Raw genomic sequence first — 68,196 nt, forward strand, 5'->3', positions numbered from 1 at the left:
TCCAGTCCTGACTCGGAGCCCTGACTTGACTGGGACTCAGAGCCTGGACCTGGACGGAACTTGGGACTCGGAGACGACAACGACAATCAAAGACAGACGATTCATATCTTGGCTTGGAGGAGTGGCAAATGGCCAGCAATCCTCAGCTAGATACGAAGAGACAGAATTCCCATCTCAGGGTAGCGACAAATGGCCGGATCTACTCAGCTGGGAATGAGACAACGAAACCAACCAACTACTGACAATACGAATCTTGACAGGAGAAGCTCATGAAGATGGTCCCTTATGCTCGGCGGCTTGGAACTTGCTAAGGTGAGAAACCAGCAGTGACTAGAGGAAAGCGGGAGTTTATAGGCTGCTGGTTCAAATGAAGATCAGGTGCCCTAATCAAGGAGCCCAGTGGAACACGGAGAAAAGGAAATTAACTGAATGAGTAGTTAGGGGACCGGACCATGACATCTGCAGAATGCTGCGATTGAGGGAAGTACAGTTCCCATACCAGGCAGTGATGCAGCCAGTCAGGGTGCTCTCAATTGTGCCCCTGCAGAAAGTTCTTAGAATTTCAGGGCCCATACCAAACTTCTTCAACCATCAGAGGTGAAAGACATGCTGTTGTGCCTTTTTCACCACACAGCCGGTATGTACAGATCACATGAGATCCTCCATGATGTTTATGTTGAGGAATTTAAAGCCGTTCATCCTCCCAACCCCAGATCCATTAATATCAATAGGGGTTAATCTGTCTCCATTCCTCCTGTAATCCACAACCAGCTCCTTTGATTTTGCGACATTGAGGGAGAGGTTGTCTTCTTGACACCACTGTGTCAGGGTGACCTTTTTCTCTGCAGAAAAAATCGTTTTTAAATCCTGACAACTGTTATTAGTAATGCATTGGCTGTAGTGGCTGTCTAATAATTCCAGTTCCCCGGGTACTAGTCCTAATCTCAAAACCCAGTTATCTTGAGGTTGTACAACTCATAGAACCATAGAACATTACAGCACAGAAATAGGCCCTTCCTGGCGGTACCAAACCATTTTTCTGCCTAGTCCCACAGACCTGCACCTGGGCCATATCCCAGATCTATTTTTATCCATGATCAAGTTGAAACTATTGGTGTTATGATCACTGGATCCAGAGTGTTCCCCTACACACACTTCCGTCACCTGCCCTAACTTATTTCCTAATAGGAAATCTAACATTGCATCCTCTCTAGTTGGTACCTCTATATATCGATTTAGAAAACTTTCCTGAACACATTTTACAAACACTACCCTATCTAGACCTTTAACAGTATGAGAATCCCAATCAATATGTGGAAAATTAAAATCCCCTACTATCACAAATTTATGTTTCCTGCAGTTATCTGCTATCACTCTGCAGATTTGCTCCTCTTATTCTCACTGACAGTTGGGTGGTCTATAATGCAACCCCATTAACATACCTTTCCTGTTTCTCAGCTCCACCCATATGGCCTCTAATAGGGAGTGGACCCAAATGCAAGACACAGACACTGAACTACCAGGAACAGGCCTAGGCATGAGAAGGAAGCAGGGGAACAGAGGAAGAAAAGACGCTGGACATGACATCGGCCTGGACAAGACAAGGACTCCAGACCTGAGCTAGGACCTGACTAGGATAGGGAACCATGACATGGAACTGCTGACTAGGAGCTCGGGCTTGGACTCCAAACCAGAGACTGGACAAGGACTTAGAACCTGGGTCTTGACTCAGGCTCGGACTCCAGAACCCAGCGATGACAAGACGTGGCTAAAGGATGAGGAGAGGCACAGTACGGGACGAGAGACTCCTGGATGGGGCAAGGGAACCTCAGCACAGGACGACGGAATCCCAGCACCGGGCTGGGCAAGGTACTCCTGTGCTGGGCAAGGCACACGGACATGACGAGAACCCAGAGTCTTGGTCGAGGGAGAGACAACAGGACTGGACATAAGACTCCTGGACAAGGGAACCCCAGCACAGTCAAGAGAATCCCAGCACCGGGCTGGGCAAGGTTCTTCTGTGTTGGCCGAAGCACATGAACATGACGAGAACCCAGAGCCTCGGTCGAGGGAGCGACATGAACATGGAACACCGAGCTGGGATCCCTCCTTGGGTACAGGACGTAGGGCCAGGACTGAATATGACTCATCTATAACCACTCTTTGCTTTCTGTGGGCAAGCCAATTATGGAACCACAAAGCAACCACACCTTGGATCCCAAGCCTACTTGCTTTCTCAATAAGCCTTACATTGAGGGCACCTTATGAAATAAATGCCTTGCTGAAATCCATATACGCTAGATCTGCTCTACCTTCATCAACTTATGAAGTCACATCCTCAAAAAATTCAATCAGGCTCGTAAGGCACCACCTAATTTTGACAAAGCCATGCTGACTATTCCTGATCATATTACACCTCTCCAAATGTTCATAAATCCTGCCTCTCAGGATCTTCTCTAACAACAGACAGACAGACATACTTTATTGATCCTGAGGGAAATTGGGTGACTAACCAATCACTGATATAAGACTGATTGGTCTATGTTTCCTGAGCTATCTCTACCCCCTTTCTTGAATAAGGGATCAACATCTGCAACCTTACAATCCTCCAGAATCTCTCCTGTCCCCATTAATGTTGCAAAGATCATTGCCAGAGGTTCAGCAATCTCCTCCCTCGCCTCTCACAGTAGCCTGCGGTATATCTCGTCCGATCCCAGTGATGCTTTCCAAAAGCTCCAGCATATCCTCTTTCTTAATGTCCATATGTTCAAGCTTTTTAGTCTGCTGCAAGTCATCCCTATAATCTCCAAGGTCCTTTTCCTTTGTCAATACTGAAGCAAAGTCTTCATTAAGTACCTCTGCTATCCCCTCTGGTTCTATACATACCTTTCCACTGTCACAATTGATTGGTGCTATTCTTTCACGTCTTATCTTCTTGCTCTTCACTTACTTGTAGAATGCCTTGGGGGTTTCCGTAACCCTGCTTGCTAAGGCCTTCCCATGTCCCTTTCTGTCTCCTAATTTCATTCTTAAGCTCCTTCCTGCTAGTCTTATATTTTTCTAGATCTCTATCATTACCTAATTTTTTGAACCTTTCATAAGCTTTTCTCTTCTTTTTTGGCTTGATTTTCATCTGCTTTTCTACACCATGGCTCCTATACCCTACCATCCTTTCCCTGTCTCATTGGAATGTACCTATGCAGAAGGCCAAGCAAATATCTCCTCAACATTTGCCACATCTCTGCTGTACATTGCCCTGAGAACATCCGTTCCCTATTTATGCTTCCAAGTGTGCAAGGACGTGGCTGGGGATGAACACAGGTGTAGGACACAGGCGCTGAAGCAGAGTCATTATGTGTTAGCACCACTGCAAACCGAGAGCCGGTATCCCGTAGAGTCTTTATACAGAGACTAGGTTCACGTGGAGAATCCGGGAGAGGATGCAGAACTTCGAACTGGCAGTCCTAAATAATTATGAACCGAGGTTACTCATACAGGAGTTGAACAATGGCCTGGCACTTCCTTGTTGTGATTCCGGGATTTTACCCTGCATTTACTGATGGGAAGCAGGTATGTGCAATTTGCTGAACTGGGGATGATTGGAAATCAGGCAAGGGGGTTAGGGCACAGTTAAAGAGGTAATGGGAACTACCAGACGGGACCATGACAGTGCACCCAAGCCTCAACGGGAGCCTCCAGGTGATCCTCCAGGCTTGCCTGGATGGTCCTGATGGAAGTCTTGGATGAAGGAGGGGTCCAGGATGAAGGAGCGGGGAACCCAGGAACGCTTTTCTGGACTGAAACCCTTCCCAGTCAACTAGGTTTTGGAGGCTCTTGCCCCGAAGGCACAAATGCAGTATTCACCGAACAGTGTATGCCGGATGGTTGTCCATAATCCGGGCGGGTGGAGGGGTTTCAATCGGAGGACACAAGGGGCTGATGAAAACTGGTTTTACTTGAGAGACGTGAAATGCAGGGTGGATGTGCATAGACTTCGGGAGCTTAAGCCGGATTACTGTGGGGTTAATGATGCTTTCGACCTCGAAAGGTCCCAGGAAGCGAGGGGCGAGTTTACTAGGTTCATTCTTGAGCGGGATGTACTTGGATGAAAGCCACACCACCTGCCCAGGTCGGTACTCAGGCGCCGGAGTCCGGTGTCTGTCGGCCGTCTTCTTATTGCGATTTGTTGTTCTGAGCAGGGCCGTGCTTGTCTCCTCCCAAATCTCTCTCACCAGGCAGCTCAACCCACGGGAAGTGGTCGCTCCAGGTAGACGGGTTGTTTGCCATTACACAAGTAGCGTCGCCTCCAGGTCCTGGTTGACCCGTTCCGTCTGCCCGTTCGTCTGGGGGTGGAAGTCGGATGACAGGCTGACCAATGCACCCAAGGCCTGACAGAAGGCGTTCCTTACCTGCGAGACGAACTGGGGACCTCGATCGGAGACGATGTTCACGAGGATTCCGTGGAGGCGGAAGACGTGGCGGATGAGAAGATCTGCGGATTTCTGAGCAGAAGGGAGTGTAAGGAGGGCTACGAAGTGCACCGTCTTAGAGAACCGGTCTACCACGGTGAGTACGGTGGTGTTTCCTCGGGAAGGGGGTAGACCGGTGACGAAGTGTAGGGCGATGTGCGACCAGGGACGCCAGGGACCGATAGAGGACGAAGTAACTTCGCAGGTGGCCGATGAGAGGCTTTTCCACGGGTGCAGATGGAACATGCCGTAACATAGGAACAGGTATCCGCCTCCATGGAAGGACACCAAAAGTGTTTTTTCAGTAGAGCTGGGGTCCGGTCACTCCCGGTGTGGCAGGTGAACAGAGACTTGTGTCCCCACTGAACAACCTGAGATCTAACGGAATGGGCACAAACAGGCGATCGCTGTGTCCACTGCCGGGGTCAGGGCCGTCCCGTCGGGTTCCTGTACTTTGGACTCGATCTCCCAAGTGAGGGTTGCTACCACACAGGATGGTGGGAGGATAGTCTCTGGGCTGGAAAGGTCCTCCTTGGAGTTGTATTGGCGGGAGAGCGCGTCCGGCTTCCTGTTCTTGGACCCTGAACAGTACATGAGGGAAACTTGAACCGTCCAAAGAATAATGCCCAACGGGCCTGGTGGGAGCTCAAATGTTTGGCGGTCTAAATATAACCCAGGTTCTGATGATCGGTCCAAACAACAAACGGGCGTTCCGACCCTCCAGCCAGTGCCTCCATTCGTCCAATGCGAAATCGACCGCCAGCAGCTCCCGATTCCCCACGTCGTAATTCCGCTCGGCCGAATGCAGACGGCGAGAAAAGAAGGCACAGGGGTGAAGCTTTTCGTCTGAACTTGATCGTTGAGACAGGTCTGCTGCTATCCCAGAGTCAGAGGCGTCCACCTCAAAAATGAATTGGCGGGAAGGGTCCGGATGGACCGGGATGGGAGCGGTTGTGAAGCGCCTCTTCAGGCCAGTGAACGCCGAGTGTGCTTCGGGGTCACAACAAAAAGGTGTGGTAGGCGATGTAAGCCGGGTAAGGGGCCCGCCACTCGACTGTAGTCTCTGATAAATCGGCGGTAGGAGTTCACAAGCCCCAGGAATCGCTGAAGTAGCTTACGGGTCGTGGGCCTAGGTCATTCTTCAACCGCCCGGATCGGGGTCAGCTCTCACCTGCCCGCTCTCAATGATATAACCCAGGAAGCTGGCCGAGGAAATGTAGAATTCGCATTTCTCCGCCTTCACAAATAACTGGTTTTCCCACAGTCTCTGGAGGACTAGACGGACATGGTGAGTGTGTTCCTAGGGACTGCTAGAAAATATCAAGATATCGTCGAGGTAAACGAATACGAAGCGATTAATAAAGTCCCTCTGCACATCATTGATTAGGGCTTGAAAAATGGCGGGGGCGCTGGTGAGGCCAAACGGCATGTCTAAATATTCGAAGTGACCCAGAGGTGTATTGAAGGCCGTCTTCCATTCGTCCCCCTCCCTCATCCTGACTAGATGGTAGGCGTTACGAAGGTCCAACTTCGAGAAGATGGTGGCTCCATGCAGTGTTTCAAATGCCGAATTAATGAGGGGTAGTGGGTACTTATTTGAACTGTTACATTGTTTAGGCCTCGATAGTCAATACAAGGACGAAGCGACCCATCCTTCTTTTCCACAAAGAAGAAATTGGCGCCTATCGGGGAGGATGAAGGTCTAATGCCCGCCGCAAGGGACTCGCTAACGTATTTCTCCATGGCCTCTCTCTCCGGCCAGGATAGGTTATAGAGACAACTGGTGGGTAGCGAGGCCCCGGGGAGAAGGTTGATGGCACAATCATACGGACAGTGCGGAGGTAGGGAAAGAGCCCGTTGTTTACTAAATACCTGTCCCAGGTCATGGTATACTGTGGGGACTCGGGACAAGTCGAGGGGTTCTCTATAATGTTCACAGTAGTGTAGCTCCAAGTACGGATCCACGCTGTGTACATAATACTTCTTGCATTAAAATAAACACATCTCAAAGCATCAGTCTGGGCGCATCTCTTCTCTATCACTTCCCTATCCTTCCTCTCACACTGCCTGCAAGCTTTCTCGACTTGTGAGCCAACCTCCCCTTCCTCCATCTCTTCAGTTCGTTTCTCACCCCCCAGCAATTCTAGTTTAAACTCTCCCCAATAACCTTAGCAAACCTCCCCACCAGGATATTGTTCGGCCTCGGATTCAAGTGCAACCCGTCCTTTTTGTACAGGTCATGCCTGCTCCAAGAGGTCCCAATGATCCAGAAATCTGAATCCCTACGCTCTGCTCCAATCCCTCAGCCACGCATTTATCCTCCACCTCAGTCTATTCCTATACTCACTGTCGCGTGGCACAGGCAGTAATTTCGAGATTACTACCCTTGTGGACCTGCTTCTCAATTTCCTTCCTAATACCATGTAGTCTGTTTTCAGGATTTCCTTCCCTTTTCCTACCTGTACCGTCGGTACAAATATGTACCATGACCTCCAGCTGTTCTCCTTCCCACTTCAGGATATGGTGGACATGATCAGAAACATCCTGGACCCAGGCACCTGGTAGACAAACTACCATCCCTGTTTCTTTCCCGCGTCCACGGAATTGCCTGTCTGACCTCACCCCCCCCCCCCCCCAAGTATAGAGTCCCCTTTCACTGCTGCCATCCTCTTCCTTTCACTTCTGAGACACAAGGACTGACTCTGTGCCGGAGGCGCGGTCACTGTTGATTCCCAAGGTAGGCCATCCTCCCCAACAATATTCAAACAAAAGTACTTATTCTTAAGGGGGACAGCTACAGGGGTACTCTCTAGTATATGGCTCTTGCCCTTCCCTCCCTGACTGTTACCCACTTAGAAACACAGAAACATAGAAAACATGCAGAACAATACAGGCCATTCGGCCCTCAAAGCGGTGCTAAACATATCCCTACCCTAGAACTACCAAGGCTCTACCCATAGCCCTCTATTTTTCTAAGGTCATGTACCCATCCAGGAGTCTCTTAAAAGACCCTATCATTTCTGCATCCAAGAGAGCCGCCGGCAGCCATTTCCATGTTCTCACCACTCTCTGCATAAAAAAACTTACCCCTGACAGCTCCTCTGTACCTACTTCCAAGCACCTTAAAACCATTCCCTCTTGTGCTAGCCATTTCAGCCCTGGGGAAAAAACCTCTGACTATCAATGTCTCTCATTATCTTGTACACCTCTGTCAAGTCACCTCTCACCCTCTGTCGTTCCAAGTAGAAAAGGCCAAGGTCACTCAAGTACTTATCCATCTCCCGAGGCCCCAGGAGACTTACCTATACTTGCCTATAGCTCCTCTCTATGTCATGGTCCCTTCTGGCAATCCCCCACCTTGCTACTTACCCCAGGAATTGGGCCTCAATCCCCTTGTTTAGTTTCCAATCATTCTCAGGTTCCACTAGCTACACACACCTGTTTTCCATCAGCAAATGCAGGATAAAGACCCTGTGATCACAACAAGGAGCTTCCAGTTCGTTGGTCGACTCCGGTGTGATTAACCTCGTTCCATGGTTCTTAGGACTGCCAGTTCTAAGTCTAGCATCGCTCCTGAATACCGATTCCACGCTCGCTACGTCAATAATGCCTCCGGACTCAGCCTCCGCGCCCGTGTTCTGCACTTGGGTTCGTCCATTGCCAGGCCCGTGTATCACTCTATCACCCCCTCACTTTCCCTAACCAGACAAAGGTCATCGAGCTGCACCTCCAGTTCCCTAATTCATTCAGTTTTTTCTTTGATAAGACCAACATTTATTGCCCAGCCGCTAAATCTCCTTGACAAGCCGAGGAGGGTTGAGCTACCTTCCAGAACCATAACAGTCCTGGCAAAAGTGTTTCCATGATGGGGATGGCGTGATAACATTACAATTAGTGTAACACTATTACAGAGCCGGTGCTCAGCAATCGGGGTTCAATTCTCACAGTTGTCTATAAGGAATTTGCATGTTCTCCCCGTCACTGCATGGGTTTCATCCGGGTTTCCTTCCACCTTCCAAAAACGTACTCTTTACATGAATGTGAAAACAATGGAAGATACAGAGATTGTGAAGAAAGATGATATGTTTAATTGGCAACACACACAACATGCCGGGGAAACCCAGCAGCCCAGGCAGCATCTGTGGAAAAGAGCAAATAGTTGACGTTTCAAACCATGACTCTTCATCAGGAAGAGAAAAAAAGACCAGAAGTGAGGGGAAGAAGGTGGGAGGAGGAGTAGAAGAAATACAAGGTGGTAGGTGATAGGTGAAGCCAGGAAGTGGAGAAGGGTGAAGTACAGAGCTGGGAAGTTGATTGGTGAAAGAGATAAGCACTGGACATGGAGGTGGGGGGGTCTGATAGGAAAGGACAGAAGGAACACACTGGAATTGAGGAGATTGAGAGGGGATCTGATTGAACCGTTTAAGATAATTAAAGGATTTGATAGGATTGAGGCAGGAAATATGTTCCAGAAGTTGGGAGAGTCCAGTACCAGAGGGCATGGATTGAGAATAAGAGGTCAGTTATTTAAAACAGAGTTGAGGAAAAACTTCTTCTCCCAGAGAGTTGTGGAGGTGTGAAATGCACTGCCTCGGAAGACGGTGGAGGCCAATTCTCTGGATGCTTTCAAGAAGGAGCTAGATAGATATCTGATGGATAGGGGAATCAAGGGATATGGGGACAAGGCAGGGACTGGGTATTGATAGTGAATGATCAGCCATGATCTCAGAATGGCGGTGCAGACTCGAGGGGCCGAATGGTCTACTTCCGCACCTATTGTCTATTGTCTATTGTCTAAGGCTATGGAAGAAAGAGAAGGGGGAGTAGCACCAGAGGGAGTTCAGGGGAACATAAGGAGATGGGATGAGAGAGAGAATCGCGAATGGGGAATGGTGAAGGAGAGGTGTGAGGTGGAGGGAAGAGGGCCATTACCAGAAGTTCGAGAGATCAATGTTCATATCATCAAGTTGAACACTACCCTGGCAGAATATAAGGTGTTGTTCCTTCAGTGTGGCCTTATTGCAGTAGTAGAGGAGGTCGTCGACAGACACGTCAGAATGGGAATGGGAAGTGGAATTAAAATGGGTGGCCACTGGGACATCCTGCTTGTTCTAGCGGATGGAGCACAGGTGCTCAGCAAAATGGTCTTCCAGTCTACGTCGGGTCTCACTGATATATAGGAGGTCACGCCACAAGCACAGGATACGTTCGATGGCCCCACAGACCCACAGCTGAAGTGTTGCCTCACCGGGAAGGACTGTGTGGGATCCTGAATGGTAGTGAGGGAGGAGGTGTAGGGACAGGTGTAGCTTGTTCCATTTGCAAGGATAAGTTTCACGAAGGAGGTCAGTGGGAAGGAATTAATGGACAAGAGAATCGCGGAGGGAGCAATCCTTGCGGAAAACAGAAAGTGGGAGAGAAGGTAAGAACTTGGTGGTGGAATCCTGTTGGACATGGCAGAAATTACTGAGGACTTCTGTGCTGGGTGCGGAGGCTGGTGGCATAGTAAGAGAGGACAGAGGAACCCTATCCATGATGAGGTGAGGGAGGAAGGGGTGAGGGTGCTGACCTTTTATATCATGAGGCATGGGAGCAGGATTAGACCATTCAGTCCATCGAGTCCGCTCTGCTGTTCTATCATGGTCGATTTATTATCCTTCTCAACCCAATTCTCCTGCATTCTCTCCATAACCTTTGACACACTGATGAAGAAACAATCAACCTCCACCTTAATTATACTAAATGACTTGGCCTCCACACCCGTCCTTCACAATGAATTCCACAGATTCACCACCCTCTGGCAAAAGAAATTCCTCCTCACCTCTGTTCTCAATGGATGTCCATCTATTCTGAGGTTGTGCCCTTTGGTTCTACACTTGCCCACTGCAGTTAATATTCACTCTATCTAGGCCTTTTCTATGTTGGATAGGTTTCAATGAGAATCCCCCTCATTCTTCTGAAATCCATTGAGTACAAGCCTAGAGCCATGAAACGCTTCTCATACATTAATCCTTTCATTACTGAAACCATTATTGTGAACCTCCTCTGGACACTCTCCAAACGTCGGATAAGGAGCCCCAAACAGTTGATAATACTCCAAGTGTGGTCCGACGTGAGAAAGACTCAGCATTACATCCTTATTCTTACCTACTAGTCTTCTCAAAAGCAATGTTAATATTACATTTGCCTTCCTTAACACTGACTCAACCTACGAGTTAAACTTTAGGGAACCCTGCACAAGGACTCCCAAAACCATTCGTACCTCTGATTTTGGAATTTTCTCCCCTTTAAAAAATAGTCTACGCCTATATTTCCTCTATCAAAGTCTATAACTATACACTTCTATCTGCCACAACTTTGCCTATTCTCTCAATCTGTCCAAGTCCATCTGTATACTCCCTGCTTCTTCATCAAACCTGCCCCTTCACCAATCTTTATATCGGCTGCAAACTTGGCCACGAAGCTATCATTCCCATCATTCAAATATTGACATATAATGTGAATAGATGCGGTCCCAACATCGACTCCTGCGGAGCATTCCGTAGACAGCGGGCAACCAGAATAAGCCCACTTGATTCCCGGCTATTGCCTCCTACGAGTCAGCCAATCTTCTATCTATGTTTGTATCTTTCCTCTAATACAACAGGCTCTTGTTCAGTGGTCTCATTAGCAGCACCTTGTCACAGGCATTCTGAAAATCCAAGTAATTCAATATAATACTGATACATCTGACTTTGTCTTCTCCCTCTCAAATTGCAGGGTGAATTCTAGCATATTATGATCACTGCCTCCTAGGGTTCCTTTACCTTAATCTCCCTAATCAAATCCGGTTCATTACACAACACCCAATCCAGAATTGCCTTTTCCCTACTGTTCTCAACTTCAAGCTGCTCTAAAAAAGCCATCTCATAGGCATTCTACAAATTTCTCTCTTGGTATCCTGTACCAACCTAACTTTTCCAATCAACCTGCATACTGAAATCCTCATGACGATCGTAACATTGTCTTGTTTTCATGTACTTTTCCTATCTCCCATTTGAATTTATATCCCACATCTTGGCCACTGTTTAGAGGCATGTATGTAACTTCCATCAGGTTCTCTTTACCCTTGCAGTTTCATGAATTTACCCACAATGATCTACATCAATCTTATTTTATCTCTTTCTAAGGATTTGATTTCATTGCTTTTTTATGAAGAGAACCACTCCAACCCCTTTATCTCACTGCCTGCCCTTTCAATACAATTTTTAAAATATTTTAAGATCAATCTAACCCTCAAGTCTCCTCTCGTCCACCTTGGCTCCAACAAGCAAAGCCCCTAGCTCACTTAGTCTATCAACATAAGACATACTCTCAAATCCAGGCAGCATTCTGATAAATCTCCTCTGCACCCTCTCTAAATCTTCCACATCCTTCCTACAATGGTACATGGATGACTCTACCATTGCACCACGGTCTGGGACTTCAGTCTCCTGCACCTCCTGTCCAGTGGTAGTTGTGAGCAGATACCATGGTCCAAGTGGTGGGAGATCCTCTATGGCAAAGCGAGGAAGGCTCATTCAGGCAAGCATGGGGTACAGGTAAGGCAGAGAGCAGGAAAGATTTTCCCCATCTAAAACCAGGTGGTATCCTTCTCCAAACTTCTCTTCAATGTTACAATCAAACCCACATCCAACACTTCCACTGGCAGCTCATTCCACACTCTCACCACCCTCTGAGGGAAGAAATTCCCCCTCACTTCCCTGTGACTTGTATTGATCTATTACTGGTTTTGGTGTATTATTGTCAAAAGTACAGAGATACACTGAAAAGCTTGTCTTGCAGAGTGTTCATACAGATCAGATCATGACACAGTGCATTGAGGTAGATCACGGTAAAACAGTAACAATGCATAATAAAGCGTAACAGCTACACAGAAAGTACAGTGCAGGTCAACAAAAAAAGTGCAAGATCATAACGGGGTCGATTGTGCACCATTTTACAAGAGGGCTGTTCAATAGTCTATAACAGTGTGATAGAATCTGTCTCTGAGCCTGGTGGTACATACAGGTTTTTGTATTTTCTGCATGATGGAAGAGAGGAGAAGGGAGAATGTCAGAACTGGGTCGGTCTTTCATTATCCAGACTGCTTGACTGAGACAGTGAGAAATATCGACAACAGACCACAGGGGAGATGCTGCTTCCTGTGATGGACAATCATAATCATGAAACAATATCAATATTAAAACTGATAACCCACTTGACTGTAAAACCCCAGAGATGCACAAGAGGGAGGGGAGCAGGGTTCACCATCCAATATTTCTCTCAAGGACAATATCTCCAGCTGCGCTGACATTTCTCTATGTTGCACCAGACAGCCGTCAGCTGAGGTCCGGGCAACCGTCCACACTAACCAGGGGAGACTGGGAAAACCACCAGACAGAGGCAAGCATGGGAAGTGCAGCCTGGGAGATTCCAGCGAACCGTGCAGGGCAGCAGAGTGGAAACGCAGACACACAGTCATCTCTGGTCTTGGTGAAATTGTGGTCCGCATGCAGGGACCGGACAGGGTGGATGATGGAAAAGACAAACTACATGTTCTGGTCAAGTTCCTTAACCCTCCAGTTGCACTTCAGGGTGAGAGGGAAAGGAGGAGAACGGAGGCATGGCAGCGCTGGTTACATTCACAAATATTAGACCATAAGACATAGGAGCAGAATTAGGCCATTCAGCCCATCAAGTCCACTCCGCCATTTCTTCATGGCTGATCCCGGATCCCTTCAACCCCATACACCTGCCTTCTCCTTTGATGCCCTGACTGATCAGGAGACAATCAACTTCTCCCTTAAATATACCCACGGACTTAGCCTCCACTGCAGTCTATAGCAGAGCATTCCACAGGTTTACTAAACTCTGGCTTAAAAAAATCCTCCTTACATCTGTTCTAAAGAGTCACCCCTCAGTTTTGAGGCTGTTCCCTCTAGTTCTCAATACCCTGACCACAGGTAACATCCTTTCCACATCCACCCTATCTAGTCCTTTCAGCATTCGGTAGGATTCAATGAGATCCCCCTGAATACCTCTAAATTCCAGTGAATTCAGGCCCAAAGCTGCCAAGTGCTCCTCTTCTGTTAACCCCTTCATACCCAGAATTATCCTTGTGACCCTCCTCTGAACTCTCTCCAATAACATAATTGTTATTTGGTTATTAATTAACATATCTAGGTTATATCCTAAACATAAGTGTGGAAATAGGAAAAACAAGCTTCTTCAAGTCTATGGGTAAATGAATCCAATCTTACGATGATATGCAAGGAAGGTCAGTTCAATGCACGAGGTTGCTGTTATTGGTAAGAGAGAGAGATTTTTAATCCAAAGGCATATGTTGTGAGAAGCCAATTATGTCAATATTCCAAAATAACAGTAACAGTGGGTTTTATCTCTGAAGTTGTTCCACTCCCCACACGAAGTATCACCGGCAGTGATCTTCAACGAATATCCTTTCAACACAACTGGTGCCACTCCTGAATTCAGCTACAGGTCATCCCAAAGCGGTGGCCACAGGATACTCAAACAGAATCCACGTATGTATTATCACCAACAGTAGCTTATCACTGAGGTACCATCTTCAAAGATACAAAGATAGGTGGAGGGGCCAGCAGTGCTGAGGAAACAAAGAGTCTGCAGAGAGACTTGGATAGATTGGGAGAAGGGTCAAATAAGTGGCAAATGAATTACAATGTCGGAAAGTGTATGGTCATGCACTTTGGTAGAAGGAATCAACGGGCATACTATTATTTAAATGGGGAGAGAATTCAAAGTTCTGATATGCAACGGGACTTGGGAGTCCTCGTGCAGGATATCTTTAAAGTTAACCTCCAGGTTGAGTCGGTGGTGAAGAAGGTGAATGCAATGTTGGCATTCATTTCTAGAGGAATAGAGTATAGGAGCAGGGATGTGATGTTGAGGCTCTATAAGGCACTGGTACTGTGTGCAGTTTTGGGCTCCTTATTTAAGAAAGGACGTGCTGACATTGGAGAGGGGTCAAAGAAGATTCACTAGAATGATTCTGGGAATGAGAGGGTTAACATATGAGGCACATTTGACCGCTCTTGGACTGTACTCCTTGGAGTTTAGAAGAATGAGGGGGAACCTCATAGAAACATTTCGAATGTTGAAAGGCATGGACAGAGTGGATGGCGCAAAGTTGTTTCCCATGGTGGGGGAATCTAGTACGAGAAGGCATGACTTAAGGATTGAAGGGCGCCCATTCAAAACAGAGATGCGAAAAAAAATTAGCCAGAGAGTGGTGAATCTATGGAATTTGTTGCCACGGGCAGCAGTGGAGGTCAAGTCATTGGGTGTATTTAAGGCAGAGATTGATAGGTATCTGAGTAGTCAGGGCATCAAAGGTTACGGTGAGAAGGTGGGTGAATGGGACTAAAGGGGAGATTGGATCAGCTCATAACGAAATGGCGGAACAGACTCGATGGGCCGAATGGCCGACTTCTGCTCCTTTGTCTAATGGTCTTATGGTCTTCAAGTGGTAAAACTACCAACCCAGGTGAGGATTATCACACACAGGTAATTCCCACACCAGATTACCCCAAACAGACAACTGTGATAGCCACTTATCCAGTTCCATGACATACAGGGGTGCCTTTCTTCATTGAACTACCACACCCAAACAAGGGTAAACACAAATGTGGTATTCACAAAGGTTTCCCCCTCACCAGAGAACCCACTCCTGTGGATTAACTACGTGACAGTCACACCTTCGTATTCGAATGGAACTTAAACTCACCCTTACGGGCTACAGAGGAGAGAGTCCAAACACTGACCTCTTTGTCACTAGGTTTCTTCTGTTTCAAACCTTCTCCCCTCTTCTCCTCCTTTATAGTCACCGACTGTGACCACAAACAAAGGCGACCGTTCTTCTGTGGTGGAATTATCACCCAGGCAAGGGGGGGGGGGGCACACAAATAATTCCCCACTGGTCACACATTTTCACACTGAGAGCCACTGATCGATTTCCCCAAATCGATCCTCCAAAAAACCCACCTGCCCGTGGGTGCAACAAAGCTCGTTCGGTGTCCGAAACTGCGTGTCTCGTGGTGTGTCTCAGCAGACCTGGCTTTTACCTCCATGTGTTGGATACCAGCTGTCCGTCAACCTGCTCCCCCCTCCCCTCTCTGCAGGAACTTTGCAAGCAGGCAGGTGTCCTTGCGGAAAGGTAAACGACTTTCAGAGAAACCATAACATCAAACTTTCGAGCAGTTTTTGTCTCCCTCCCTCTCTCACTGTATTGGGCACCTCCCTCTCTCTCTCTCTCTGCAACAGCTCAAACAGTGTCCAAAAGCCAGTCTCATTCTCCCGACATTTTAAAGTGATTGTCCACAGAAAATATGAACCCTAGGGATACATAACAAGGTGAAGTCCCGAAACTTAAGACCTCCAGACCATCTCGAGGTGAGAGAGGGAGAACAGGAGAACAGGAAATCTATTCAATATACACAATTGATTTACTTGTTTGTTTATTATGTTTTATTTTATTTATAATTATCTTTTTTTCTCTCTCTGCTAGATTATGTATTGCAATGAACAGCTGCTCCTAAGTTAACAAATTTCATATCACATGCCTATGAAAATGAACCTGATTCTGATTCTGATTCGGAAGGAGGAGGGTCCAAAATTCCTGACAACTTGTGGTGGGCTGGTTGGAAAATAGATTACAAGTCTGCAGGGCCCCAGTAAATGAGGAGATAGACAAGGGATAGGGAATGGAGAAATAGAACAGGGAGGGAGGAGGTGGGGTAAACAGACATACAGCTGGATGAAATGATATGGCATTCACCTGCCATATCGTCTTATTCTTCGCCTCACTGTCACGTGGCACAGGCAGCAATACACAAATTACAGTCCTGGAGGACCTGTTTTCAGCTTTCTACCTCACTCCCCAAAATCTCTCTCAGGACCTTTTCACCTTGTCTACTCCAGTCGTTATTGCCAATATGTAACAAGACTTCTGGCTGCTCACCCTCACAATTGAGAATGCCCTGGACCTGCTCTGAGACATCCCTGGCCCTGGCACCAGGGAGTGAACAGATCATCTGAGTGTCTCTATCACGTCCACAAAATCTCAGCTCTGTTCCTCTAACTATGGAATCTCCTCTCAATACTGCAGTCCTCTTCACCTCTCTGCTCTTCCAGGGGTGACTAGTTCTCTGTTCCTCCTATCTATCACCTCCTCATTCTCCCATATGCTCGAAGGTCATCGAAATGCAGCCCCAGTACTTCAATACGATCTTTCAGGAGTTGCAGCTCGGTGAACCTGGTACAGAAGAGTTTATCTGGGAGACTGAGGTCCCTAACAGAAAAGGATGAACAAATAAGAACAAAAATGGAAACACCTATCAAATACTGAACCTCACCCAAGCCTGACGAGGCAAACACACACACACACACACACCGAGTTTAGGCATTTTTCTTTATCCAGGACTTGTCTTCACTTGCACCCAGACTCACATGAACCTCCCTGAACCTTGATCCAGGGTGGCATGGTAGCACAATGGCTAGCACAACACTTTACACTACCAGAGACCCAGGTTCAATTCCTGCTGCTGCCTGCAAGGAGTCGGTATGCCCTCCCCATGATCGTGTCGGTATCCACCGAGGAACCACAAGACCCGAAGATATAGGAGCAGAATTAGGCCGTTTTGGCCCATCAAGTCTGCTCCGCCATTTCATCATGGCTGATCCACTTCCCTTCTTGGCTCCAATCTCCTGTCTTCTCCCCGATAAGACCTCAGATTTCCTCCTACTGCCCAAAGATGTACCAGTTGGCAAGGTAATAGGTCATTGTAAATTGTGTCATGATTTCGCTACGATTAAATTGGAGACTGCAGGGTGGTGTGGCCCAAAGGGTCAGAAGGTCTATTCTGTGTTATCTTAATCCCTCCCGTCCTCTACTTCTGGAGTTCCCCTGCCCCTTACTGTCTGTGTGCCCTTTCTGAGATCTCATGTCTCCAATACTAGCCCTTTGCTGCACTTGTTCCTGTGTACCTCTCTGTGACCCCTGCATTGACCTCTCTTTCCCACTCAATTGTGTCACACCATCCCTGCTCAGGTGACACATCTCCCCTGAGCGACGGATGGACTGAATGAGGCTCTGGAACACTGAGTGAAGGAGAGGCAGAAATCCACACTGGAGAACAGCGTGTGAATACCTTTGACACCTCACTCCCCGGTGGGGGGCATTTTGGCTCACTGTGAGGTTCACAGGGCTGGAGAGTGAGTGAGTGTTTGGAAAGCACTGAGGTTGAGGATCACATGGAGAAGGGGTGAGAGAGGGAAGGGGTAAACTTCTGTGTGGCCCTCAACCTCGGTCATTCGTTGTTAATGCTCTGAATTTCAGACTCTTCCAATCCAACTGATAAATGTTTGGAAGTACATTTGTTCATGGTAGTACAGCTTTTAACCAGACGATGGAGATAGCGAACAGCCCAAAGGTCAGCTTCACAGTGAGGATCCCCACCTATTGCTGGTAACCGGTACTGCAGGAAGAGCCAGAAGAGAAAATACTGCAACTCACCTGGAACATCGCCATCCAAAAGGCGGGATTTCCCGCTGTCCACCTATTTTAATTCCAAATCCCATTCCCATTCCCATAATTTATCACACCTCCCCCTCTCTTTTTACAGTCCCCATCATGGTTCCACTGCCACCCCTTCTCCTCTCCCCACCTGTCTATCACCTCTGGAACCCTCATCCTTCCCTTTATTCTGAGGTCGACTTGTCTCAACATCAGATTCCCTTCAGCCCTTCACCTTTACCACCTGTCACCTCCCAGCTTCTTCCTTCATGCTCCCTCCCCTGCCTCACCGGTCACATGCTATTAGTACTCCTGACCCTCCCCGGCTAATTTTCGCTTCTGCTGCTTTCCTTCGAGCCTCGATGAAGGTTCTCGGCGCAAAATATCGACTGTTTAATCCTTTCCATTAATGAGTTCCTCCAGGAGTTTGTCTGTAATTCTTGGGATTTCCAGCATCTGCAGAATCTATCGTGACAGATAGACCACAAGGTCATTCAAACCACCGAGTCTGCTTCCACCATTCCTTCATGGCTGATTCCAGATGCCACTCAACCCCATACAGCTGCCTTCTCACCATATCCCGTGACACCCTTACCGATCAAGAAACGATCAATTTCCGCCTAAAGTACACCCATGGACTGGACCTCCATGCAATCTGCGCGGAGCAATCCACAGATTCACTACTCTCTGGCTAAAAAAAAATCCCCCTTACCTCTGTTCTAAAAGGTCGCCCCTCTAGTTCTGGATACCCCCACCACAGGAATCATCCTCTCTACACCCACTCTATCTTGTCCTTTCAACATTTGGTAGGTTCTAATGAGATCCTCCTGTATTCTTCTAAATTCCAGTGAGTACAGGCGCAAAGCTGCTGAACGTTCCTCATATGTTAACCCCTTCGTTCCTGGACTCACTCCAATGACAGCACATCCTTTCTGAGATACGAGACCCAAAACTGCTCATAATACTCCAAGTGTGACCTGACTAGTGTCTTATAAAGCCTCAGCATTATCTCCTTGTTTTTATATTCTATTCCCCTGAGAAGAATGCCAACTTTGTATTTGCCTGGTTAACCAAAGACTCAAACTGTAAACTAATCTTCTGTCCGTCTTGCATGAGGACTCCTAATTCCCTCTGCACCTCTGATGTTTGGATCATCTCCCCATTTTGGTCCACACTATTGTTCTTTTTTTAAAAAAATTGTTTTTCCATACATTTGAGATAGTGACACCCTGGGATTTAAAGTTATTGACCCTCTCCACTTCTGATCCTCCGATAAGTACTGGCTCATGGACCTCCGGTGACATGAACATGGAATTCTCAGACTTTCAGTAGCCGTTCCACCCATCATTTTTCATTTTTAGTTTTCTTTCTCCTCCTGATCCACCAGCCCACATCACCCTTTCTCTTTCCCCTCCACCCCCACCCTCTCCATCTGCCTATCAGCCACACACGCCTGCCCACCTCCCTCCCTTTATACCGTCTCCTACCAGATTTCATCACGCTTGTCTCTCCCACCTCTCCCCTCACAGTTTCTGACACATTTCCACACTCCACCCCTCCCTCTCTGGATCAGCTGCCAGCTCTTACTCCACCTGTCCTTCCACCTTTCTATGCTGACTGTCTTCACTCTTCCTTTCAGTCCAGATGAAGGTCTTCGAGACAAAACGTCAACTATCTACTTCCCTCCATAGATAGAGTCACAGAGAAGCACGGCATATAAACCGGCCCTTCTACTCATCTAGTCGAGCCCAAAACCATTTAAACTGCTAACTCCCATCGACCTGCACCAGGAGCATAGCCTGCCATATCCCTACAATCCATGTAACAATCCAAACTTCTCTTAAACATTGAAAACGGGCTTGCTTGCACCACGTGCTAGCAGATTATTTCACAATCTCATGACCCTATGAGTGAAGAAGTTTCCCTCATGTTCCCCTTAAACTTTACACATTTCACCCATAAGACAAATTTCAGAAGTCGGCCATTCGGCCCATCGAGTCACTAGCGGTCAAACTTTCCTCATATGTTAACCGTCTCATTCCCGTAATCATTCTAGTGAATCTTCTCTGAACCTTCTCCAATGTCAGCACATCCTTTCTTAAATAAGGAGCCCAAAACTGCACACAGTAGTCCAAGTGAGGTCTTACCAGTGCCTTATAGAGCCTCAACATCACATCCCTGCTCCTATACTATTCCTCTGGAAATGAATGCCAACATTGCATTCGCCTTCTTCACCACTGACGCAACCTGGAGGTTAACCTTAAGGGTATCCTGCACGAGGACTCCCAAGTCCCGTTGCATATCAGAACTTTGAATTCTCTCCCCATTTAAATAATAGTCTGCCCATTTATTTCTTCTACCAAAGTGCATGACCATACACTTGCCACTTCTTTGCCCATTCTCCCAATCTATTCAAGTCTCTCTGCAGACTCTCTGTTTCCTCAGCACTACCAGCCTCCCCACCTATCTTTGTATCATCAGCAAATTTAGCCACAAAGCCATCTATTCCATAATCCAAACTGTTGATATACAACTGTTACGTATTCAGGCAACAATAAATATATGAGTTAGGCAAGGGTTTATATAACAAATAACACGTTTATTAAACACTGAAAACAAACCCCCCCCCCAAAAAGTAAACAAACACTAACGTAACCGGAAATCAGCTGCTGTGCAGCAGCTTAAACAGTTCTTAAAGCGATGTGGCTCAAACTGTTCTTAAAGCGATGTTGCAAAAACAGTTCTTTAAAGTAGTATTGCCACAAGTTCAAAATGCTCACAGTCCTTTTCAGGGAGAGACTTTTTAAGATGATTTAAATTCTCTTTCACGACGCTTTGCTTCGATCCCCGACGTCGAACTTTTCCCACGAAGAATTTACGAAATGTAACAGCTTAAAGGCACTGACCTTTCCTTTATCACACTGTCCTCAATCTTTTCTGCTATCCCGCAGACATTAACACGAGAACAGTTAACGAATTCCTTCCGAATAAGGATTAAACAAGATCGAACCCGTTTCACCGTCGAAAATCGATTCTCCTCAATCTTTAACTCCCGAACTCCGATCTTCACTCTCCACTGATTGTCAACTAGCAGTATTGTAAAGAATCTGCTGGCAATGACCTTTTAAACTTTAGGCATTATATAAAACTTCATCTTTCAACTAAACTGCGTCATCTCATTAAATCACACAGTGGCATAAAGTCAACATGGCAAATCCTGCCACGAACTGCCCCTCCTCACAGGGTGGGGTCTTCCTTTTAATACCCTGTAAAAAAAAACTGTCACATGATGTCTATCGGCGGGAAAATGATATCACTCCACCATCACAAGACCATTACCTCAAGTCCAGTATAGCTTCAACCCCAGTCACCTGACAAGGGTACCACTGTCACGACACGAGTACGTAACACCTCCCTCCAAAAAAAAGCATTTTTGGTCTGGCAAGAACAAAAATTTTTAACAATTGCTTGCAAGAAAAACAAATGTATAAATTTTATAACATACACAATATACAATACCATCATATAACAGCTTATAACTCACAATGCAGCAGGAGTGTTACAATTGAAAAAAAACCACTCCATAAAAATAATTGCATTGTACATTCAACATCGAGATAGACAATCAGCAACCACATTATCTTTACCTTTAATATTGTACAATATTGTACTCTTGTAACATCAAACTCCAATTTAATAATCTTCTGTTTTTGTTTTTCATCTTACTCAGAAAAACTAACGGATTATGATCAGTGTAAACAATAAGTGGTTTTTGAGTTGTACCAACATATACGTCAAAATATTCCAAAGCTAAAACAAGAGATAACAATTCTTTCTCTATTGTCGAATAGTTTCTTTGATGCTTATTAAATTTCTTAGAAAAGTAAGCTACTGGATGATCAACCTCATCACCCTCATTCCTTTGCATTAATACTGCTTCTGCAGCCTCATCACTAGCATCTACAGCTGATGAAAACGGTTTTCCAAAGTCAGGTGCCTTAAGCACAGGTTGTTAACATATCATTGTTTTCAATTTTTCAAATGCTTCTTGACAAGGCACTGCCCACACAAACTTCACATTCTTCTGCAAGAGGTTAATTAATGGAAGGGCAACATTAGCAAAATTCTTATAAAATTTTCGATAATATCCTACCATTCCCAGGAATCTTCTGAGAATGTTTTTCCCCGTTGGAGTGGGAATCTCGAAAGTTGCCCGAACTTTTGCCTGAAAAGGAGCTACCTTACCTTGACCCACAACATAACCAAGGTAAGTCACAGTGGCATGTCCAAATTCACTCTTAGCTAAATTAATAGTTAAGTTAGCTTTTGAAAGCCTTTCAAACAATTTCTCCACCGCAATAATGTGTGCTTCCCAAGTATCATTTCCTGTCACTAAATCATCAATATAAGCATCAGTATCTTTCAATCCCTGAATCACAGAGTTAATCACCCTCTGGAAAGTACCTGGGGCATTCTTCATCCCAAATGGAAGAACATTATACTCATATAACCCAGATGGAGTTACAACTGCAGAAATCTCTCTACCTCTGTCCGTTAATGGAACACACCAATACCTTTTCAATAAATCAATCTTTGTAAGGAACTTTGCTTTTCTAACTTTATCTACACAATCATCTACTCTATGAATTGGATATGCATCTGTTTTCGTTACAGCATTCACCTTCCTATAGTCCGTACAAAACCTAATACTACCATCTGGTTTTGGCACCATAACACTTGGTGAACTCCAATTCGAGTTAGAATGTCTAATAATATTATTCTCTAACATATATTCAATTTCTTTGTCAGCAAGTTCACATTTTTCTATGTTCACCCTATATGGATGTTGTTTGATAGGTTTGGCATCTCCAACATCTACATCACGTGAAGCTATAGTAGTCCTTCTCAGAACATCTGGGAACAACTCCTTATATTTAAAAATTAACTCCTTCATCTGTTGTTTCTGCTCTAGCTGTAAATGTGCTAATTTCTCATTAATATTTTCCAGGATGGTTGAATTTGGTAACCTAACAGAAATAATGTTGGATTTAGAATGAAAGTCAGATGAATGATCTATCATGTTCCTAGTTAAATCAAACTCATTCTCACTAACCACAACAGTCACAATATCAGATTGTTTCTCAAAATATGGTTTTATCATATTTATATGGCAAAGTTGTGTTGACCTTCTATGATCTGGAGTTTTTATCACGTAATCCACATCATTGATTTTAGACACAATTTCATAAGGACCATGAAATCTAGCTTGTAAAGGATTTGTTTGCACTGGGAAAAGAACCAACACCTTATCTCCAGGCTTAAACATCCTCATCCTAGCTTCATTATCATACCAAGTCTTCATTTTCTCCTGAGCCAATTTTAAATTTTCCTTAGCTAAGCTACAAGCTTTATGTAATCTGTCCTTAAATTTCAACACATAGTCCAACAAATTAGTGTGTACTTCCTTACTAATCCACTGTTCTTTTAATAAAGCTAAAGGTCCTCTAACTCTATGCCCAAACACAAGTTCAAATGGACTAAAACCTAAAGATTCCTGTACCGATTCCCTTACTGCAAATAAAAGGAAGTTTATACCCTCATCCCAGTCACTTTCATTTTCCACACAATATGTCCTAATCATATTCTTGAGGGTAGAATGAAACCTCTCTAAGGCACCTTGCGATTCTGGATGGTATGCAGACGAAGTGATTTGCTTAGCTCCCAATTTATAAACTACCTGTTGAAACAATCCAGACATAAAATTACTGCCTTGATCAGTTTGTATTTCCTTAGGTAATCCAAAATAAGTAAAGAATTTTATAAGGGCCTTTGTCACAGTTTTAGCTTTTATATTCCTAAGTGGTACTGCCTCTGAAAACCTAGACGAAGTACACATGATAGTCAACAAGTACTGATAACCAGTTTTTGTCTTTGGTAATGGACCAACACAATCTACAATAACTTTAGAAAACAGTTCACCAAATGCTGGAATAGGTTGTAATGGAGCTACTGGTGTAACCTGATTTGGCTTACCCACAATTTGACAAGTATGGCACATTTTACAAAACATCGCTACATCTTTTCTTAGACCAGGCCAGTAAAAATGTTTTAATATCTTGTCCACAGTTTTCCTTAACCCTTGATGTCCACCTAAAGGCACACTATGAGCTAAAGTCAAAATCTCATTTCGATAAACTTTCGGACAACTACCTGGTAAACAACATTCCAATCCTCACTTGCAGGAATTGTAGGCGATCTCCACTTCCTCATCAACACAACTTTTTCCAAGTAATATCCTACTGGCACCTTCTCAATTTCACTACCTAGTAAAGCTTGTTCTCTTAATTTTATAATCTCAGGGTCTCTATTCTGCTCTGCTATCATCTCCTTCTGAGACAGAGATAAATCTTCATAGTCAGAGTTACTCCAAGAATCTTGTTCAAACAACGAAGGTAAGAAAGTCTCTGACACATCCTCAAAACTCGAATCCTGAGTTGAACAGTCCTGAGTTAACAACCTCATTCTGCGCATCAATCTTTTTAGTCATAGCTCCAGTCACAACACAGGAAGAATCTGTGTTAGAATTCAACTCTGGTTCCTCTGACTCCATTGACAAATGCACTTCAGGAAAAACTTGTCCACCTGCCAAGTCATTACCTAACAATAAAGAAATACCCTTCATAGGTAAGCTATGCTGTAATCCTAATTTAACAAATCCTGTAACTAACCCTGACTTTAAATTTACTTTATGTAAATGTACAGGCATAAAATCCCTCCCAACACCTCTTATGTAATTTACCTCACCAGTATCAGACTCTCCATTAAACTTCAACACACTGTCTAACATCAGTGATTGAGAAGCTCCAGTGTCCCTAAGGATTTTTATTGGCACCAGAGTAGATCCTTCTTTCAAGGATACAAACCCTTCAGTTATAAAATGATCATATCCCTTTCTAACCTGGTCAGACTCTAACAAAGCCTCATTTGTGTTTATCAAACCCTGTAATTTTACGGGTGCTTCAGTATGTTGCACACAAGCATCTGGAACTGCTTCCTTCTCTTTCTTTTTCAATCTGAAACAATTAGCTATTACATGGCCAGGCTTCTTACAATAGTTACAAATAAGACTAAACTGTCTTTCCTTTACAGGTTTTCCTTCCTCCTTACCTTTCTCATTAACTTCTGATTTAATTTCTGATTTACCTTGAGTCTCCATGTTATTTTTCCTCTTAAAAATTCTGCCCTGAGGAAATGTATTCTTATGGATTAAAACATACTCATCAGATAATCTAGCACAGTCCTGCAATTTACCACTATCCCTCTCATTTAAGTAGGTCCTTACTTCACCAGGAATGCTTCTTTTAAATTCCTCCATTAAAATCAGCTCTCTCAATGCATCATAGTCCCCAGTTACATTTTTAGAAGAAACCCATCTCTCAAAACACACAGCTTTATCAAAGGCAAATTCCACATAAGTTTTTTCCACAGACTTCTTCAAACTTCTGAATCTTTCTCTATATGCTTCTGGGACTAATTCGTATGCTTTTAGAATATGCATTTTCACAATAACATAATCAAGTGCTTGTGCAGCAGTTAAAGCTGTGTAAACTTGTCGTGCTTTACCTTTGATTACACTCTGTAACAACACTGACCATTTATCTTTCGGCCACTCTGACATTCGAGCAATAGTTTCAAAACGTTGAAAATATCTTTCCACTTCTGTTCCACTAAATGGTGGGACTAATTTAATTTCTTGACTAGCAACAAACGGTTTTCTAGAACCAGAAGACTGATTCCCAGACCTTAATTCCAACATTGCATATTCAAATTCCCTTTTCTTTTGATCAGCCTCCAATTTACAACGCTCCAATTTCATTTGTTCGATTTGCAACTGCATCTCCAGATTACTTATTGGAAACGACTCTAAAATCGATTCATTAAAAACACCCGAATCCACATAGTGTGACGCGATTTTTCTCTGTATAACAGCCTTAGATGCAGTCTGCAAAATACCTTTAAGTTGCAATTTACTAGCTATCTCAGACACCTCAGGTTTTTTCACCTTCAATAACAACTCCGCATCTGGCGAAGCCAGAAACTATTAATATTCATTGTTGCCGAATACCACTCACAAGCCAACCAAACAAAAGAATCGAGTTATCCCCGTGACCAAAACACCGATTCAAAAGTTAGCAAGCATTCAAACGCAAATGATCCAATCCAGATGCAGCCCCCATATTTATGTTACGTATACAGGCAACAATAAATATATGAGTTAGGCAAGGGTTTATATAACAAATAACACATTTATTAAACACTGAAAACAAACCCCCCAAAAGTAAACAAGCACTAACGTAACCAGAAATCAGCTGCTGTGCGGCAGCTTAAACAGTTCTTAAAGCGATGTTGCAAAAACAGTGCTTTAAAGTAGTAGTTCAAAATGCTCACAGTCCATTTACGGGAGACACTTTGTAAGACGATTTAAATTCTCTTTCACGATGTTTTGCTTCGATCCCCGACGTCGAACTTTTCCCACGAAGAATTTACGAAACGTAATGGCTTAAAGGCACTGACCTTTCCTTTATCACACTGTCCTCAATCTTTTCTGCTATCCCGCAGAGATTAACACGAGAACAGTCAACGAATTCCTTCCTAATAAGGATTAAACAAGGTCGAACCCGTTTCACCGTCGAAAATCGATTCTCCTCAATCTTTAACTCCCGAACTCCGATCTTCACTCTCCACTGATTGTCAACTAGCAGTATTGTAAAGAAACTGCTGGCAATGACCTTTTAAACTTTAGGCATTATATAAAACTTCATCTTTCAACTAAACTGCGTCATCTCATTAAATCACACAGTGGCATAAAGTCAACATGGCAAATCCTGCCACGAACTGCCCCTCCTCACAGGGTGGGGTCTTCCTTTTAATACCCTGTAAAAAAAACCTGTCACATGATGTCTACCAGCGAGAAAATGACGTCACTCAACCATCACAAGACCATTACCTCTAGTCCCATATAGCTTCAACCCCAGTCACGTGACAAGCGTACCACTGTCACGGCACGACTACGTAACACAACGTAAAAAGAAGCGGACCCAACACGGACCCTGTGGTACACCACTGGTAACCGGCAGACATTCAGAATGTGATCCCTTTATTCCCACTCTCTGTTTCCTGCCAATCAGCCAATGCTCTATCCACGTATGTAAGTTTCCCGTAATATCATGGGCTCTTATCTTGTTCAGCAGCCTCATGTGCAGCACCTTGTCAAGGGCCTTCTGAAAATCCAAATACACAACATCCACTGCATCTCCCTTGTCTAGCCTATTTGTAATTTCCTCTAAAAAATTGCACTAGGTTTGTCACGCAGGATTTTCCTTTAAGGAAACCATGCTGAGATCTGCCTATCTTGTCATATGCCTCCAGGTACTCCGTAACCTCATCCCTGACAATCGACTCCAACAACTTCCCAACCACCGATGTCAAGCTAACCGGTCGATAATTTCCTTTTCACTTCCTTGCCCCCTTCTTAAATAGCGGAATGACATTTGCAATCTTCCAGTCCTCCAGAACCATGCCAGAATCTATTCACTTTTGAAAGATCATTGCTAATGTCTCCGCAATCTCCATAGCTACATCCTTTGGAACACGAGGGTGCATTCCATCTGGTCCAGATTTATCTGATGCAAAGAATGATGCAAAATACTCGTTCAGTTCTTCCGCCATCTCCTTATCCCCCATTACAATTTCTCCAGCGTCATTTTCTTTCAGTTCTATATACTCTCACCTGTCTTTTACTCTTTATACACTTGAAAAAGTTTTTAGTATTATTGGTAGTTTCCTTTCATAGTTCATCTTTTCCCTCATAATGACCTTCTTAGTTTCCTTTTGTAAGCTTTTAAAAGCTCCCCAATCCTCTGTCTTCCAACTAATTTTCGCTTCTTTGTATGCCTTCTCCTTTGCTTTTATTTTGGCTTTGACTTCTTTTGTCAGCCATTTGAAAATTTCTTCTCTTTTGGAATATATCTGTCTTGCACCTTTCTCACCTCACATTAACTCCAGCCACCTTTCTGCTAGTATCCCTTTCCAGTCAACCTTGGCCAGTTCCTCTATCATGCCACTGTAATTTCCTTTACTCCACTGAAATACCGACATATCCGATTTCGGCTTCTCTTTCTCAAATTTCACAATGAACTCAATCATGTTATGATCACTGCCTCATAAGGGTTCCTTCACTTCCATCTCTCTGATCACCTCTGGTTCATTACACAATACCCAATCCAGCACAGCCGATACCCTAGTGGGCTCAACAACACTAGGATCTCTGGTTGTAGTCCCATCCACCTCAGGTGAAAAAGCCTGCTTTCATTCACCCCATCGATTGCTGGTGACATCCGTCTGTCTTGAAGGACAATGGGTGATGACGATCATCATCAATAGCCGGGGAGGGAGGGCTGGAGATCATGATCAAGATCCCCCTCTCTGCCTCACTAGTGTAGTCCAAAGGAAAGCTTATGCAGCAATATATTTGGCACCACCTTGGCTGTAGGACATCCAGCTGCCTGAGGGGCTTCACTCCGGGTTTTCTGTCTGGGTTTACTTCCGTAGCCCTCTTCTCTCCTGAGGCTACCCAGAAGGCATTGGGGCTTTCCCCCATAGTTAGGGCTCTGTCTCACGAACACTTTTCATTCCTGACTTGGTCTGAGGTCTTACAAATATCTGTCTAACATATAACTTCACCCCTAGCTGTTCTGGCACTCTGGTTCCCATTCCCCTGCAACACTAGTTTAAACCCCAGCAGACAGCATTAACAAACTTTCCCACAACCATATAAATCCCCTTCCAGTTCAAGTGCAAGCAGTCTCTGTGGTTCAGATCCCACATCCCACGGAAGAGAGACCAATGTTCCAAAAATGTTATGCACTCCGCCTACATCAAATACAGTGTTAAACTGTATAATCTTCCCAGTTCTCACTAACATGGCAGAGGGAGCAGTTCTGAGATCACAAGGCTGAAGGTCCAGCCCTTTAACTTAGTACAGAACTCCCAGAGCAGAAGCTGTCATTCGCCTGACCCATGTCGTTGGTACCTACATGGACCACGACTTCTGACTGTTCATCCTCTCACTTGATAATACAGACTACTCGATCCAAGATGTCCTGGACCCTGGCACCCGGGAGGAAACATATCATCTGGAAATCTCATTCTCGCACACACAGCCACCTTTCTGTTTCCCTGACGAATCCTCTATCACACAGTGCACCTTCAATCGAGGCTTCGCTTTTGACTCACAGAGGCAGACTCAGTGCCAGAGACGCAACCCCGGTGACTTTCCTCTACCAGGTCATCCCCCAAAACAGTATCCGAAGTGATATACCTGTTGTTGAGATGTTCGTAGATACGCTGTGAATATCCGGCGCTTTGTGTGTTACCACCCTACATGTCCCGTGTTATCAAGATTCACCCTGACCTCCCTCTCCCAGTCAGCACCACCACCACTTGCCCCAGTTACCCTGTCAGTCCCGGTGGCCTTTAGCACCGGGGGAGCCGGGGAGCTCAGGACCCGCCACCCGCGGCTGCTGCTGAATCCGCAGTGTTTCTGTTCCGTTGACGGATGCGGTGAACGAGTTAAAATTAATGGATCAATAATTCTCAAATCGTGCTTATTTCTCTCTCCTTACATTTTTATTTACACTGGCTAGACCCGCTTACAGACCCGGAGCGGAACCGGAACAGGTTCTCAGCCACTCGTTTTGATGCCAAGTCCCAAATGAAGGATAAAGTTTCCCCGTGAACTTATTCCGAGTGAACGTGTGGAGATGGGACTTGGTCTCCTCATTGTAAAATGAAACTGTCCCGGACTCGTAACTGAGATAAACTCCCACCCTCCTGGGCATGTGATCGGCAGGGAGACGGGACACAGGGGAGGTGAGAACCTTCATCTCGTCATTAACCCGCGCGATGATCCAGAATCTGGTCTCCGGACTCATTGTGACCCGTCTCATCCTATCCACAGACTCTGCGACGACTCCCAGATTCCACCACCGATTCCCCGTCACCTCCACCTCCCAGTAATGTCTCCCCGATGTGAATCCCTCCGATCCCAGCACACAAGCCCAATACGTGAACCTCTTCCCGGTGTCAGGGAGATCCCTCCGGGTCCCGATCCGTCTCACACTCTTCCGATCCTCAGACACCTCGAGCCACGGATTCGCCGTTTCCACATCCAGGGTGACAGAGACTGGGGGGAGAAGCAGAGAATTAGAGAGTCCCCGGGGATCGCGGCCCCGGGACCGGGGGAGAGGCCGCTGGGCCTCAGGCACAGTCGGGTGGCTGACAGAAACCTTTTCTGGGGTTTTACCCAACTGCAACGGAACTAGTACATTCCCGAGGATTTTGACTTAGGATAGAGGGCGGAGATTTCCATAGAATGTTTTCCTGATCAAAACACTCAAAATTCTGGAGGAACTCATTGGTTTACGCAGCAGATGTGCAGGGAGATGGACTTGGATGTCTCAGGTCCAGACTACCTTAGGAAGAGAAAGAAAAACGGGAGGTAGCCCGCAGAAACGTGCATGAGAAAGGGGTGGAGCAACAACTGAGCCAGATGATGATGGGGTGAGTGAACACTGGAGGCATTTAAAGAGGAGGTAAGACAGGCTTTTCAGCTGAATCCACTCGTACCGACCAACTTGTTTCAGAGAGTTACTGCCATTTGCCTATTATTCATTTAACCCTTTCCTACCCGCAATCCAGTTCAAATGTCTTTAGAAGTATTTAACAGCACCCACCTCCACACTTCCTCTGGCAGCCTCCTAGGCTCCAAGGAAAATTCCCACCCTATCCAGCCTCTCCGTATAACCCAAGCCCTCCAGTCATCAATGTCCAACAATTTTAGAGTCCTCCACAAATCTACGAAAGAAGTCATCTACTCCCACTTCCAAATCATTCATATGATTGATGAAAAACAGTGGACCCAGCAACCATCCCTGCAGAACACCACTGGACACAGGCCAGAACCCAGGCAATTCTGTATCCCACGTGATCTAACTCTCTGAAATATTCTACCACAAAGTACCTTGTCAAATATTTTGCTAAAGTCCATGTAGACAATGTTTACTGCAATTCCATCATCCGTTTTCTCCATCCATGCAGGAAGTCAGGCTGGGTATCCCTGATGAGTCCTTGCCTTTCCAAATGAATGTAGATCCTGTCTCTCAGAATCCACACCATTAATGTACACACCACTGATGTTACACTCAACGGTCTTCTGACCCCTCACCTGTACCTATTGATGATACACATATTGTGACGAGAGTCCGAGGCGAGGACGGTAAGGACCCGAGTGCTGGAGTGTCCAAGAGTAGAATCGATACACGATACGAGACTGAGACAAGGATCCAGAGTTCAGCTAACAACGAAGCACCAAACCTTCTTCATCCACTGACTTTTGCGCTAATGGCAGCTCGCACCTATCAGGACGGTGCATTACCGCCACCTACTGGACTGGAGTGTGATAGGAGTTGTCACGGGGATCAGGTCCTGCTTCTCAAACCTGTTTTAATTAAAAAATTCACTAAGACCCTACATGACTTATCCATCCCTGCTTCAGGTGCAGAATATCCTGCAGCCTAGGGATCGACTGAATTGATTAAACAGCTTCCTAAAATATACCAAATATCTGTTGCACACTATGATTGCATGTTCCACTGTCTCTGATACCTTAAAAAATGACACAACTCATTTTCATAATTTACGCAGTCCTGTGTAGGTCTGTAGTCCAGTGTAGCTTTCTCTGTGTTGGTTTTTAATTACGTAGTTCAGTCTAGTTTTTTGTACTGTGTCATGTAACACCATAGTCCTGAAAAATGTTGTCTCATTTTTACTGTCCTCTGTACCAGCAGTTATGGTCGAAATGACAATAAAAGTGATTTGACTTGACTTGACCAACAACTGCCAAAGTGGAGTGCAAGTCTATGTGTCCTAACCTCAAGCTCACCAGCCACGCATCTTCCTTCTTATTCCTTCCCAAATGGCCCCTCCCGGAACTCATTGGCAGCTGTCAATCCCAGGGGATTATGGGTTTGTGTGGACTGTGTCCTCTCCAGAATGCAAGCCTGGGTGGGAAGATTTGAAGAACCGGCTGTTGCCCATTTGAAGAACCAGTGGGTTCCCCCTCTTCACATCACTGATGTAGTCCAAGGGAAGGGCAAGTGCTGATACAGCTTAGTATCAGCATCATCGCAGAGGTTGCCAGAGTGAAGTTGTAAACAACATCACTCTAATGAAAATGGCCATAACTTCTGCCATATAGACAGGTAATCCACCTGTCAGCCTTCTCCCCAGCTCGACATTAAACCAGGGGATAGATACCCCAGAGCCCACCCATTACTGTCTAGGTCTTTAGAAACATCTGCGAAAATAGGCAAAAGGGAAAAATACTGCTGCTGTAAATGACCAGACACCCTCTCACCACCCACAAGTCCCTGTCTATCCCCCAGTAACGACAAATCTATTTCCACATCTGGAGATTTCCAAATTTGTACTCCTGGCCACTGTTGGGTTAATATGCAAATCGACAAGACAATATTCCTGTACCTCTTCCCTAGTTATCCACCCAGAACTTTTACCAGTATATTCCCAGCAACCCATTAAAAGCAAATTCATCAAATGGGACGTCTCCCACCTTGTTATGAAAGTCCGGTATGCAAGGCTCAAATTTTCACTCTACTGGTCAAGAGGCATCTCTTCTACTTCAATCCCAAATGCATCTCATGGTGTAGTCTGAATGCTCCACTACAGATTCTAAGTGGCTTGACCTGTAGGACATCAACCCAAAATAAAACTGAACGAGCTGCCTTCCAATATATCATGTAACCATTGCCCAGTCAAGAGAGTATTAAAGCACGATAAATTGTCAATAGCACATCCGAGAGGCTCCCCAGTCATACCTAGCCACAAAATGCAAAAAGTTAATGACCTGCTTATGTTTATCCTTCAAGAACTTTAAATGTGTTCTCCAAGTCAGTCTTGCATCCAACAATAACCCCAAATATTTTAACACGGGAACCCTAGACAGTGAACATCCATATAGAGTCATGTGAATATTCTGCAACCCACGTTTCTAAATGAAAACCATTCATTCTGACTTAGAAACTGACAACTTAATACCCCAGTTCAGAGACAATTACTAATAACTACTTAATGCTGTTTGCTCTTTAAATATTAAACTCCTGATGCCAATTACCGGGGGGTGGGCCTGAATCTTTAAAGGGGCTACGCCCACTAGCGAAGTTCTAGAGAGTTGGAGCATCTACAGCGTGGAAGCTCATGTGGTCGGGTGTGGATCATAGAACACATCTCCAAAACACCCCCACAACTTCTTCCTGTCTGAGGTGAGAAAAATCTGTTTAAAGGGGATTTGAGGGGAGAGTGTATTTGAACAGTGAGTGGTTGATGTTGGAACTTGCTGCCAGAGGAGGTGATGGAATCAGATACAATCACTGTGTTTCAGAGACACTCAGACAAACACTTCAATAGACAAGGCACAAAAGGAGACTGACCTGATGTCAGCCAATGGAGTGAGTGTAGATGGGTAAATATGTTAGCACAGAGTTGATGGGTGGAAGGGCCTGTTTCTCTGCTGTACGACAATGACTGTGACTTTAAATGAACTGAGTGACTGTGACCCCACAGCCTCCAAAGATTCCAAAGATTCCAAAGCTACTCCATCCTCTGAGGGTTCTCCCATCCTGAGGCAGTGACCCCTGACCCTCGACTCCTCAGACAGGGAAAACATTCTCCCTGCATCCTGTCTGTTGAACCCGGGAAGAATTTTCTGTTTCCTTGAGATCTCCTCTCATTCGCCTGAACAGAGAACATGGAACAGTAGGACACAGGAACAGGCCCTTCATTCAATGTGACAGTGACTGATCGATACCGGCATCAATTCCTCTTCTGTACCAGATCCCCAAAACCACAATCTCTCAATCTTTCAAAAGTTTCTCTAAAACCACCTTAAACATATCTAATTATCAGGCCTCACACAATATGTTGGAGGAACTCAGTGAGCCAAGCACTATCGGTGGGAGAAAAGGGACTGTCGACGTTTCAGATCGAACCCCTACATCAGGACTGAGAGTGGAGAGGGGAGACTCAGAGGATAAGATGAGAGGGAGATGGAGCAAGGAGAGAGTGTGAAGGAATCTTGTCAGTGAAGGAGGTGGTAATGGGAACCATTAGGAAAGAGAAGAATGGCAGATTGAACCAGAACCGGATGGGCCATGGTGAGAAGTGTGTGGATGAACTGTTCATGCAGATGAAAACAGAAGATCTTTGTCCCCTTTGCCACAAACCCACCTCCACCACCCCATCACCCACATTCCACTCTCAGTCCTGATCCGGGGTGTCAGCCCATTCAGGATCAATGTCGTCATTGATATCTGGAGTCACAGGAGATGGGAGAGGCAGTTCATGTACTTCCCATGGAGACAGGTATGGGAGATTGGGAATTAAGACAAATAAGTCGCTATGTCTGGGAACATAACCATACTATAAAAGAGGTATGTTGATTGGATTCACAGTTCACTTGGCCACAGAAGACAGAGGTCTGTGGTGGAGGAGTGTTGTTCTGTCTGGAGGTCTGTAACCAGAGATATTTCACAGTGCTGGTAACTCTGTTGTTGAGTGATATATGTAGCCTGCACACTTGAATTGGCACAATTTAGTGGAGTTGTGGATAGCAAGAATATTGTTGAACGATACAGATGGACAAGGATCGGTTGCAGATCTGGATGGAGAAATGGCTGATGGAGTTTGACCTGGAGCAGTGAGGTCCAAGAGCACAGCTCCCTCAAGTGGCAACACAAGTGTACAGTGTGGTCAGGGAGGAGTAGGACAAGCTTGTCTTCACCAGTCAGGGCATTGAGCGTGGAAGTTGGCAAGTCCTGTTGCAGCTACAGAAACTTTGGTGAGGTCTCACTTGGTCTCACAAGAGACTAGAGAGGCAGTAATCTGATGCAGGGTCTCCACCGGAAACTTTGACCATCTCTTTGTCTCTGCAGACTCTTCCTGACCTGCTGAGTTCCTCCAACTGCTTGGTTTTGACTTTGGAGTAATAATAATAATAAATATGTTATTACTTATTACTATTGGTAATGTCTACAACTGGTATCATCCAAAAGTCTTAGAACTTTAGAAGAATGAGAGGGGATCTGATTGAAACATATAAGATTATTAAGGGATTGGACACACTGGAGGCAGGAGGCATGTTCCCGCTGATGGATGAATCCAGAACTAGAGGCCACAGTTTAAGAATAAGGGGTAGGCCATTTAGAACAGAGATGCAGAAAAACTTTTTCACCCAGAGAGTGGTGGATATGTGGAATGCTCTGCCCCAGAATGCAGTGGAGGCAAAGTCTCTGGATGCATTCAAGAGAGAGTTAGATACAGCTCTTATAGATAGCGGGGTCAAGGGATATGGGGAGAGGGCAGGAACGGGGTACTGATTGTGTATGATCAGCTATGATCACTGTGAATGGTGGTGCTGGCTAGAAGGGCCGAATGGCCTACTCCTGCACCTATTGTCTATTGTCTATTGTCTATAAAGTCACCACATAATAGCATTAACCAATTAGGCCGACACAGGAATACTTATGTAAATCTTCGGAAAGCCACAATACTAAACACTACTAGAATAGTCTGGAAGTTCCTAGCAATTGAGAAATTAGTGTACTTGGCTGTGCCCGTACCTCAGGTTTTACCAACTTGAGCTGAGAGGTAAATAGACGTACAATAATAACATGAAGAATTAATTTACAGAGCACTTTTCATACAAACGATGCAACTCAAATTGCTTCACAATGGGATAAAGTGGAGACATGAAACATGTCAGTTAAATGCCAGGTTAAATTAATAGGAGTATTTACGAAATGGATACAACAGCAATGTTTAAGAGGCAATTCGATAGAGAGATGTACAGACAGGGAATGGAGGGATGTAGAATGTGGGCAGACAGAGAGATGAACAGATAGGGAATGGAGGGATGGAGAACGTGGGCAGACAGAGAGATGAACAGACAGGAATGGGGGGGTGTAGAATGTGGGCAGGCAGGTGGAATTAGTTTAATTTGGTCTCATGGTCAGCACAGACACAGTGTGACATGGTTTCTGAGGGAACTGAGAAAATACATCGTGGAGGCTCCGGTCACAAAGAGTAAACAAGGGAGGATTGATCTCTGAGAAACGCCTGGTCACTGCTCTCTGACCCGAGGAGTTTCAGAGACGGAGGAGTGTACAGAAGAGGGAAATTCAAGGGCAGAAAGTGAACACATGATCACTCCAGCATTGAGGTAAAGGACAGTTTTAAGGGGTTCCATGTGTATATTAACTGAAAGAGTAACTTGTGGAAGAATTGATACTCCAGTGGAGTAAAGGGAGATACAGAGGCATGAGAGAGGAGTTGGCCAGAATTGATAGGGAAAAAACACTGAGGGATGATGGCAGAGCAGCAATGACTAGAATTTCTGAGAGCAACTCCGAAAGAACAGGATACTTACATACCAAAGAAAGAAGTATTATAAAGGCAGGATGATACAAATGTGCCTGACATGTCAAAGCCAACATAAAAGCCAAAGAGAGAGCTTACAATAGAGCAAAAATTCATGGGAAGTTAAAGGATTGGGAAGCCTTTCTGAACCAACAGAAAGTAACTAAAATAAGTCATAAAGATGGAATACAAAGTTAAGTTAGCCAATAATATTAAAGCAGATACCAGAAGTTTCTTCAGATGCATAAAGTGTGAAAGAGGTGAGAGTAGAGCTTGTACCATAGGAAAATGACACTGAAGAGGTGGTAATGGGGGACAAGGAAATGGCAGATAAACTGAATAAGTATTTTGCATCAGTCTTCACTGTGGAAGAATTGGTCATTTAAAGACTAATCTGGAGCCACTGCGGAGGGAAGTGGTTTTAAATGAATATTTCCCATCTGTATTTCCCAGGGAGAAGGTCACGAAAACCAAGGAATTCAGGAAAATAAATTTGGGAATAAAATTCTGGAAAATATCACATTACAAAATAGGAGGTGCTGATGAAGTCTTGACCGAGGTCAATGCTGGTTAGTGTGTCTGGGCTCAGTCTGACGATGATTCAATGTGGTGGTTTGATAACAACAGTGAGACTTGTGAGTCCAGCAGGGGGCAGACCTGAGTCTCCAGTTCCAGTCACACACCAGTCAGACAGGGTCAGCAGCTCACGAGGGTCCAGTGTGCATCTTTCTGACAATACCGGGCACCAAACCGATCCAAGCTTTAATTTATTTTATTTACAGATACAGTACGGAACAGGCCCTTCCAGCCCAACGAGCCACACTGAGCAGCAACCCACCTATTTGACACTAGTCTAATCGCAGGACGATTTTCAATGCCCAACTAACTTACCAACTGCTACATCTTTAGACTGTGGGAGGAAACCAGAGCACCCAGAGAAAACACATGCGGTCAAGAAGAGAACATACAAATTCTTACATCGGACGCTGGAATTGAACTCGAAATCTGACACCCAGAGCTGCAGTAACTCTGCACTAACCACTATGCTACGGTGCCTGCCCTTTCAACCCTTTAACATCAGTAACTGAATATTAATTCCCCAGATTATGCAGTCAAGTTCACACTTGTGTCCTTTCGGATTTGTACAGTCTGAATGGAACCAGGATACAGTGCATTGATTGTATTGTGACACTGTGTCGGTGGATCTGACATCTCCAGCTAACTACATGATGCTGATGTGTCCCAGCAGGCAGAATTGAAGCTGGAATAAAACTACAGTTCCCCTTCAGTCCATTGTTACAAACAATCTTTGTTTCTAGTTCTAATGAATTGTGTCTCATAAACAAGGACAAATGAATCAGTGTAAGTTTTACCTCGATTAATGTCATCAAGTGTTTCTCTCAACGCACTGTTCAATAAATAGAGATGATCGAATTTTTCAACCGGAAGGGCACCGTCTGTCACTGACAATTGGTGGATGTCGTCACTAATTCTGCAAATATAAAATTGTTTGTGATGAACTGCAATTTTGAACTGGTTTACAAATCCATACAGAGATTCAGCAAAGAGCATATCTTACCTCCTCTTCCGACGAGTTTCATCCTGAAATAAATAAAACACAAATCTGAACAGACTGAGAGTAACAGTCCTCATCCTGAATTTCATCCAAATCATTACAAGATTTTGTAAATTCACATTCCTACAGTCACACGCATGAACAAACAACACAGAACCACTTGGTAAATGACCAGGAGTATTTTTGAAAATGTACAGAAACAGTGCAGGTTTCCCTTAATTCTCTAATCTAATTGAAAGCACATTCCCCTATTGATGATAACTCTGATGTGTGGGTCACATTCTGGAATTGATCCTTTGCTCTCACTGATTGACAGAGAGACCGTCTCACCCACGGTACCAGACACATTCACAGCATGTGACTGGGACTGGATATTAATGTGAGTTTCAGGGATATTTGATATGGGAATTGAGGAAACAATCACCAGTTCAGTGTAATGTTCAGAGTAACTCATTCACAAGAAGATTGCAGATGGTCCTGTGACATATCGATATTGTGGAAGTCCAGTTTTGGGACAACAGTCCTGAACTTCTGAAACATCTTTCTGTCTTAAGTCAGTTTACAACCATTTGCAAATGTCACAGTTACTTCAAATATACTGATCCCAATTTTGTCTACTTTTACAAAAGCAAAAAGAAATATAATCTCTCACCTTGAGAAATATCACACTCTCTTTTTGATCCATCTGTTCCTGTAAACTGGAGATCTCCTCCTGGATAGAATTTAAATTCTTTTGAATCTCTCGAAGATTTTTCTCCATTGGATTTAGAATCCTCTCCTCTTCTTCCCTGAGATCTCTGAGTACCTGCTGCTCTTTCTGAATGAGAATCTGGTGCAGTTCAGCAAACTGTGATGTGACATGGGACTGAAGGATGTGTGACTGTTTCTATCAAGTGAAAGGTGAAGATTAATTTACTATATTCCTTTGATGTATTTCCTTCTGACATGGAAGGTGTGCATTCAAATCATCAAATTTATATTGGTTCTCAGAACAATCCCATCAATCCCATTTCCTCATGTTGTCCTGAACCCATTTCTCCATCACTTGCCCATTAACTCCAACCTGAGTTACATACCCCATTTCAAGTTCAAAGTTCAATGCAAATTTATCATCAATGTACATATGTGTCAGCATGCACAACCCTGAGATTCCTTTTGTTGCAGGTAGTCACATGAAAGACAATTGAAGGACTGCACCCAATAATATCAATGTGCAAAGAAAAAGCAACAAATGTCCAAATACAAGAAGAAAGAGCAAAATCCATAAAAATAATAAATAAACAGTAAATATAGAGAGTATTAGATAAAGATTCCTTGATCTTGAGTCTGGTTCAGTGATGGGGTGGGTGAAGTTATCCCTCTGGCTCAGGAGCCTGATGGTTCAGTGGTAATAACTGTTCCTGAACCTGGTGGTGCTGGTTCTGAAGTTCCTGTACCTTGTTCCCGATGGCAGCTGTGAGAAGAGAACATGGCCCAGGCGGTTTGGGTCCATGATGAAGGATGCTGTTTTCCTGTAACAATGCTCCAAGTTGATATGATCAATGGTGGGGAGTGATTTACCCGTCCTGTGATAGACAAAGTCAGATCCACATTTTGTAGGTTTTACTGCACAACAGCACTGGTATTTACATACCAGGCCACAATGCAACCTCTAAATATAGTCTCTCACACATCTATAGAAATTTGTTACAGTTCTAGATGTCATGCTGAATACAGTATTTACAAACTTCTAAGAACATTGAGGTGACTCTGTGCTTTCTTTGTAATGGCACTTATGTGCTGGATCCTCTAAAACATGATAACACGTAGGAATTTAATGTTGCTGACCCTCTCCTCTGATACGCCAATGAAGACTGGCTTAGGACCTCCGGTTTCTTCCTGCTGAAATCAATAATCTTCTCCTTGGTCTTGCTGAAATTGAGTGAGGTTGCTGTTACGACACCACTCAGCCATATTTTCCATGTCCCTCCAATATCCTGATTTGTCAGCACCCTTCATTTGGCCAATGACTGTGGTGTTATCAGCAAACTTAACTATAGCACTGGAGTTGCACTTCACCTCCCAGTCATAATGTGAGTAGAGCAGGGGGCTAACACATAATGTTGTGGTGTTCCTGAGCTGAGGGAAATGGTGGAGATGTTTTTACCAATCTGAATTGACTGGGGTCTGAAAATTGAGGATCCAGTTTCACAAGGAGGTATTGAGACCCAGGACATGAATTTTGTTGATCAGTTTTGAGGGGCCCAGCTGTAAGCAGTGAAGAGCATCCTGATGTACAGTGTCGATAAAAAGTATTCAACCCTATTGGAAGTTTTCATGTTTTATTGTTTTACAACATTGAATCACAGTGGATTTAATTTGGCTTTTTTGACACTATGCAACAGAAAAAGATTCCTTCGTGTCAAATTGAAAACAATTCCGTACAAAGTGATCTAACTTAATTATAAATATAGAACACAAAATCATTGATTGCATATGTATTCAGCCCCATCAAGTCAGTATTTAATAGATGTAGTTTTGGCAGCTATTGCAGCCTTGAGTCTGTGTGGATAGGTCTCTATCAACTTTGCACATCTGGACACTGCAATTTTTCCCCATTCTTCTTTACAAAACTGCCCAATCACTGTCAGATTGTATGAGGATCGTGAGTGAAAAGCCCTTTTCAAATTCTGCCATGAAGTCTCAATTGGATTGAGGTCTGGACTCTGACTTGGCCAATCCTAGACATAACTTTGTTGTTTTTAAGGCATTTGTGTTTCGCTTTGGCCTCATGCTTGGTGCCATTCTCTCAATGGAAAACAAACCTTCTCCCAAGTCGCAGCTCTCTTGCAGACTGCATCAGGATTTTAAACTGGATTAACTTGTATTTTGCTGCATTCATTTTACCCTCTACCTTCACAAGCCTTCCAGGGCCTGCTGCAGTGATGCATCCCCACAGCATGATGCAGCCACCACCACACTTCACAGTAGAGATGGTGTGTTTTTGATGATGGGCGGTATTCGGCTTACACCAAACATAGTGTATAGTCTGGTGGCCAAAAAGTTCAATTTTCATTTCATCAGACCACAGAACCTTCTTCCAGCTGACTTCAGAGTCTCCCATATGCCTTCTGGCAAACTCAAGGGGAGATTTCATGTGAGTTTTTATCCCCACAGTGGCTTTCACTTTGCCCCTCTCCCATAAAGCTGTGACTGGTGAAGCACCCGGGCAACGGTTGTTGTATGCGCAGTCTCCCCCATCTCAGCCACTGAAGCTTGTAACTTGCCAGACCAGAATGTTACTGATCTGATTCATCCAGGTTTCTGGGAAGGGAAAATTCTGAATTATTTTGTGGGGACAACTCGAATACAACTGTTTTTATAAAGTCTGTGATAGCTGTGACTTATTCATTCAAACTGTCTGTTGAGTCTTTGAACACGGCCCAGTCTACTGACTTTAGCAATCCTCCCGCAACTGCCTCTGTATTGTCTTTATCTCTGGAGTCTTGCTCTTTTGCCTCTGCCTGGATGCAGGTCGGAGGAGGATGGCTGAGTGATCAGATTTTCCAAAATTCAGTCCAGGCATGGAATGGTAAGCTTTCCTCATCATAGTGTGACAGGGAGCAAGAGTGTTGGGACCCCTGGGGCTGTAAGTGATATGTTGATGATAATTAGGCAGAGTCTTCTTCGAACAAGCCTGACTGAATTCCCCGACAATTAGTTGAAAGTCGTCATTATAGTTTGCTAATTGCGGATAATTTGGGAGCCTGAAGGAGTGATACATAGGACATACAGTTGTAGGGCTGGCGACGGAGTAGTAAGAAACAGAGTAGGAAGGCTTTTGCTCAACAGGACTTTGGCGATAACAAGTCAAGTCCAGGTAGGTTATCTGTTTAAAATAAAGACATACAGTATCTGTGTGAGGCCTTTTTTCTGAGCTCAGTGTCAGATGTGGGAGGCCCTAGAGGCTCCTGGACTCCCGGACGACCACATCTACACCAGGTGCATTGAATTGCTGCTCCTTAGAGACCACGTTAGCGAACTGGAACTGCAGCTTGACGACCTTTGTCTGGTCAGGGAGAGTGAGGAGGTGATAGAGAGGAACTATAGGCAGGTAGTCACCCTGGGACTACAGGAGACAGAGAAGCGGGTGACAATTAGGAGAGGGAAGGGTAAGAAGCAGGTACTAGAGAGTTCACCGTGGCTGTTCCTCTTAACAATTAAGTAAATTTTAAACCAAACCCTTTGACTGCCTTATTCAGTATTGATGAAGGAAAAGATATTATCTTGGAGATACCTGATATGCACATTTTGGCTTGTATTTCTCTTATAGCTAGGAGGGCATTGTTGCTTAAGTGGAAGGATGTTACTCCAGCTACTCATGCTCAATGGCTAAGTGATGTTATGTCATGCTTAAATTTAGAGAAGATTCGTTGCTTAAGTTCTGAATCAAGACAAGACTTTCTAACATTGTGGGGACCTTTTCTTTTTATTTATTTATTTATTACATTTTTAAGAGAATTACATAGAATGAATGGAATATATAGAATAGTAAAAAAATCAATATTGCCCCTCCCCCTCCCCTTAACCCCTATCTAAAAAAAAGAAAAAAAAAGGAAAGAAAGAAAGAAAGATTGCTTGAATATCGGAGGTTCCCCATATGCTCCATGGAGTTCAAAATAACTTTAATTTTTATTTTTATTTTCCCCATTACTTTGTAATATTATCTTCAAAGGACCTGTATATTTAATCCTATCTTTTGTAGCTATGGGTGCCAAATCTTCAAAAATATATCACGTTCATTTCTTAGATTATAAGTAATTTTTTCGAGTGGAATGCAGCTATATATTTCATTATTCCAATGATCCATAGTTAAATATAAATCTGATTTCCAAGTAACTGTAATAACTTTTTTGGCTACTGCCAATGCAATTTTTATAAATTTTTTCTGATACTTATTCAATTTAAGTTTCGGTATTGTCCCTTCAATGTAAAAATAATATTGGGCTATGTGGGAGTTGTACTCCAGTAATTTGTTCCAATAAAAGTCTTAAATTTATCCAAAATGGTTGAATTTTAAAACAAGACCAAGTAGAATGTAAAAAAGTACCAATTTCTTGATTACATCGAAAACATTGGTCAGATAGATTTGAATTTAATCTATTTATTTTCTGTGGTGTTATATATAATTGATGTAAAAAATTATATTGTACTAATCTAAGTCGGACATTTATTGTATTTATCATACTATCAAAACATAATCTTGACCAATTTTTTCCATCAATTTTAATATTCAAATCAGATTCCCATTTTTGTCATGATTTACGAATTCCTGGTTTAATTGCCTGTTTTTGAATCAAATTATACATACAAGATGTAATTTTTTTAATTTTTCCTTTTTGAATTAATATTTCTATTTCACTAGGTTTTGGCATTAACATTGTTTGACCCAGTTTATCTCATAAATAGGCCTTTAATTGAAAATAACAGAAAAGGGTGTTATTTGATATTTTATATTTATTTTTTAATTGATCAAACAACATCAATACACCTCCTTCAAAACAGTCACCTATATATTTAATCCCCTTTTGAAACCAGTTATGTAAAAGTTTATTATCCATTGTAAAAGGAATAAGCCTATTTTGAATTAAAGTTCTTCTTGCTAATAAAGATTTCTTTATCTCATCATCCATATTTACCTTATTCCATAAATCAATCAAATGTCTTAATATAAGAGATTCTTTCTTTTCCCGTATCCATTTTATCCATTTATATATAAAATCTTCTGGTATATTTTCTCCTATCTTATCTAGTTCTATTCTAATCCATGCCGGTTATTCTTCATCAAAAAAAGATGCAATAAATCTAAGTTGATTTGCTTCATAATCATTCTTAAAATTTGGAAGTTGTAACCCTGCTAATTCAAATTTACATGTCAATTTTTCCAATGATATTCTTGACCTCTTTCCTTTCCAAAGAAACTTCCTCACATATGTATTCAATTCTTGAAAAAGTTTCTGAGGCAGTTATATTGGTAAAGTTTGGAATAAATATTGCAATCTAGGAAATATATTCATTTTTACAGCATTAACTCTACCTATTAATGTTATTGGTAACATCATCCATTTATCAAGATCTTTTTTTTAATAATGGCAAATAGTTTTGTTTATATAAATTCTTTACATCTTCATCGACTCTTATACCTAAATATTTTATCCTATTTATTGGCCATCGAAATTGAGTTACTAATCGACATTGACTGTAATCTCCTTTGGTAGGGGGTAAAATTTCACTTTTATCCCAGTTATCCCAGTTTACCCCGATATTTTCCCATATTTTTCCAATCTGAAAGACAGTTTTTACAGTAATTGCAATGGGTTTGTTAAATAAATCAGAACATCAGCAGCAAATAAATTAATCGTATATTCTTCTTGGTTAACTCTAAAGCCCATAATATCTGAATCTGCTAATTATTTCAGCTAATGGTTCTATCGCCAATACAAATAGGGCAGGTGATAATGGGCAACCTTGTCTAGTTGACCTTGTTAAGCAGAATGGTGTTGAAATCTGACAATTTGTAACTACTTTAGCTTGAGGATTAATATTTCAGGTTTTAATCCATTTTATAAAAGATTTTCCTAACTCATATTTTTCCAATACCTTAAATAAAAAATCCCATTCCAATCTATCAAATACTTTTTCTGCATCCAAGGCAACTATCACACTCATTTCCTCTCTTTTTTGTGCCAAATGAATTATGCTAAGTAACCGAGTTATATTGTCCATTGATTGTCTGTTTTTAATAAAGCCTGTCTGATCCATATGTATTAATTTTGGTAGATATTTAGATATTCTATTATATAAAATTTTTGCTATTATTTTATAATGTATTCAACAAGGAGATAGGCCTATATGATGTTGGTTTTAAAAGATCTCTATCTTTTTTTGGCAATACAGTTATGATTGCTGTCGAAAAAGATTGTGGGAGTTTGTGCATTCTTTCCACTTGATATATTAATTCCATAAAAGGAGAGATTAATAAATCTTTAAATTTTTTTTATAAAATTCAGGCGGAAAACCGTCTTCTCCTGGGGATTTATTACTCTGAAGTGATCCTAAAGCTTTTTCAACCTTCTTTTAATGTAAAGGGCATATCTAATCCTTTCTGTTCTTCCAAATTTAATTTTGGAAGAGTTATTTGTGATAAAAATGTACCTATCTCAGCAATTTTGTTTTGTGATTCTGATTGATATAATTCAGTATAAAAAATTTTTAAAGTTTCATTAATTTCTAAAGGTTTATAAGTAATCTTATTTGCACTCGTTCTAATTGCATTTATTATTTTAGAAGCCTGTTCTGTTTTCAACTGCCAAGCAAGAATTTTGTGTGATCTTTCACCTAAGTCAAAATATCTCTGTTTAGTTCTCATAATTACCTTTTCTGTTCGATATGTCTGGAGTGTATTATATTTTAATTTTTTATTAACAAGTTGTCTTCGTTTTTCTTCTGTCATGTATCTTTGGGATTCTTTTTCTAATTTTGTAATATCTTTTTCTAATTGGTCTATTTCTGCCATATATTCCTTCTTAATTTTAGATGTATAACTTATTATCTGACTTCTCAAGTATGCTTTCATCGCTTCCCATAATACAAATTTATCCTCAACTGAATGTGAATTTGTATCCAAAAAAAATTGAATCTGTTTTTTCATAAAATCACAAAAGTCTTGACGTTTTAATGTGGGGACCCTTTCTGAATTATTTTCAAAATCTTTGATTTGTTATCAAGTACAGATGTTGGCTAATAATACGTTTTACAATATAAGGACTTTTTCCTTTCTTGTTTCTTTACCAAATAGCTTTTCTTGGTAGTGGGTTTAGATTTTTTTTGTATAATAAAATTATTACTTTTCAATATTACTATTCAATTTAATTTACATGAATATGGGGTAATGAAACTATGAGTGTGATTCATATATGTTGTAATTGATGTATGATATATATCCTCCTGTACTCTATTCTTTTTTGTAAGAAATCAATAAAAAAATTGGAAAAAGAAGAAAGCTGTGACAGGAGACTCTATAGTTAAAGGGTCAGGTAAGCGATTCTGTGGACGCAGGAAAGAAACACGAATGGTAGTTTGCCTCCTGGGTGCCAGGTCTGGGATGTTTCTAATCAAGTCCACGATATCTTGAAATGGGAAGCAGAACAGCCAGAGGTCATGGTACATATTGGTACCAATGACATAGGCAGGAAAAGGGAGGTCCTGAACAAAGACTAAAGGGAGTTAAGAAAGAAGTTGAGAAGCAGGACCTCAAAGGTAGTAACCTCAGGATTACTGCCTGTGCCACATGACAGTGAATATAGGAATAGAATGAGGTGGAGGATAAATCCATGGCTAAGGGATTGGAGCAGGGGCAGGGATTCAGATTTCTGGATCATTGGGACCTCTTCTGGGGCAGGTTTGGCCTGTACAAAAAGAACGGGTTTCACTTGAATCCAAGGGGTACCAATATCCTGGTGGGGTTTGCTAAGATTACTGGGGAGAGTTTAAACTAGAATTGCTGGGGGATGGGAAGCAAACTGAAGTGATGGAGGAAAGGGAGGTTGGATCACAAATAGAGAAAGCTTGGAGACAGTGCGAAAGGGAGAATAGGCAGGTGATAGAGAAGGGAGATGCTCAGACTGATGGTTTGAGATGTGTCTATTTAAATGCAAGGAGTATTATGAATAAGGTGAATGAGATTAGAGCGTGGATCAGCACTTGGAGCTATGATGTTGTGGCCATTATGGAGACTTGAAAGGTGCAACGACAGGAATGGCTACTTTAAGTGCCAGACTTTAGATGTTTCAGAAAGGATAGGGAGGGAAGTAAAAGAGATGGGGGCATGGCAATGTTAATCAGAGATAGTGTCACGGCTGCAGAAAAGGAGGAAGTCATGGAGGGGTTGTCTATGGAGTCTCTGTGGGTGGAGGTTAGAAACAGGAAGGGATCAATAACTTCACTGGGTGTTTTTTATAGACCACCCAATAGTAACAGGGACAGAGGAGCAGATAGGGTGCCAGATTCTGGAAAGGAGTCATAATAGCACGGTTGTTGTGGTGGAAGATTCCCAAATATTGATTGGATCTCTCAAGAATGAGGGGTTTAGATGGGGTGAAGTTTGTTAGGCGTGTTTAGGAAGGTTTCTTAACACAATATGTAGATAAGCCTACAGGAGGAGAGGCTGTACTTGATCTGATATGAGAAATGAAACTGGTCATTTGTCAGGTCCCTCAGTGGGAGAGCATTTTGGAGATAGTGTTCACAATTCTATCTCCTTTACCATAGCAGTGGAGAGGGATAGGAACAGACAAGTTAGGGCAATGTTTAATTGGAGTAAGAGGAACTATGAGGCTATCAGGCAGGAACTTGGAAACATAAATTGGAAACAGATGTTCTCAGGGAAAGGTACGGAAGAAATGTGGCAAATGTTCAGGGGATATTTGCGTGGGGTGCTGAGTAGGTAAGTTCCAATGAGACATGGAAAAGATGGTAGGGTACAAGATCTGTGCTGCACAAAGGCTGTTGTAAATCTAGTCAAGAAGAAGAGAAAAGCTTACAAAAGGTTAAAAAAAAACTAGGTAATGATATGAAGCTAGAAGATCATAAGGCTAGCAGGAAGGAGCTTAAGAATAAATTTAGGAGAGCCAGCAGTGGCCATGAGAAGACCATGGCGGACAGTATTAAGGAAAACCCCAAGGCATTCTACAATTATGTGAAAAGCAAGAGGATAAGATGTTAAAGAATATGACCAATCAAGTGTGACAATGGAAAAGTGAATATGGAATCAGAGGGTACTTAATGAATACTTTGCTTCAGTACTCAGTACAGAAAACGATGTTGGCAATTGTAGGGATGACTTGCAGTGGTCCTAAAAGCTTGAGAATGTAGATATTAAGAAAGAAGATGTGCTGGAGCTTTTGGAAAGCATCAAATTGGATAAGTCATTGGGGCCATGGCTACTGTGGAAAGCGAGGGAGGAGATTGCTGAGCCTCTGACAATGATCTTTGCATTATCAATGAGGATGGAAGAGGTTCCGGAGCACTGGAGGGTTGTGAATGTTGTAGGGATAGCCCAGGAAATTATAGGCTTGTGAGTCTTGTTTCAGTGGTTGGTAAGTTCATGGAGAAGATCCTGAGGGGCAGGATTTATTAACATTTGGAGAGGCATAATATGATTAGGAATAGTCAGCATGGCTTTGTCAAAGGCAGGTCGTGCCTTCCAAGCCTGATTGAATTTTTTGACGATGTGAGTAAGCACTTTAATGAAGGTAGAGCCGTAGATGTAGTGTATATGGATTTATGGTTTTTCCGCAGGGCTGAAATGGTTGGCATGAGAGGGCATAGTTTTAAGGTGCTTGGAAGCAGGTACAGAGATGTCAGGGGTAAGTTTTTTTATGCAGAGCGTGGTGAGTGCATGGAATGGGCTGCCGGCGGCAGTGGTGGAGCCAGAAACGATAGGGTCTTTTCAGAGACTGCTGGATGGCTACATGAAGGTTAGCAAAATAGAGGGCTGTGGGTAAAGCCTATGTAGTTATAAGGTAAAGCTTGTGTAGTTATAAGGTAGTGACATGTTCGGCATAGCTTTGTAGACCGACAGAACGGCATTGTGCTGTAAGTTTTCTATGTTTCTATATAGAGAGGTAGTTACACCCAAGGTACAGGACACAGGCAAATGACTAACAGTCAGGAAGGGGAAAGGTTTTAAAGAGCCCATGCAGAGTATCCCTTTTCTTTTTCAATCTTTTTATTAATATCAAATGTATAAAGGTAATTTCAGTTAATACAAAGGTATAAACCCCCAAAAATGTTCAAATGTAAATGTAGAGTTCAGAAAAAAAAGAAAAAAAATAGATCCCCCCAAAAAAATTAAACTAACCAATACCTAACTAATAAAAAAAAATAAGAAAAGGACATGGGCTGTTTATAGCATCAAAAAAAATAATAGGACAATAGTGTCACCAGCTCCGAAACTCCATACATATATTAACACAAGAATAGGTTTGGAAAGAGATCAAATCACATCATATGAAAGTGTTGATTAAAAGACCATATAACCATATAACAAAATTACAGCACGGAAACAAGCCACCTCGGCCCTTCTAGTCCATGCCAAACGTTTACTCGCATAGTCCCAGTGACCCGCACTCAGCCCATAACCCTCCATTCCTTTCCTGTCCATATACCTATCCAATTTTACTTTAAATGACAATGCCAAACTTGCCTCTACCACTTCAACTGGAAGCTTGTTCCACACAGCTACCACTCTCCGAGTAAAGAAGTTCCACCTCATGTTACCCTTAAACTTTTGCCCCCTAACTCTCAACTCATGTCCTCTTGTTTGAATCTCCCCTACTCTTGATGGAAAAAGCCTATCCACATCAACTCTATCTATCCCCCTCATAATTTTAAATACCTCTATCAAGTCCCCCCTCATAATTTTAAATACCTCTATCAAGTCCCCCCTCAACCTTCTATACTCCAAAGAATAAAGACCTAACTTGTTCAACCTTTCCCTGTAACTTAGGTGCTGAAACCCAGGTAACATTCTAGTAAATCGTCTCTCTACTCTCTCTATTTTGTTGACATCTTTCCTATAATTCGGTGACCAGAACTGTACACAATACTCCAAATTTGGCCTTACCAATGCCTTGTATAATTTTAACATTACATCCCAACTCCTATACTCAATGCTCTGATTTATAAAGGCCAACATACCAAAAGCTTTCTTCACCACCCTATCCACATGAGATTCCACCTTCAGGGAACTATGCACCATTATTCCTAGATCACTCTGTTCTACTGCATTCTTCAATGCCCTACCATTTACCATGTATGTCCTATTTGGATTATTCCTACCAAAATGTAGCACCTCACACTTAGCAGCATTAAACTCCATCTGCCATAATTCAGCCCATTTTTCTAACTGGCCTAAATCTCTCTGCAAACTTTGAAAACCTACTTCATTATTCACAACATCATCTACCTTAGTATCATCTGCATTCTTACTAATCCAATTTACCATCCCATCATCCAGATCATTAATGTATATGACAAACATCACTGGACCCAGTACAGATCCCTGAGGCACACCACTAGTCACCAGCCTCCAACCTGACAAACAGTTATCCACTACTACTCTCTGGCATCTCCCATCCAGCCACTGTTGAATCCATTTTACTACTTCAATATTAATACCTAACGATTGAACCTTCCTAACTTACCTTCCGTGCGGAACCTTGTCAAAGGCCGTACTGAAGTCCATATAGACAACATCCACTGCTTTAACCTTGTCAACTTTCCTCATAACCACTTCAAAAAATTCAATAAGATTTGTCAAACATGACCTTCCATGCACAAATCCATGTTGACTGTTCCTAATCAGACCCTGTCTATCCAGATAATTATATATACCATCTCTAAGAATACTTTCCATTAATTTACCCACCACTGACATCAAACTGACAGGACTATAATTGCTAGGTTTACTCTTAGATCCCTTTTTAAACAATGGAGCCACATGAGCAATACGCCAATCCTCCGGCACCATCCCCGTTTCTGATGACATTTGAAATATTTCTGTCAGAGCCCCTGCTATTTCTACACTAACCTCCCTCAAGGTCCTTGGGAACATCCTGTCAGGACCCGGAGATTTCTCCACTTTTATATTCCTTAAAAGCGCCAGTACTTCCTCTTCTTTAATCATCATAGTTTCCATAACTTCTTGTTTCCATTACCTTACACAATTCAATATCCGTCTCCTTAGTGAATACCGAAGAAAAGAAATTGTTCAAAATCTCCCCCATCTCTTTTGTTTCCACACATAGCTGTCCACTCTGATTCTCTAAGGGACCAAGTTTATCCCTCACTATCCTTTTGCTATTAACATAATTGTAGAAACCCTTCGGATTCATTTTCACCTTACTTGCCAAAGCAACGTCGTATCTTCTTTTAGCTTTTCTAATTTCTTTCTTAAGATTCTTCTTACATTCTTTATATTCCTCGAGCACCTCATTTACTCCATGCTGCCTATATTTATTGTAGATATCTCTCTTTTTCCTAACCAAGTTTCCAATATCCCTTGAAAATTATGGCTCTTTCAAACTTTTATCCTTCCCTTTCAACCTAACAGGAACATAAAGATTCTGTACCCTCAAAATTTCACCTTTAAATGACCGCCATTTCTCTATTACATCCTTCCCATAAAACAAATTGTCCCAATCCACTCCTTCTAAATCTTTTCACATCTCCTCAAAGTTAGCCTTTCTCCAATCAAAAATCTCAACCCTGGGTCCAGTCCTATCCTTCTCCATAATTATATTGAAACTAATGGTATTGTGATCACTGGACCCGAAGTGCTCCCGAACACATACCTCCATCACCTGACCTATTTCATTCCCTAACAGAAGATCCAACACTGCCCCTTCTCTAGTTGGTACCTCTATGTATTGCTGCAAAAAACTATCCTGCACACATTTTACAAACTCCAAACCATCCAGCCCTTTTACAGCATGGGCTTCTCAATCTATGCGTGGAAAATTAAAATCTCCCACAATCACAACCCTGTGAATACAAATATCTGCTATCTCCTTGCAAATTTGCTCCTGCAATTCTCACTCCCCATTAGCTGGTCTATAATACACCCCTATAAGTGTTACTACATCTTTCCCATTCCTCAATTCCACCCAAATAGCCTCCCTGGACGAGCCCTCTAATCTATCCTGCCAGAGCACTGCTGTAATATTTTCTCTGACAAGCAACACAACACCTCCCCCTCTTGTCTCTCCGATTCTATCACGCCTGAAGCAATGAAATCCTGGAATATTTAGTTGCCAATCACACCCCTCCTGCAATCATGTTACCAGCTACAACATCATATTTCCAGGTATCAATCCATGCTTTAAGCTCATCCACCTTTCTTACAATGCTCCTAGCATTAAAATAAATGCATTTAAGAAATTCCCCACCTCTTCCTCTCTGTTTATCTCTAACAGTACAAAGAACTTTACTGTCTTCTTTTTCTTCCTTCTCCCATACATCTGCTCCTACACTCTGGTTCCCCTCCCCCCTCATATCTAGTTTAAATCCACTGGAGCCTCTCTAGCAAATCTACCTGCAAGAATACTTGTCCCCCTCCAGCTCAGATGTAAACTGTCCCACCGGCACAGGTCCCACCTTCCCAGGAAACTGTCCAATTATATATAAATCTGAAGCCCTCCATCCTGCACCATGTCTTCAGCCACGTGTTGATCTCCACTATCTTACTATTTCCAAACCTACCTGCACATGGCACTGGTAACAATGCTAAGATTGCTATCCTGGAGGTCCTGTCCTTTAACTTGGTGCCTAGCTCCCTAAACTCACCTTTCAGGACCTCCTCACTCTTCCTACCTACATCATTGGTCCCAACGTGGACCACGACATCCGGCCTCTCACCCTCCCTCTTGAGAATACTGAGAACTCGATCCAAGATATTGCGGACCCTAGCACCAAGGAGGCAACAGAGCATCCGGGATTCTCAATCACTTCCACCTCCAAGACCTCCAAGTCTGTTCAAATTTAATAGAAAGATCGTATATGACACTTCTGATTTTTTCTAAGTTTAACATAACATAGTTTGAGAAAACCAATGAAATGTGGTGGGAGAATTAATCTCCTTCCAATTCAACAAAATCTTTTAGCCATTAATGTAAGAAATGCAATCATCTGATGCACTGAAGAGGTTAAATGGTGTGGTTCTATCACTGGTAAAACAAAAATTGCTGTAATCAATATTCAAAACAGTTGAAATAATATCAAAGATACCTTCCCAATATTTTTTCAGAGCGGAACAGGACCAAAACATACGAGTTAAAGAAGCCGTCTCAGAGTGACATCTGTCACATACGGACTTATATGAGAATAATAATGAGCTAATATATCTTAAGACATATGGAAGCTATGAACTACCTTAAACTGTATCAACAAATGTTTAGCACGTATAGAGGATGAGTTAACTAACTGAAGGAAAGTCATAGTTCTTGGGTCTCTGGCTCTGTAACTCAGAAGGGAAGGAGGGACAAGAAGCAGGCTGTGGTGATAGGGGATTCGTTAGTTCGGGGAATGGACAGGAGGCTCTATGGGTGAGAACGAGATTCCCAGATAGTAAGTTCCCACCTGGGTGCCAGGGCCTGGGACATCTCAGTTAGAGTCCTCAGCATTCTTGTGGGAGGGTGAACAGCCAGAAGTCGTGCTTCATGTCAGTACCAATGACATGGGTAGGATGAATGATGAGATTCTGCAAAGGGAGTTCCGGGAGTTAGCTGCTAATGTAAAGGACGGGACCTCCAGGGTTGTGATCTCAAAATTCTCCATGCCACATGCTAGAAATAGGAAGGTTATGCAGTTTAACACATGGCTAAGAAGTTGGTGCAGGAGGGAGGGAATAAGAATGGGCTGCTGGTGGTGGTGGAGGCAGAAACAACAGGGTCTTTTAAGAGACTCCTGGATGGATACATGTAACTTAGAAAAATAGAGGACTATGGGTGACCCTAGGTAATTTCTATGGTAAGGACATGTTTGGCACAGCTTTTTGAGCCAAGGGGCCCGTATTGTGCTGTAGGTTTCTTATGTTTCTAAGGTACGTTGAGAGCAAAAGGGTTGCCTGAGACAAAACTGATCCTCTGGAAGACCAGAATGGTATTCCATGCGTGGAGTCAAAATGGATGGGAGAGATCTTGGATGCATTCCTTGTGTCTGTATTTCCTCGGGAGATGGATACAGAGCCTATACAAGTGAGGCAAAGCAGCATCAACTTCATGGACCCTGTACAGATTACTGAGGAGTAGCTGTTTGGTACCCTGACGCAAATCAAGCTGGATAAATCCCCAGGACCTGACAAGGTGCTCCCTCGGACCCAACAAGAGGCAAGTGTAGGAATTGTCAGGGCCCTAGCAGAGGGCCTATTAGAACATCATTAGTGCCAGAAGAGGTACCAAACGTACCAAATGTACCAAAGGTACCAAAAGTGGGATAGCCAATGCTGTCCCACTACTTATAAATGGCTCTGAACAGAAACCAGGAAGGTATAAGCTGAGACTAATGCCAGTTGTGGAAAAGCCACTGGAACTTTTTTAGGACACCAGATATAGGTGTTTGGATTGACATGGACTAATAAAGGACAGTTGTGGCTTCATGTGTGGTAGGTCATGGCTAACCAAACTTAGGGAGTTTTTCTAGGAACTAACCAGGAAAGTGGATGCAGGTGAGGCAGTGTAAGTTGACCACATGGATTTTAGTAAGGCATTTGACAGGATCACGCATGGGAGGTGGATCAAGAAGATTCAGTCACTCAGCATTCTCAATGAGTAATAAATCGGATTAAACATTGGCTTTGTGAGAGAAGCCAGAGCATGGTAGTAGAGTGTTGTCTCTCTGACTGGAGGCCTGTGACCAGTGGTGTGCCGCAGGGATTGGTGCTGTGTCTTTGGTTGTTTGTCTTCTATATCAATGATCTGGATGTTAATGTGGTTAACTGGATCAGCAAAATTGCAGATGACTTCAGGTTTGGGTGTGTAGTGGACAGTGAGGACGGCTATCATGGCTTGTAAAGGGACCTGCATCAGCTGATGGAATCTAACACAGACAAGTACAAAGTTTTGCACTTCAGCAGGACCAGACAAGGTAGGTCCTACATGGTGAATGAATGTAGGACACTGAGGAGTGTGGTAGAACAAAGGGATATGGGAATATAATCGATAGGCCACCGTCAGTCTCGTGAGACCAAAGTTTTTCCAGTGCGCAAGCCTGGGCGGGGTTGTATGGGAGACAGGCAGTTGCCCAAGCTGCAAGCCTTCCCCTCTCCACGCCACCAATGTTGTCCAAGGGAGGGGCACTAGGACCCAAGCAGCTTGGCACCGGTGACGTCGCAGAGCAATGTGTTGTTAAGTGCCTTGCTCAAGGTCACAAACATGCTGCCTCAGCTGAGGCTCGAGCCAGTGACCTAGTTTGGTGCCTTTATCCACTAGGCCACGCGCGTAGTGGGAATACAAGCCCGTGATTAATTGTCCCAAGTAGATAAGGTCTAATGAAAGCTTTTGTCACATTCATCTTCATAAATCAATGAGTTGAGTACAGGAAATGGGTTGTTATGTTGAAGTTTTGTAAGATATTGTTGTGGCCTAATTTGGAGTATTGTGTGAAGTTTGGTCACCTATCTACAGGAAAATGTAAGCAAGGCTGAAAGAGTACAGAGAAAGTTTACAAGGATGTTGCAGGGTCTGGAGACCCTGAGTTCTCAGGAAATATTGAATAGGTTAGGACAGTATTCTTTAGAATGGAGAAGATTCGGAGGGTATTTGATATAATTAAATTATGAGAGGTATAGATGGGGTAAATGCAAGGAGGCTTTTTCCACTGAGGTTGGGTGGGAATACAACCAGAGATCATGGCTTAAGGGTGAAAGGTGAGAAGTTTAAGGGGATAATGAGGTGAGAGTAATTCAGAAGTAATATATTTATCATTTTTGTCAGCAGCCCACAGAACATTGTTAAGGATCACCGGTTCAATCTTTGAAGTGATTAACAGAGTTAATTACAGGAACCAATTAACCATTAAGCCAACATGTCTCTGAGATGTATCTGAAACTGTCGTGATCACAGGGAGAACATGCAAACTCCACGCAGACAGCACCAGATGTCAGATTGAGCCCAGGTCACTGGATCTGCGATACTCAGCTATTCTACACTAAAGGGAACAAATCCACACAACAATATCAGAAATTCAGCTCAGGAATCCTCACCCGAACTCCGGAAATCTTCTCCTTCTGTTGCTGTTCCATTTCCTCGAAGTCTGCTTTGTTTTTTGTGAGAGAGTCGAAGGAAGATCTAACCCGATCCTGGGAATTAAAGAGTGAATGGATTAGGCAAAAACATGGCACAACAGAAACAGACGAGCGAAAGTGGTTTGTTTTTACCTTGTAGACTTGAACGGCTTCTTTAACCGATATGAAATCGTGAAATTTGTGTTTCCCTGCAGTCGCACAGATCAGGCAGATCAGTGTCTTGTCCGTCTCACAAAACAGCTTCAGCTCTTCCTCATGTTCCTCGCAGTAAAATTTACTCTCCTTCTCTTTAGGATTCAGGTTTAGTTTTCGAGCTTTCTCAGACAGATTTTCCAAGGCCCAATTGACCCTGAGGGTGCGGTCTGCAATCTCCTCTCTACATTCCGGACAGGAGTTTCTCTCCTCCCTTTCCCAAAACTGTGTGATGCAGGAGCGGCAGAAGTTGTGTCCACACTCCAGCATTATAGGTTCGGTGAAGAAATCCAGGCAGATGGGACAAATTACATCCTCGGTTAAACTCTTGGTCTGTCCTTTCGAAGCCATATTGACTCTCGGTACTTCCTGATTCAGAATGTTTTTCACTTCAGAGGAGCTGCTGAATCCCTGCAGTACCGGGACTTACAACTAGAGGCGCCGAGTCTCAGTGATGAACGGTCCTGCTGGAGGGTTTCGGCCCGGACTGAAAAGGACAATTCTTGAAAAGCGAGAGAAACAGTCAATGATTCAGATGAAGGATCTCGACCCGAAATTTTGGCTGTCGATTTCCCGCAGAAGATCCTGCCTGACCCACTGATTCCCTCCTGTTAATTTATTGCTCGAGGACCAAGGAGAGTCAGACTAGGGTGTAAAACAGTGGTTAAGTGTAAACTAGTAAATAAGTTAATACCATGGAATTGGAGGTGGGGACGGAATATTCAGTTGCGAAGAGACAGATGTCGGTGGCTATAACCGAGATGTGGCTGCGGGAGAAAGCACAGGACTGGACGTTATACATCACAGTTTAAACATTCAGTTTATCCTTGAGGGGCTGATTGTTACTGCTTTTCATGTAAAGTTTCCTGACTTCAGTCGTGTATGGCCCGGCTCCCATAACGCGTCCGGTTTTGTACGAGATTGTGCCCACGCGTGGAAATCTTTTCCCTCGGCCTGTCCTGTGAACCCCTTCATCTCCAGAGAGCCGGCTTCCCCAATTGCCGCCCAGCCTCACACCGATCAACAGGGGGCTTCTACAGCAGCGGCTCCTTCCACGACGGGTGGGGCTGAGTGTTGTGGGGCCCGGTCTCCCGCTTATTTTTGTTGTTAACAGAAGATAATTTATTCGTAATAAAATTATTTACGAGGATAAACCACTCCATGCCTTTCCATTCCGTACAGACTGGTCGATGTTTCCCAGACTGTTCTGGAACTGCTGCCATACATGTGGCACTTTGCGGTTTTATATTAAATACTACAATCATTGAGGGGCTTCCCCCCACCCGACCCCTCCCTCTCCAGTAGGAGAAGAACCCTATAACCTGGTCCTTCCCCACCGAGCCCTCGCGATGGCTGCACCGAGCTTCACTGCGACCCTCGGCACAAACTCCCGCAGCCTGGAATGTGCCAGTTGTCAGAATTCTTCCTCAGAAATCTCGATGTGCTGGGATACCAACAAGTTTCCGGATGACCAAAGAGCACCTTCCGACGAGCTGATGATCTGTCAGCAGCGCTTGATGTTTGTCTCCGTGTGCGTCCCCGGGAACAGCCGCAGATCAGAGAGTCCTCGTCACGCAGCGACACGGGCCCTTTCATATTCAGCCTGACCCTGTTTTCAAACCCACAGTCCACAAAGGGATGAGTCACTTTCTCTTCCCCACTACAGTCGTCCCGCGGGCAGCGGGTTGTGAGGATAATGTTCTGGGCAGGTAGAAATGATCTGACCCTCTCAGCGTCCTGGTCTCTGTTGGTTAGGCCGATTGGTGAGGCCTGCGATGAGGAGTTCTGCCAGAAGTTTTGAACAGTCTGTCAGGGAAATCACCCCAACACGTCCATTGAGTTTTCCTCCTGCAGTGTCTCTGGGAAGTTGTTGCTGACCACTGCCTAATGGCCTTGTGGTCAAAGGTGTTGGTGTGGACTAGCAGGTCTGCAGCACCGTCCAGCTGACAGGGAGCTGTGCGGCAATGTGCCAGACCATCTTTCGCAACACCAGTGATGGACAGAACATCAACATGTAGTGGTACTTGGTGAGCACGTATTTAGGTTCCACGCACAGCCTGATGTAGCCAAGCACAAAGATGACTACCAGAGTGATGACGACATTGGGGATGTTTTTGTCTCTGCTGTCCAGGAACTTGAGCACTGTGATCCATCTGTCCCGCTCCATCTTGGATCCCTGGATGAACCCGAAGATGGTTCGGGTGATTCCAAAGCTGGAGGAGCAGGACGTGGGTCACACCTGCAGCAGGTACAGCAGCCCTGAGAGCACCTCACACCTGACGACCAGGTTGTTTTCAGTTATCGACATAGAACGCCAACACAACGGTCTCAATTTCTGTTTTACCATCTCAGTGCGCTCCAGCTAATTCTTGTTACAAGCTTCGACCCATCCGAACCAGGTCTCCAGCATCTTTGTGTAATCGGACCTGATGGTGAAGAGGACACTGGATCGGTTGAGCCAGTTACCGAAGAGCAGGGCCTCGTTCTTCGTGCAGTTAACCCAGGCCCCAATACCAACTTAAACTAGGCAAGGATGCTTATCGACCTGCGAACTGACCTCAGATCTGAGTAGAAGACGGTTCATGCACAGGGAGGGGTTCATTTGGGTCCCTCCACTACCCAGCAGTGTCAGTCCTCTTGTGCTCTTTTCCTTCCTGGTGGATTCTGCAAAGTGTTCTCTGAAGCACACAGACAAGACAGGGGAGAGTGAGCTATCTTGCCTGACTCCAGACTTGATGGGAAAGCTAGCTGCCTCCCACCCATTGAATTGACTGCACTACTGATATCTGTGTGGAGCAGTTGGATCCGTTGATGACTCCCTCCCCAAATCCCATTTTGGAGAGTCCGCCCATCAAGTATGTGTGTGATATCCTGTCAAAGGCTTTCTCCTGATCCAAGCTGATCAGGTAGGCGTCCACCTTCCCCCCCCCCACCCTCCTGCCCTATCCTCCAGTCCTGGACGGAGGTGATAGTGTCCCTCAGCAGCACAAATCTGTCAAAGATCTTCCTGCCAGGTAGAGCGCAAGTTTGGTCTGGGTGGATCACTCGTCCCAGAACAGACTTGACTCTGTTGGCGATGGCATGGGACACGGTTTTGTAGTCTACATTCAAGAGCAAAATGTATCCGATACTTGATGTTATCCCTTTCCCATTCTGCTTGTAGGTGACGGTAATGATGGCTTTCCTTACGGGTTCCAACATGCTGTCAGGTAGCAGCACAGCACTGAGGACTTGCAGCAGGTCTGGGCCCATCCTTTCCAATAGATGCGAGCACAACTCAGCCAGTAATCCGTGGCTGCTGTGAGTTTTATTTGAGTCATAGGAACGGATAGAGCCAATCGGATTCTCTTCCAGTGTCAGTGGCTGGTCCAGACTCTCCCGCTTGCTGTTGTCTAACACCTGCGTGATAGATGGTAGGACGTTCGGGAGGCTGTGCACTCTGTGCCCTTTCGGTCATACAGACCGCTATAGAAGGACCAACAGATCCTCAGTAGGTCTGTCTGTGAGGATGCTACCGAGTATTTCCTCTTCCATAAGGCTGTGAATCACAGAACACCCCCCCCCCCACTCGCCCCACCGGGAGACATTTGTTCAATGAAATGTGAGCAGGTCTCATCCTGTTCCATGGAGCGGACCCGAGAACGGAAGATGCTCGCGGAGGATTTGGCGAGGAACTGTTGGATTGCCACCCTTACATGTCTCGTACTCCTCCCTCAATCCACCGCGTTCACTGCAGTAGTCGCTGCAACTCTGTAAGGGGTGTAGGAGGGTCTGAGTACAACTGCAGACAGAGACAGCGACAGTGTTGGTCAAATGTCTTCAAATGTTACTTCAACAGTCAGAGGCGCTCAGCACAACTGTCTTGCCACATTTTGTTGGCTTTGTGGAGCAGTCCATGTTTCAAGCCTCTGCTGGGATCTGTCCCCCTCTTTTCCTTCGCTTCATCGACGACTGCAATGGTGCTGCCTCCTGCACGCATGCTGAGCTCATTGACTTCATTGACTTTGCCTCCAACTTTCACCCTGCCCTCAAATTTACCTGGTCCATTTCCAACCCTTTCTTGAGCTTGCTGTATCTATCTCTGGAGACAACTTATCTGCTGATATCCACTATAAGCCTACAGACTCTCACAGCTACCTGGACTATTCCTCTTCCTACCTTGTCTCTTGCAAAAATGCCATCATCTTTTTGCAATTCCTCCATCTCTGTCGCATCTGCTCTCAGGATGAGGCTTTTCATTCCAGAAAATGTCTTCCTTCTTTAAACAAAGGGGCTTCCCTTCCTCCACCATCAACTCTGCTCTCAAACGCATCTCTCCCATTTCCCGCACATCTGCCCGCACCCCATCCGCGCACCACCCCACTCGGGATAGGGTTCCCCTTGTCCTCACCTACCACCCCACCAGCCTCCAGGTCCAACATATAATTCTCCGTAACTTCCACCACCTCCAACGGGATCACACTACCAAGCACATCTTTCCCTCCCTCCTCTTTCTGCTTTTCGCAGGGATCGCTCCCTACGCGACTCCCTTGTCAACTCATCCCCCCACCCCTTCCCACTGATCTCCCTCCTGGCACTTATCCCTGTAAGTGGAACAAGTGCTACACCTGCCCTTACACTTCCTCCCTCACCACCATTCAGGGCCCCAGACAGTCCTTCCAGGTGAGGTGACACTTCACCTGTGAGTTGGCTGGTGTGGTATACTGTGTCCGGTGCTCCCGGTGTGGCCTTTTATATATTGGTGAGACCCGACGCAGACTGGGAGACCATTTCGCTGAACACCTATGCTCAGTCCGCCAGAGAAAGCAGTATCTCCCAGCTGCCACACATTTCAATTCCACGTCCCATTCCCATTCTGATATGTCTATCCATGGCCTCCTCTACTGTCAAGATGAAGCCACACTCAGGTTGGAGGAACAACACCCTATATTGCGTCTGGGTAGCCTCCAAACTGATGGCATGAACATTGATTTCTCTAACTTCCGTTAATGCCTCTCCTCCCCTTCTTACCCCATCCCTGATTTATTTAGTTATCCCTCTATCTATCCATCCATCCCATTTTTTCTTTCTTTTTTTGCTCTCTGTCCCTCTCGCAATCACTCCTTGCCTGTTCTCCATTTCCCTCTGGTGCTCCCCCCCCCCCCAACCTTTCTTTCTCCCTAGGCCTCCCGTCCCATGATCCTTTCCCTTCTCCAGCTCTGTATCCCTTTTACCAATCACCTTTCCAGCTCTTAGCTTCATCCCTCCCCCTCCTGTCTTCTCCTATCATTTAGGATCTCTCCCTTCCCTCCCAAATCTCTTACTATCTCTTCTTTCAGTTAGTCCTGACGAAGGGTCTCAGCCCGAAATGTCGACAGTGCTTCTTCCTATAGATGCTGCCTGGCCTGCTGTGTTCCACCAGCATTTTGTGTGTGTTGCTTGAATTTCCTGCATCTGCAGATTTCCTCGTGTTTGCTACATTAACTTGTTCAGAGTCCAACCAGACGGGAGCTTAAGAGTTCCGAGAGAATATAACAAAAAGGCTTCAGATAATCTGTCTCACAAGCACCAAGCCTTCAGGAGAAAATCAGACAAGTTGTTCCACAGAACACAGGGGTGTTTCCACAGGCGAGATCCCAGACCAGACTTTACACAGTACAGTCAGTAAATCCACAGAGAAGGAATAACTTCAGCAGTTGATTGTGACAAATAGAGCGTGGAAAAAGACTGAGCAACTGGCAGACGCAGCCCCCAGCCTTAAACACCTCTCAATCAGTCTCGGGTGTGTCACGTACATCCTATTGAGATTCCTCCCAGTGATGAGGAGTGAGGATCCCCTCCCAGACAGATGACATCTTTGTTCTTGGAGGTGGCGGCGCCACCTGCTGGGCGCATGAGGTGTTACACCCTGTCCGCAGTTTCCTCAGATGTCTCTGACCCTGCCATGCCGCCTAATCTTCTTGATGTTCTCTTTCGTCAACTTCTTGTCAGTGAATAGAGAATGAAGGGTTATTGATGAAGCAGCTGGGGATGTTTGGGTCTTGGACACTGCCCTGAGGAGTTGTTCTGTGGCTGAGCTGATCGGCTTCCAAACACCACAATCACTTTCTTTGTGCCGGGGATGTTTCCAGCCCCTGGAGGGGTTTCCCCTGATTCCCATTGATTACCTCATTATTCCTTTTATTGCACCATTTGTTTTATAATTTATTGTGATTTTATGTCTTTGCATTGTACTCCTGTTGCAAAACAACACATTTCATATATTATCATATATTAGAGAGATAACAAACCTTATTATCAGTTCCTTAAGCTTGTCTTAGCCGGGGGTGATGGGGTGGCAGTGAGGAGAAGCTCCTACGAACTATTAAATGCTCCCAGTGGTCTACATCTTAAATGATCTCTGACAAGCAATTCTAGATTCGGGTACTGTATTCACATGTGGCTTATGTACTAAGCCCGGCGGAACCGTCTTTACTGACTGGAGAAGGGGCAAAGGCGAGTTAATGGTGCCTTAAGACCCGTCATTCAGGGAGATGGGCTCATCAGCCATTGTTCACAGCTCACCGAAAAGGAAATCTGATCTCAAAACCTCTGTTATCTTGCGACCGAACCACTCACGGGGAACCCTTCTGGAGAAAATTCCAGGCAAGATATCCAGAACTGGACTCCTTTTGTTGAGTTAAATACTGACTGGAAACTCCTGTGATGCCACTGGTGCTAAACTGTATTGGTCTACCGTCTTGTGGATTCGTCAGCCGCGTGGAGAGTGGGAGCTTACTGCATGGGCAACAGCTTGCTCTCCATATTGTACTGTCCTGGCTTGCGTAGACAGCTAGGACGCAACGTCCACGGACAATCCTGATCAATGGAGGGCCTGCTCTGATTTTGCTTTTGGAGATTAGCCAGGGGCCCAGATGCCATATTCGATCAAACTACACTCTGGGGTTCATTCTTTGTGTCCACCTTCGGATCAAGGCTGTAACAGGGTCATGGGCTGAGTGACCTTCACCTTGAGACTCGTGAGCAGTTTTAATATGGCACTGCAGGAAGAGATTCCTCCAGAAGATCCTTCTGAGCCATTCTTCCGGAATACCCACTTACTATACTGGATAAAGCCCTTGTCCATCTCCAACTCCCGTCTCCCGCAGTCTTCCCCTACAGAGGAGCTGGTCCCTAGGACTATTGTGAAAATTGTGAACAGCAATACCTCTGGTCAATCCCCAAGGACACCCACAACTTCAGCGAACAATGCAGGCGACCCTTGCAAACATTTGCATTTGGACATCCAGTTCTAAATCAACAAGGTTCACTGAAGCATATGGAAAATTGGGCTTAGCGCCCACTGTGATGTCCTCCATCAACCTGCCCCTCCTGTACAGAAAAGCCCACTGGTGATGAATGTATTTGACAGATGCTGACACTCTTCTACCACACATACAGTAACACAAAGTTATTGAGGCTGGTTTAGACTGGGAGGCAGAAGAGGTGGGGGCACTGTTGATCAGAGATAGTGTCACGGCTGCAGAAAAGGAGGAACTCATGGAGAGGTTGTCTGTGGGTGGAGGTTAGGAATAGGAAGGGGTCAATAACTCTACTGGGTGTTTTTTATAAACCAGGGACATCGAGGAGCAGATAGGGAGTCAGATTCTGAAAAGGAGCACTGTAATAATAACATGGTTGTTGTGGTGGGAGATATTAATTTCCAATAAATTGATTGCCATCTCCCTAGAGTGAGGGGTTCAGATGGGGTAGATTTTGTTAGATGTATTCAGGAAGGTTTCTTGACACAATATGCAGATAAGCCTACAAGAGGAGAGCTGTATTGGGAAATGAAATTGGTCAGGAGTCAGGTTTCACAGTGCAAGAACATTTTGGAAATAGTGATCTGATATTGGGAAATGAACCTGATCTGGAGTCAGGTCTGTCAGTGGGAGAGCATTTTGGAGATAGTGATCACAATTCTATCTCCCTTACCATAGCATTGGAGAGGGATAAGAACAGACAAATTAGGGGAACGTTTAATTGGAGTAAGGAGAAATATGAGACGATCAGGCAGAAACTTGGAAGCATAAATTAGAAACAGATGTTCTCAGGAAAACGTATAGAGGAAATGTGGCAAATGTTCAGGGGATATTTGTGTGGGGTTCTGAGTAGGTAGGTTCCAATGAGACAGGGAAAGGATGGTAGGGTACAAGATCCGTGGGTACAAAGGCTGTTGTAAATCTAGTCAAGAAGAAAAGAAGAGCTTACAAAAGGTTAAAAATAAAACTAGGTAATGATAGGAATCTAGAAGATTATAAGGCTAGCAGGAAGGAGTTTAAGAATGAAATTAGGAGAACCAGAAGGGGTCATGAGAAGGCCTCAGCAGACAGGATTAAGGAAAACCCCAAGGCATTCTAGAAGTTGTCATAAGGTGAGCATTGGGACCCAAAAGCAAGACACAGACACTGAAGTACCAGGAACAGGACTAGGCATGAGAAGGAAGCAAGGGAAGTGAGGAAGAAAGGACACTGGACATGACACAGGCCCCAGACGAGACAAGGAATCCAGGCCTTGGCTAAGACTTGACAAGGGTAGTGGATCCAGGACATGGAACTGGGAATTAGGAGCCTGGGCTTGGACTCTGAGCCAGAGACTGGACAAGGACCCAGAACCTGGGTCTTGACTCGGGCTAGAACTTGAGAACCAGGCGAGGACAAGGCATGGCTACAGGACAAGGAGAGGCACAGGACAGGACATGAGCCTCCTGGACATGACAAGGGAACCCCTGCACAGGACGAGGGAATCCCAGCATCGAGCTGGGCAAGGTACCCCTCAACTGGGCGAGGCACAAGGACAAGATGAAAACACAGAGCCTTGGTCGAGGGAGAAACAGAAACATTGGACACTGAGCCGGGTCCCCTCCTTGAGTACAGGACGTAAGGCTGGGACTCATTGCACAGAGTGTTGAGCACGACGAGACAGTTCCCAACACTAGGTAGCGGCAAAACAGTCGGACCTGCGTAGCAAAGCTGTGGACGTAGACAGACAGTTCCAAACAGGGTGACTCTCCAGACACAGGCAAAGCGAGGCGAGGCTCCGGGCAGAGGCAGGGGGGAAGGGAAGGGAAGGGAAGGGAAGGGAAGGGATACAGACAGCAGACAGGGGGTTTTAGACAGGAACAATCCAGCAGCCCGAGGCTGCCTCCTGAAGCTATTTATGAGTCCAGCCCAAATAGAAACTCAACAGAAACTGGGGAAACCCAGAAAACCTGGAATAAGGAACATGGACTGAACAGTGAACTGGAATGCAGATTTCACAGACCGGACCATGGTGCAAGTATGTGAAGAGCAAGAGGATAATATGGAAGAGAATAGAACCAATCAAAGGTGAGAGTGGGAAAGTGTGTATGGAACCGGAGGAAATAATGGAGATACTTAATGAATACTTTGCTTCAGTATTCACTGCGGAAAAGGAATTTGGTGATTGTAAGGATAACTAACAGTGGACTGAAAAGCTTGAGAATGTAGATATTAAGGGACAGGATGTGCTGGAGCTTTTGGAAAGCATCAAGTTGGATAAGTCACCGAGACCGTGTGGGATGTACCCAAGGCTACTGTGGGAAGTGAAAGAGGAGATTGCTGCGTCTCTGGTAATGATCGTTCCCTCATCAATGAGGATGGGAAAAGTTCTGGAGGATTGGATGGTTGTGGATGTTGTCCCTTTATTCAAGAAAGAGAGTAGGGATAGCCCAGGAAGTGGCAGCGGAGCCTTCCCCGTCACTCAGCCCCACCCGAAGCGCCCGACGACACAACCTGCTGATCGACCCCCATGGGACGCGTCCACAAAGAGCTTAAAGAGCTGCCAACAACACATTGCATTGATCAAAACCTGGAAGATGCACTATTTACCGAGAAAGTGTGGGAAAAGAGCTGAGCTGCTGGGCAGATTGAAGCTGAGGGGCTTCAGGGTCCCTCTGCCCACCATCCTAATGGCACAATCCTAATGTGCAAGCCATAGAAAACATAGAGAACAAGGTGGGTGATCTTAAAGGGAGACTCACCTGCTGCAGGGAGATGCAGAACTGCTGTGTATTCTGTTTCACAGAGACCTCGCTCTCCTCTGCCACTCCCGACTGTGCCATCCGACTGGAGAGATTTTTGATCCATCGGATGGACCGCACGGCGCCTTCGGGCAAGACAAAGGGAGGTGGTGTCTGCCTACTGATCAACACTGCGTGATGCTCAGATGCAGTGGCACTGACAAGCTCCTGCAGTCCGGACCTGGAACATCTGTTGGTGAAGTGTCGTTCCCTACTATCCACCACGGGAATTCACCTCGGTCATACTGACAGTGGTCTACATTCCCCCCCACCCCCCAGGCGGATGTGGAGTGTGCTGAGAATACACTGTATGCCAACAGCAGTGAACTTGAGACCAGATATCTGGTCATTTAACCAGGCCAACCTCAGAAAAGCCGCCAACGTTATACCAACATGTCTTCTGCTCCACTGGAGGCCCGAATATACTTGCCACTGATACACAGCAGTCAAGGATGCCAACTGTTCCGTCCCATGACCTCACTCCCGAAAATTGGACCATCAGGCCGTACTCCTCCTCCCGGCTTACAAACAGAAACTGATGCGGGAGGTCACGGTGTCAAAAGTGGTGTCGCGTTGGACAGAAGAAACAGATGTGGTCTTCCATGACTGCTTTGAATCGGTGGACTGGTTATTATTCAAGGACTTGGCAGCTAACCTTGATGAGTATGCCTCAGCTGTAACGGAATTTATCTGGAAATGCACAGAGGACTGTGTGTCTCGCAAGACAATCCGGGTATTCTCTAACCGGAAACCTTGGATGAATTATGAGGTCCAGTCCCTTTTGAAGGCTAGAGCTGCGGCTTTTACGTCTGGAGATACCAGCCACTACACGCAATCCAGGCGTGAACTCCGGAAAGCCATTAAGGGCACCAAGAGGCAATATCGAGCCAACTTGGACGCCCAGGCTAACCAGAGGGATGCCAGTAGACCATGGCAGGGTCAAAATGAGATCACTGGGCGGAAAGAAAAGGCTGCAAATATAAATAACTGTAGCGCTTCTCTTCCTGATGAGCTTAACGTATTCTACGCAAGATTCGAACAGAAGAGGAGCATCCCGTCCCCTCTGGATGAACTGGACCTGGTGGCATCGAGGTTCATTGTCACTGAGGAGAACATTAGAAGAGCCTTCCTGATGATAAATCCAAGGAAGGCGACGGGCCCCGATGGCATCCCGGGATGGGTTCTCTGGGTCTAAGCAAGCGAGCTAGCTGGAGTGTTTGCTGACATCTTCAACTGCTCCCTGCTTCAGTCCGAGATCCCCTTGTGTTTTAAGAAGGCAACAATAATCCCGGTGCCAAAGAAAAGCAAGGTGCCATGCCTGAATGACTATCGACCTGTGGCTCTGACATCAATTGCTATGAAGTGCTTCGAGCAATTGGTTATGGCACACATCAACCATAACGTACCGGCCAACCTCGACGCTTCGCAATTCGCCTACCGGAGCAACAGGTCAACGGCAGATGTCATCTCTCTGGCACTACATTCCTCCTTGGAGCACCTGGAGAATAAAGGCGCATATGTAAGGCTACTTTTCATTGACTACAGCTCTGCCTTTAATACTGATACCTAAGCTCCAGAACCTGGGTCTTAGCACTCAGATCTGCTGCTGGATCTTCATCTTCCTCACAGACAGGACCCAGGCTGTAAAAATAGGGGACAAGCTCTCCTCTACAATCACTCTGAGCACCGGTGCCCCACAAAGCTGTGTACTCAGCCCCCTGCTGTACTCACTGTACACCCATGATTGTGTAGCCAAGTTTTCATCGAACTCAATATATAAGTTTGCTGATGACACCACAATTGTAGGCCATATCTTGGGTAATGATGAGTCTGAGTACAGAGAGGAAATTAAGAACCTGGTGGCATGGTGTGAAGACAATAACCTATCCCTCAACATCAGCAAGACGAAGGAATTGGCTGTTGACTTCAGAAGGGGTA

General features: G+C 44.4%; 2 protein-coding genes across 3 annotated transcripts; both read right to left on the reverse strand.

The window, feature by feature from the left end:
- Positions 1-25,947: 25,947 nt before the first annotated feature.
- Positions 25,948-56,555, reverse strand: LOC132394610 (nuclear factor 7, ovary-like). 2 transcript variants are annotated; one of them, XM_059970953.1, is made up of 6 exons: positions 56,139-56,555; positions 55,965-56,060; positions 38,817-39,050; positions 38,168-38,190; positions 37,962-38,080; positions 25,948-30,283 (listed from the first exon to the last, which is right to left on the reverse strand). In XM_059970953.1, exons 1-6 carry the CDS (start codon positions 56,547-56,549, stop codon positions 29,751-29,753), a joined length of 1,416 nt encoding a protein of 471 aa, XP_059826936.1. In that variant the 5' UTR covers positions 56,550-56,555; the 3' UTR covers positions 25,948-29,750. The 2 variants fall into 2 exon arrangements, with proteins under 2 accessions (XP_059826936.1, XP_059826934.1); XM_059970951.1 differs by having other exon boundaries at positions 55,965-56,555.
- LOC132394612 (uncharacterized) lies at positions 49,026-50,515 on the reverse strand. The gene is made up of 2 exons (XM_059970955.1): positions 49,635-50,515; positions 49,026-49,601 (listed from the first exon to the last, which is right to left on the reverse strand). The coding sequence occupies exons 1-2, from the start codon at positions 50,244-50,246 to the stop codon at positions 49,227-49,229; spliced, it is 987 nt and encodes a 328-aa protein (XP_059826938.1). The 5' UTR covers positions 50,247-50,515; the 3' UTR covers positions 49,026-49,226.
- Positions 56,556-68,196: the final 11,641 nt, after the last annotated feature.

Source organism: Hypanus sabinus, chromosome 5, assembly GCF_030144855.1.
Source record: "Hypanus sabinus isolate sHypSab1 chromosome 5, sHypSab1.hap1, whole genome shotgun sequence".
Taxonomy (NCBI): domain Eukaryota; kingdom Metazoa; phylum Chordata; class Chondrichthyes; order Myliobatiformes; family Dasyatidae; genus Hypanus; species Hypanus sabinus.

Excerpts from the sequence above, each read along its gene's own strand:
- LOC132394610 (XM_059970951.1), bottom strand. The coding sequence starts at position 56,549 with ATGGCTTCGAAAGGACAGACCAAGAGTTTAACCGAGGATGTAATTTGT. Across the intron at positions 39,051-55,964 it reads AGAAGATTTCCGGAGTTCGG|AAACAGTCACACATCCTTCA; the intron begins GTGAGGATTCCT and ends TTCACTTGATAG. Across the intron at positions 38,191-38,816 it reads AGAGTGTGATATTTCTCAAG|GATGAAACTCGTCGGAAGAG; the intron begins GTGAGAGATTAT and ends TATTTATTTCAG.
- LOC132394612 (XM_059970955.1), bottom strand. The coding sequence starts at position 50,246 with ATGTTTGTCATATACATTAATGATCTGGATGATGGGATGGTAAATTGG. Across the intron at positions 49,602-49,634 it reads TGAGGGGGGACTTGATAGAG|GTATTTAAAATTATGAGGGG; the intron begins GTATTTAAAATT and ends GACTTGATAGAG.